The 72,089-nt window shown below is 33.2% G+C and overlaps 1 protein-coding gene, 1 long non-coding RNA gene and 1 pseudogene across 4 annotated transcripts; 2 read left to right on the top strand and 1 right to left on the bottom strand.

The window, feature by feature from the left end:
* Nucleotides 1-33,496: 33,496 nt before the first annotated feature.
* LOC120078376 (cyclin-A3-1-like) lies at nucleotides 33,497-36,907 on the bottom strand (annotated as a pseudogene). The gene is made up of 8 exons (XR_016529747.1): nucleotides 36,499-36,907; nucleotides 35,499-35,743; nucleotides 35,336-35,411; nucleotides 34,913-34,986; nucleotides 34,783-34,816; nucleotides 34,553-34,702; nucleotides 34,282-34,416; nucleotides 33,497-33,824 (listed from the first exon to the last, which is right to left on the bottom strand). The product of XR_016529747.1 is annotated as a cyclin-A3-1-like (transcript).
* Nucleotides 36,908-54,864: 17,957 nt separating this feature from the next.
* LOC120078229 (MAR-binding filament-like protein) lies at nucleotides 54,865-60,322 on the top strand. 2 transcript variants are annotated; one of them, XM_039032450.2, is made up of 6 exons: nucleotides 54,865-55,332; nucleotides 56,318-56,523; nucleotides 56,869-57,160; nucleotides 57,507-57,614; nucleotides 58,965-59,209; nucleotides 59,941-60,322. In XM_039032450.2, the coding sequence occupies exons 1-6, from the start codon at nucleotides 55,126-55,128 to the stop codon at nucleotides 60,047-60,049; spliced, it is 1,167 nt and encodes a 388-aa protein (XP_038888378.2). In that variant the 5' UTR covers nucleotides 54,865-55,125; the 3' UTR covers nucleotides 60,050-60,322. The 2 variants fall into 2 exon arrangements, with proteins under 2 accessions (XP_038888378.2, XP_038888379.2); XM_039032451.2 differs by having other exon boundaries at nucleotides 54,916-55,332; nucleotides 59,728-60,322.
* Nucleotides 60,323-65,302: 4,980 nt separating this feature from the next.
* On the top strand, nucleotides 65,303-67,117 carry LOC150036155 (uncharacterized). The gene is made up of 2 exons (XR_016529641.1): nucleotides 65,303-65,998; nucleotides 66,916-67,117. It is a non-coding gene; the product is annotated as an uncharacterized LOC150036155 (long non-coding RNA).
* Nucleotides 67,118-72,089: the final 4,972 nt, after the last annotated feature.

The following is a 72,089-nucleotide window of genomic DNA, read 5'->3' as shown; positions in this document are numbered from 1 at the left end:
AAAAAAAAATTGCAAATATGGCCAAATTTAAATAATCTATCAGTGATAGACCATATCACTGGTAAAAGTCTATCAACGATAGAAGTCTATCGTTAATAGACTTGGGGGTTTATCAACGATATAAGTCTATTGCTGATAGATTTATTTATATTTGCAATTTTTTTTAAATGATGTTATACACTAGGTTATTATTCCCCTTGCCCAATTACACAAATATAAAAAATGGACATTTCAAAGTACAGTTTCCAAAATGGAACAACTATCAAATTCAAGGATCAAAATGATATTTTAACTAAAAAATATCATTAATATATATAGACATAAATCGCTAGTTCCTCATTTTGAAAATATCCTTAAATTTTCAATAATTACATTAATACCCTTAACCTTACAAAAGCAAAAAATGGCCCACATTCTTTTTTCCTCTCTCTTTCATTCATGATCTTGCCTCTAGTAACTACAACAAAATGAAAATAAAACTTTCTTTCCATGCTCTCACTATGGTTTGACAAAAGAGTGAAAGCAATTTTATCGTATCCATGATTTTTTAGTAATAAAATACCAATTTCACAATAGATGGAAAAACTACTTCATAGAAAATTATCTAAGTGAACAATGGGTGAGAGAGAAGAAGAAAAACAAAACAAATAAACTAAACACAGACTACATAAGCTTACACCTTAAATACAGCCTACATAAAATCAAGTGACGCGACTCTCTTAAATCTAATCATCATACTACATAAACTCAAGCTTTAAATGTGAAATCTATGCTGAAAAAATTTCAATACAATCGTAGTATGGAGAATTTTTCATATTATCTGCATTTAGTACTTGCTACGATGACATCATTTCAGAATAATGTGAGGTCTATAAAATAAAATAGTTTATCACTTAATGACTTTTGGGGAAGAAAATGGAATATATATGAACTGAATACATTGGCAAACTTTGGAGACTTAAAACGTAATCAAGGCACGCTTCTGGTAAGTGATGTTCTGAAGATAATTATTTACTCTGCACGGCCTGCAAACAAACTACAACGATCGTCTCAGCAGGATACAACGAATAACTTCGGCAGAACTGTAACTTCGAACTACTCGGATCTAGTAGAACTCTTAGATACTTGCTCTAAACTCAACTCAAGAACAAAGGAAAGAAAAAAAGAAAGGAGAAAACTCTTCAATTTGGAATGGAATGCTACAAATGAAGAACCAAGTTGCTATTTATAAGCTAGCAACTTAGTAACTCTCCAAAATACAAAATAAAATCAAATAAATTCAAAAAATGAAACGTTTGTCAAATTTAACTCAATTGAGTATTATTTGACAAAAATCAAACATAACTCATTCAAATTGAAGAAACTACAAATTTAACTTTCATATATGTTAAATTTGTAAATAAAACATCATTTTAATTTGAAGTTTCAATCCAATTTGAAAGTTTCTAAACAATGAATTTAATCTAATCTACACAATTAAATTCATTTTATATTTCAAATCTTCACCAAACATTCACTTTCTTTCACTATATATATCCAACAATCCCCCACATGAAAGAAAGTGAGAAAAAATATTGTTGAGAGCAAATAGATAAGCTATGCATCATGAGAGGTGTTATTTGGACTTGAACCTTCCTTAGTGAATATCCATCGAATTCACCAAAGAAATAGTGAGACTAAGCTCTGGAACTATCCTTCTCATTGGTGAATCGGGACAACAGATATCACTCACAACTCATCTTATATATTTGAGTTCAATAAGTTTGCGTCCATTTTGGTTCTGGACAAAATCCTGAATTCATATTAGAGAACATAAGTTATTTGAAAAGTTCTCATAAAAACAACCCTACTTCTACTCTCGTATAGGTAATATTGATTAAGAGCATTCTATCACTACTCCTCTTGTAAAACAAGATATCAATATAACCTTAACATCAATAAATCACACACTCTAGAACATCATAGAAATGGGAAGAAACTATAAGTTTCTTAGTGTTTCAACTATGAATTATCCAACTAGTTTGCCTATTGAACTTAGATTTTGGGATCTCCAATCAACTAGATTAAGTTATCATCAGATAACTCATTTCATAGGCTTTAGCCCCATTTCCCTCAACGTATATTTGACTTGCTCTATTAACAATCATTTCGTCAAAAGATCTGCAATATTCTCTTTTGACTTCATATAATCAATGAAAATTATTTCATTAGAGAGCAATTGCCTTATCGAATTGTGCCTATATCTAATATGTTGTGACTTGCCATTATAGACATTATTCTTGGCTCTCATAGAAGCCATTAAATTGTCACAATAAATACATATTACACTTATAGGATTTGGCCACAACGGAATATCTTCAAGAAAACTTCAAAGCCATTTAGCTTCTTCTCCTGCTTTATCAAGAGCTATACACGTCTGTTTTGAAGATTTTCATGAAACAACTGCTCCACCTAAGGTAAAAATATACCTACCAATTGATTTAGTCTCCATGCTATTAGAAATATAATTAGCATCACTAAATTCTTATAGTATATGTGGATACCTCGTATTATGCAATTCATAGTCTAGAGTGTCCTCCAAGTACCTTAGAACTCTGACTAACGCATTTCATTGATCATGCCTAGGATTGTTGGTGTATCTTGCTAACCTTCCTACTGAATTAACAATATCAAGTCTTGTACAATTCATTATGTTCATTAAATTTGTTGAGATTGGTGTCCTAATTCTCAGTGTCCTAATTCTCCCAGAGTCTCGTTGTTTGTAATGATACATATTATTTGATGAATAAAATAAATGTTATTTCATTCCGACGTTTACTCATATCCAATAAACAAAACTTCATGGTTATCTTATGTGAACTTAAGCATGTATATGTGATATACAAGTGGATCATGCCTTCAGTGATAACCTAAATAGGTTTATAGTATAAGGATTAAGGCTGGATACCTGATCCTGGTAATACTACGGATACGACCCGCTTTGTAGAGGTTTGTATGTGTTGTAAACTACTACAGATGGTAGATCCTGACTATTCTGTGGAGATGTACGAGCAAGGGTGTCCTATACAAAGAGTTTGTATAAGACCGGACCATGAGATGACTAGACTCTGTATATAATGTCGTTGATACTAGAGACTTACATCTCACCAAAACGACCATAGGTGACACGACCTTAACCCTAATTGTTTTGGGAACTCCTGCCTTTGAGGGCGGTCCTTTGATTAGTATGGGTGAGAATGGCCAGATTGCCAACTCAACATGCCTACCTTTTTGGTGACTTGTCTGATCTGGGAGCTGGGAACTCAATCCACAAGATGGAATTCACTTCTTTCCCGAAGCAGGGATAAGTAGAGAGATTGCTCCCTTAAGGGCTGATTCCAGGGCTTAAACATAATGGCCACAACTTCTCTTTGAAAGAGAGGACTGAGTCATAGTAGGACTATGACTTATGTTCATTAGAGGGATTAGTAGTACTTAAGGAGTTAGATGTAACTATAGGGGCATAACGGTTATTGGTCGAGCTGTACTTACGAGCGATCTGTGAAGGGTTGTCGCATTACTAATTGGTTAAAATGGAGAGTTCAGCTGTCGATCTTTAGTGGAGTGTCTGACAGTTAACGAATGGTGGAAAAAGTTTAGTCCGTTATTCACGTATCATTGGAGCTTCAAACTACAGATCCATAAGGTCCCCTTGGTAGCCCAATGGATTCAGTTGAGGATCAATTCTTGGTGTTGATTTGAAATGTTCAAATTGACAAGAGATAATTCGATTATATATGATATGATCGGTATGATGTATGAGATACATCAAGTGGAGGATTAATGTAAATGAGGTACCATGAAATAGAAAAAGAGCTATGGTTTATATGTTTCATGAGATGAAATATTAAAACTATAAGTTATAAATATAGTATGATAAGTTGGTTATCATTTATATTTGTAATAATATTAATTATTGGATAATTAATTCTTTTTCTCTAATAACCAATTGAGTGGGAGGTTATTAGTGGTTTCATGGTAACCGTGAGATAAAAGGAAAATTATTTTCCTAATTTTTATTAATGTTGAAAATTGTTTTTTGAGATTTTTCTCTCTCGGAATCTCACAAAAGTTGTCAAGTAAATAGGATTTACTAAGCGACATCTTGGAGCGAGCTAAACGATCGTATAGTGTTTGTAGGCGACAGATACGCAGGTAAGTGATGAGCTAAACGATCACTTAACTTTTGCTAGACGATCGCTTAGTTTTTGCTAAACAATTGGGCACCGACCTATACGATAGGTTCAACCATCTCCCACTTGCTCAATCGTTTACATGATTGTTGTTTCCTCCGTCTTCTGCCTCAAACCAAGTCCACATAGAACCCACCCTCTGGATTCTCACACCGAGAATACCAAGGTATCCTTCTTGGTGGTGTCATACTCAACTTGACACAATCGAGGTGCTATGGAGGCTATTTGTGTTATTGGGGTGTTCATGACTAAGGCGATCGCTGAGTTCGAGTGCGCGGTGTTCGTGTAGTGTAGCGGTCGTGTTGGACGAGCGTTCGGGTGTTGTTGTGTTCGAACGTTGTAATCAAGGAGCATGGAGATGAGTCTACAAATGTGTGTAAAGTTTCTTATTGATCATTTATATTATCATACTGTAATTTTTGTAATGAATGCATAACCGTATGTTTCTGTTTATGACTGTAATTGTAAAGTTCATATATGATTGTAATTTGGAATGATCTTTCCGCTGCTCATGGAAATCCTCGTGCACGATATCCTTCAAAACTACCAATAACTCTAGAATATTATAGAAAAGACACACATCATCATAACTTACAATTTGGTTCAAATGGAGTAATAGCTAGCTTACACTCAAAATGATCAAATTTTCTCAGCACCTTCTCTATATAATGAGATTGAGAAAGTATGTATCCACTTGGATTTCTTGTTATTCATATTCCAAGGATAACATCAGGAAAATCAAGGTCTTTCACATCAAAGTTGGATTTCAACATCCTTTTAGTGGAACCAATGACACTTCTATTTGTGCTCATTATCAACATATCATCCACATACATGCAAACAGTTGAAGGGATTAGAATTCCCACAATGAAAGAGTACAAACATCAGGTGTCTCGAATTTCGTTTTACGAACTTAAAAAATAGAAAAAACGGAAACCATGGATAAACATATCTAAAACCTAAGCATGCTTTCTACAAAAAATTATAGATACAAAAGGGAAATGGTATACAAACCCTTGAAGAACCATTTTTCTCGATTTCCCTTCCGGTGAATGATTACGAACAGTGAGATCTACTCCCTTGAACACAGATCTTCTTTCAAACGTAGCAACCTCGAACACCGGCAGTAAAGGGACATCACCCCATGATTACCATATTGTTCTCAAGGTGAGTATTAAGGAGAGTGTGTGGGTTTCCTATTCAATTTTTGTGAAGGGAAGGATTGGTGATCTTGAGAGAAACACAGAGAAAGGAAATGAAGATCTCGAGAGAGTTTTTTTGCCAAAACCAATCTCACGTAGTTGAATCATCATTACCCTCTATCCAAAATTACTATATGAGAGAATGTGAGTGAGAAATTTGTAATAATTAAATTAATAACTCCCAAGGAGTTAAAAATTTTGAATTTAAAATTCAAATTTTAAATTAAAATTACATTAACTAACTTAATATAATTAAACTATATATTATATCTCATATAATATATAACATATAGTTTTATATCACATATGATATATAATCTATATTTTATGTTCTTTCATATAACCTATAGTATTAATAAGAATCATATTCATATTACTTTTAATCTATAGTTTTTATATAATCATAATCAATATTTGAATCATATTGAAATATTTATTTCTCTCATTTAAACTTTATAATATAGTGTATCAATATACGTTATATCATTTGTATCTCATATAATTAATCCTCTTTAATTAATTTGAACAATTCAAATTAATCCAAAATTAATTTGATTCTCATTACTCTTTATTGATCTAACAAGGAGACCTTATGGACCTACAGATTGAAGTTCAAAAGATACGTGATTAATTAATTAAACTCTTTAATTAAATTATTCTTCATTCATTAACTATCGAATACTCTAATAAAGATCGACAGTTGCACCCTTCGCACTGTAGATATATTTTTGTGTCCATTGGATATAACCAATCAATAATGCATTAACCCTTCACAAATTGCATGTAAGTACAGCTGGATCAAAATTATCGTTTTACCCTTGTAGTTATATCTAACTTCTTAAGTAACACTGATCCCTCAAATGAACAATTAGTCATAGTCCAACTATAACTGAACCCCTCTCCGGTCAAGAGAAAGTGAGGCGCCTTATTGCTCAAGATATGGAATCAACCCTTAAGGGAGCAATTTATCTACTTACCTAACAACTAGAATGACTGAATTTCTTCTTATGTAGTTGTATTCCTAGCTCCCCAATTAGACAAATCACCAATATGGTAGGCATAATGAGCCAGCGAATCTAGCCACTCTCACCTATGCAGATCAAAAGACTGCAGTCATAGGCAAAAGTTTCCAACTTACTTAGGATGAAGGTCAAGTCATCTATGGTCATCCTGGTGAAATGTAAGTCTCTTTTAGTAATAGCGTTATAAAGAGAGACATAGTCATTTCGTGGTATGGTTGTATACAAACTCTTTGTATAGGATACCTCCGCTCACATGTCTCCACATGAATGATCAGGATCAGATCATTTGTAACACTAAGAAATGGTTATAACGATTACAAAGTAGGTCGAATCCGTAGTGTCACCAGGATAAGGTACCCAATCTTATCCATCTACTATAAATCATTTATGTTGTTACTTAAACATGATCCACATGTATGTCACCACATACATGTTTAAGGCACATCGAATAACCTTGGATCTTAGTTTATTGGTTTTAGGTTAATGCAACTAAATTTCAAATAAAATAACACTTATTTTAAATAAATAATCTATTTGTACAAATAAAGTTTACAAAAACTACAAAACCACGAGATTTAGGGCATCAGACCCAATAACAATGACATACTTTTGATCTATGGTTTTGATATAGACACATTTATCACACTTATTTATCTTAAATCCATTTGATAATGTAGTGTGATCAAACTTTTCATGTCATTGTTTAAGTGCTTATTTCAACCCATAAAGAGACTTAACAAGTTGATAAACTTTGTCTTCAAGTCCTTTAACAACAAACCCTTCAGGTTGTTCTATATAAATTTCTTCATCTAAATCTCCATTTAAAAATGCAGTTTTTACATCCATTTGGTGTATTTCCAAATTTTTAAAGTTGTTGTTGCAATTAACATCCTTATAGATATAATCCTCATCACTAAGAATAGGTATCAAAGAAATTTAGTCATTCTTTTTGGCAAAAGCCTTTAGATACTAAGCGGGCTTTGCATTTATCAATAGTGTCGTCAGTCTTATGCTTTCTCTTAAAAATTCATTTACTTCTAATTGGTTTACTTTCAGGAGGTAGATCAATCAATACCCAGGTATTGTTCTATAAAATGGATTATAACTCACTATTGATAGCTTCTTTCCAATAAGGTGCATCAGGAGATGATATAGCTTCTTGAAAAGTCTGAGGCTCATCTTCTATCATATAAGTTATGAAATCAGGTCCAAAAGAAGTAGTTTTCTTAGCTCTTTTGCTTCATCTAGGTTCAGACTCAAAATTCTGAGCTAGCCTCGTTAATTCTTTTGACACTAATAATTTTGTGTTCTTCCTCCTTTAAAGGAAAAATATCCGAAAAGAATTCAACTTCAATAGATTCGATTATGATATTATTATTGATATCAGATATTTCTAATTAATCACCATGAATCTATAAGTAGCACAATGCATTGCACAACCTATAAAGACATAATCAATTGTCTAAAGCCTAAGTTTTGTCCTTTTTGGTAAAAGAAATTGTACCTTTGCCAATCACACCCCCACATTTTCAACGTTTTATATGAGAGTAACCTTCCATTCCATACTTCATAAGGTGACTTATTAGTCTTTCTTATGTAGAATTTTATTTAGTATAAAATTTGTTGTCAGCAAAGCTTCCCCCCACAAATTGTGAGGTAAACCTGAACTATCTAACATGTAATTAACCATGTCCTTTAAAGTTTGATTCTTTCTTTCAGCTACACCATTTTATTGTGGTGTATAAGGTGTTGTAATTTGATGGATTGTACCATTAACTTCACATAATTCATAAAGTGATGACGATTCATATTCACCACCTCTATCTGATCTGAGTACCTTTACTTTCTTCTTAAATTGATTTTCAACTTCTGTCTTATATATTTTAACAACATTAAAGGTTTCATCTTTACTATTTAATAGATATACATAACAATATTTACTACAATCATCAATGAATATGACAAATAGGGATGTCCATTTACTCCGCGAGGCCGGGGCCCATAGGGACCTGCCCTGAATGGGGTGGGGAATCCCCAATTAGACAGGGAATGAGGGAGGGAGCGGGGATCATTTTTTCCCTGGTGGCTAAACGGGGACGAGGACGAGGATTAGATTCCCCGTCCCCATCCCCAACCCCGACCCCGCCCCGGTTCCACGCCCCACCCCGATGAATATATTATATAATTATATATATAATAATAATAATAATAATAATAATTATTATTATTATTATTATTATTATTATTATTATTATTATTATTATTATTATTATTATTAATAACTCATATTCTGTTTAATAAACAGAATTTTAGTTTATAATTATTATAATAGTTATAAATATTATTATTATTATTTTATCTATATACTTTTTACAAAAATTATGGTATAAAATGTTATTTTCCAATTTTCATTTTAACCTTTAATACATTTCCAATTTGTTTTCATATTTAAGACTTTCTACCTTAAGCCATAAATGTTGTAGTATTTAAATGGAAAATTTGACTATGATATTGTAATATTTAAATTTTAACTTTCAGAAATTATAGGATTAAATTATATTTTTATACATATAATAGTATTATTCTTATACTATTTTCTTTGAATGAAAAAATTATTAGAAATAACTCATTTAATATATGAAAAAATTTTCCCCGCTGGGAATTCGCGAGGACAGGGAACGAAATAGGGAGCAGAGATGGGGATGGGGAAGCCTTCCCTGTCCCCGCCCTGCCCCGTGAACATCTTTAACGACAAAATATCTCTTACCACCTCTTGTGGGAAGAAATTTTTATGAAGTTGACATTCAACATGCAGAAGCAGTTAAGGATCTAAGCACTCTAACTACATCAATTTTAGTCTAAAACATGTATGTTCATGGCTTTTAGTATATTAGGATTTCAAGTGAATATTTTTTATGATTCCTCTGAATTGTTCGAACTCACCACGAATGTTTCCTTCAATCTATGCAGTAGACCATTACAAGAGTCTTCTCTACTAATCTCAGGCCTTAAATTGAGTGGTGGAACTCAAATTGAGAGGAATTTTGGTGTAATTTTGGGTGTTGGTTAGAAGAGGGAAAACTTCAAAAGTGTCTTCAATTTTTTTTTTTTTTTTTTTTTTTGCATGAAGCTAATCCAATATGATTAGCTCTCTATTTATACAATAAAATCATGCAACACTCAATTAAAAGGGAGCTTGACATTTGAAACTCTACTAATTTAGTGGATTATGTAGTAAAATTGGAAAATCCCACTTCCAATTCTAAATTAGTTTTCCTTTTAATTCAATTTTAATTTTCATTAAAATAAAAATAAATTAAAAGGATAAAACCCCATTTCCCTGAATTTGAATTTTTCAAATTCAAAATTATTTAAAATACTTTATTTTAAGTAATTAATTAATTAATTTAATATTAAATACTAAATTAACAAAATACCTAATCCACATATGAATCATTATTCATGTACTTGATATTTAAATCTAATTTAAATATTTTCAACTCTCCAATTCTATTTAACTTTTAAATTAAACGTTTAATTATGTCAAATATAACAATCCAAACCCTAAATCATATTTGAACATTTCAAATTCTCTCAACACATTATTCTAAGGTTTAATCCTTTTATGAGCTAGTAGAGTGACCTAATGAACCTATGATCATGAGCTCCAATGATTTGAGATTAATTGGCTAAATTCTTTAAACCGAATTAATCAATATTCTTTAACTATCGAGACATACCACTATAGCTCAATAGTTGCACTCTTCTCACTATAGATATATTTTTATCCACTTGATTTAACCACAATCAGTAAGTCGATCTTTCACATGTCGTTCGTATTTACAGTGAGAGGGCAGAGCCCCTTTGTTCACATAACGTTTAATTATCGTTTTACCCCTGTAATACATCTTGTTCCTTAAGTCTCCATTCATTCTCTAATGAACAATTGGTTTATGATCCTACCAATAAACCGAATCCCTCTCAGTCATAGAGAGGGCAGGGCCTCTTTATTCAAGACCAGGAGTTAGTACTTAAGGGAACAACCTATCTGCTAACCCTAAAATGAGTAGGAGTGAATACTGTCTTGTAAGACTATGTCTCTAGCTATCTATTCGGTCTTACCCCTAAAATGAGAGGTTTATTGAGCGGCGATGTTGAGCCACTCTTACCCATGCAGATTAAAGGATAATCTTGAATAAATAAAAGTTCATAGTTAGCTCAGGATTGGGATTGAGTTACCTTAGGTCATCAAATTGAAATAGTCAGTTTTAACAGTAAATAGTTGTTATAAAGAAAAGTGACTATTTTGTGGTCTGGTTTTATGCAAACATCTTTTGCATAGGATGTCCCCAGTTGCATGTCTCCACATGAGAGACTTTGGGATCGCATTGTTTGTATTAATATACAAAGCGGGCCGCATTCATAGTGTCCCTAGGATAAGGTATCTAACCCTATCCATATACTTATAGATCATTTAAGTTATATACTAAAACTTGATCCACTTTTATGTCTCTACATAAAGTTTAAGTATTCATGTTATAACCAATGATTAGTTTATTGAATTTGGGAATTTATAAATGCAATTTACAAATTCAATAACACCTTTATTGAAAGAAAACTCAATAACATCTTTATTGTAAAATAGAATTTGTTAAAAGATTACAAACTGCGAGTTTTAGGACATTTCCCAATGCATTTCATATCACATACATCACTGTGGATTAAATCAAGTAACTTATTACTTCTTTCCACATATGAAAATGACTTTCTAATAAACTTTGATTTAACATAGACTTCACATTTGTGTCTATTATCAATGTTAAGATTCGGTAATAGTCCTAAGCTTACCTAAGCTTATCATTCTATTTAAAGAACGATAATTGACATGCCCTAATCTAGAATGTCAAACATCACACAACTCAACGATATAAGTAGAAGAGTTGATATTATTATTATTCTTTGGCATTTGTGCCAGTACATTCAGTTTGAACATGTCATCACTTAGATAGCCTTTTCCCTCATACATACCCCCTTTGTCAAAATAAATTTATCTAACTTAAATACAAGCTTGAACCCATTTTTGTTAAGTAAGGTTCTTGACACTAGATTCTTTCGAATCTCTGGCACATGCTACACATCATTGAGGGGTAAGTATTTTTCCAAAAGTCCATTTTAGTGTTAGGGTTGATGCTCTAAATCTCGTAGGTTCTATAGTCTGTAATTGTATTATACAAACAATTTATTTATTTAATAAAATTTGAGGTATTTTATTCGACATTAGTAGCATTAACCCACAAAACCAATGAACAAACATCCAAGGTTATCTTCTAAAGCTTAAACATGTATGTAGAGACATACAAGTGGATCATGTTTAAGTGATAACTTGAACGGTTTGTAGTAAATGGATAAGGTTGGGTACCTTATCCTGGTGACACTACGAATACGACCTGTTTTGTAGATGTTACAATTGTTGTAAATTTCTACAAATGATATGATCTTGATTTTTCATGTAGAGACATGTGAACGGGGTATTCTATACAAAAGGCTTTATATAAGACCGGACCACGAAATGAATAGTCTCATTATATAATATCATTAATAGTAGACTTACATTTCACCAGGATGACCACAGGTGACATGACCTGAATTCTGAGTGAGTTGTGAACTCCTGACTATGAAGGCGGTCCTTTGATTTGTATGGGTGAGAGTGCCAGTTCGCCAACTCAATATGTCTACTATTTTGGGGATTTATCTTATTGGGGAGCTGGGAACAGAGCTGCACAAGTCGAAACTCACTCCTTCCCTAACATCGGGGTAAGTAGATAAATTATTCCCTTAAGGGCTGATTCTGGGGCTTAAAAAATGGGGTGCCACACCCTTTCTTGGCCCAAGAAGGGTTTGGTCATAGTTGGACTATGACTTATTGTACATTAGAGGGATCAGTGGTACTTAAAGAGTAGATGTAACTACAGGGGCAAAATGATAATTTTGGCCCAGTTGTACTTACGAGCAATTTGAGAAGGGTCATCGCATTGTTGACTGATTATATCCAATCAACACAAAAATATATCTATAGTGTGAAGAGTGCAGCTACCAGTATTTAGGGGAGTGACCAACAGTTAATGAAAGTTGGATAATTTAATTAAAGGAGTTTAATGAATTATCCAAGTACTATTGGAGCTTTAATCTACAAGTCCATATGGTCCCCTCCATAGCTCAACTAGGATTATTGAGAATTAACTTTTGGATTAATTTGAATTGTTCAAATTCATCGAGAGATTAATTATATATGATATAATTAATATAGTGTATTTGATACATTATAATATAAAGTTTTATTTGAGATGAAATAAATATTTGAATTTGATTCAAATACTAACTATATGAATTTGATTTATATTAAATACTATAGGTTATATAAGAGATTAATAAACTATAAGTTATATTTTATGTGATATGATAAACTATAGATTATATGTTATATGGGATATAACATATAATTTTAATTATTTTAGTTTAGTTTGCATGATTCTTTACCAAAAACTCCAAAAATAGATAGGATTACTTTAGTTTTTTCCCCAATCGGTTTTTCCCTATGGTTGGCTCATTGGGGTGGAACTCTAGAATCTAAAATGAGAGTTACATTTACAAGAAATGTTAAGCGAGTTTAACAATTCTTGGACCGAAGAATGGTGACTGATAGTTATAGTAATAAGGAGTTGTTCTGTCTATTGGTTAAGATGGTCTCATTTCAGTGAAGGGGCACCTGATCACCCTACAGTGACTTTTGTCCTGACTCACTGAAACATCATTGCAAAATAGATGTCACTTAGGATTCATTAGATTATTTTGCTACATTTGATTGGTTTTTACAAATGGTTAATGCATAGATTACTAATATAAATAAATTGTATGGTTTTAGAAAATTAAAATCATGACTTCCTAGACACTTAACTTGCTTGCTACCGACGAAAATTATACAACGTGGAAAAGCACAATCAACACAATACTTATCATTAATGACCTACACTTTGTCCTTATGGAGGATTTTCCTCCTATTCCTGCTCAAACTACCACTTGAAATGTACGAGAGGCATACGAGTGTTGAATAAGAACAAATGAAAAGGCCTGAGCGTATATCTTGTTAGCCTTTCTGAAGTTCTGGCCATGTACGAGAGGCATACGAGTGTTGAATAAGAACAAATGAAAAGGCCTGAGCGTATATCTTGTTAGCCTTTCTGAAGTTCTGGCCAAGAAGCATGAGTCCATGATCGTGAGATCATGGAGTCCCTACGGGGACCGTCTACACAACTCAGGCATGAGGCTCTTAAACACATCTTCAATGCCTGTTTGCAAGAAGGGGCATCTATTAGAGAACACATTCTCAACATGATGGTCAATTTCAACGTGATGGAGATGAATGGGTCTATCATTGATGAAGCCAGTTAGGTTGGCTTCATTTTGAAATCGTTATCTGAAAGTTTTCTACAGTTCCATAACAATGTTGCTATGAACAGGATTGACTACAACATGACCATCTTGCTCAATGAGCTTCAGACTTTTCAATCCTTGATAAAAAGCAAGGAATGAAAGGGAGAGATAAATGTTGCCTCTTCCTCCAAGAAGTTCTACAGAGGTTTGACCTTTGGAACTAAGTTTGTGCCTTCTTCTTCCAACACCAAAAAGTCGAAGAAGAAGACATGTGAAAAGAGGAAAGCTAACCAACCAGCTGCTGCCCAGAAAGGCAAGAAGGCCAATGCTGCAAAAGGAATCTATTTTCATTACAACCACGAGGGACATTGAAAGAGAAACTGTCCCAAATATTTGATAGAAAAGAAGAAGGCCAAGAAGGATAAATACGATTTACTTGTATTGGAGACTTGTTTAGTGGAGAATGATGATTCAGCTTGGATAATTGATTCAGGCGCCACTAACCATGTTTATTCTTCGTTTAGGGAATTAGTTCCTGGCGATAACTGGAAGCTGGGGAGATGACGATGCGTGTTGGATCTGGGCACGTCTCAGTTATGGCAGTGGGAGGGCTTAGACTCTGCTTATAGAAATCTTATATTTTATTAGATAATGTATATATGGTTTCAGGCTTTAAGAGGAACTTGATTTCTGTAAAATGTCTTATTGAACGACATTATTCTCTTCATTTTCAAGTAAATAAAGTGTTTGTTTACAAGAATGGAGTATTAATTTGTTGTGCTAATCTTGAAGATAATTTTATGTGATAAGACCGTTAACAACTAAAGTCCTCCTTAATACTGAAATGTTTAAAACTGCGTTAACACAAAATTGACTTAAAATTTCTTATAAAGAAAATGCCTGTCTTTGGCACCTAAGAGTAGGACACATCAATCTCAATAAGATTAAGAGATTAGTCAAGAATGGACTTCTAAGTGAGTTAGAAGAAAATTCTTTACCAATATGTGAGTCATGCCTTAAAGGCAAAATGATTAAAAGATCTTTTACTAGAAAAGGTAATTATCGCCATTAAGTTTTTCAGAAGCTAGCAGTTGTATAATGGACGTTGACATTGCTGAAAAAGTAAATAAATTATTAGAGAAAATATTTTCACTCTTTTTAGTCTAATTTATTTAGCAAAATTAATGTACTCGTTCTCATTATTTTTTTGCTACGATAATTCAGTGAGTTAGAATAGCCCCCACCGAAGGGCAGTCGACTACTCTTTCACTGAATCACGACATTCTTGACTAAATACTAGTACCAGAATAACTCTTATCCTTATAGTGCTTAATTACCATTTATTTGGTCAAGATCTTTACTAACACTTAGTAAGTTTTGTAAGTGTATACCTGCCACTTTCAAATTACAGAGATCGGAATCAAACGAGCCCTCGAAAGAGAAACAATTTTTTGAAAATGGACCCAAGTAACCCTATCCATTTCTGGAGTTCACGGCGTTCCAAATCCTATATTACAACCCTTTGAAGGGATATCCGTCGCTAAACAACTAGAAAAGGGTTGCATAAAGCCAATCAGCAGGCGCAACGTAGGAATCTCACGGTGTGACCTAATGGAAGAGACCATAGAACGTGTTAACACATACCCTTCACTCACCTACAATGGACTACTTCCCCTATCCAGCTTGTTATTGACCCATGCAAACACCTTCCAAAAGGAGGTTGTTGCTAATAGCAACTCAAACCCGAGCATGGATCTCACGGTGTGAACTCTCAGGGATGTGAGAGCTAGAAATAATATATCTCATATACTATTAATCTCCCACTGAAGTGTTCTATTTTATAAAAGATTGGGTATTTACTTGGTTACTAACCGGCTAATATTAAACAATATAAGTCTAGGTGATTTTTCCTAATATAACTCTTATATTGGGATTAACCTATGATGTCTAGGTGATAAACCAATTTTATTTTCTTACACTACTCATGCATGCTCATAAAACTAAGGTTACTGACTTAGACACCAGTTTGATGTCCAGGTAGGAGGTGTTCCGTAAACCGTCAACTTAAATGTCCCCAACCTTAGACAAGATCTCGCCGGGTAAGTAAACAACTCTTGTTTTACAAGTAATCGACCTATTCTAACTCTTAGAAAAGGTAATTAAATTGCACCGGTTAACCCTAGGTGAGCATGCCTTCTATCTTTGTTATATATTTTAAAAGTCTAGGTTATTTTATAACAATTATAAAATAAATTATAACATTTATAGCCCTAGAACATTCATCTATAACATGCTTCCTTAAACAAACATGTTTTAATATAACACTTATATTAAAACTAAGCATGCATACTATATACATTATAACACCTATAATATATATCAAATACATGCCACATACTTATCCCATGGTGGGGTTTTTTAAAAAAAAACTATATGGCATACTTTATGCACACATAATTAAAACAATATCATACATCACATGCATAATAAATAAACAACACTAAAGTGGACCGGTTTTGGCATTAAAAACAATCAAACAACTAAAATTATTACAAAAATCAATAAACAGCTCCTTCGAACCGGCTTCAAACTGTTTGAACCAGCTCGAATCGACCAAAAACCACTCGAACCGACTCAAAAACTTCAAAAATCAAGTTGATTCGGTCAAACCGGCTCAACCAAGTCAAAGGTCTAGACCGACTAGTCAACGCACACAAGGGCTAGTCAACGAAAGAGGCGTGCGGGTGAGACGGGTCGAATGAAGAGGCGAGGAATAAGAAAATGCCAATCGAGAAATGAGGACAAATCGGGTCGGACGCGGGTCAGGGCTCTTGACAGGTCGGACGTTGGTGCCAGTTGGCACGTGCGCGGGGACTCCACCTAACCAGGTCGGGTCGCAGGTTCTCGGGTTTGTGAGCTAATCTACACCAAATTTGAAGCTACCTCTTTCTTGAAACCAAGCAATTATAGCCTAATAAAGACTCTAATGACACTAGTAAATTTACATACCCTTTGCCAAACATTAAATCTCATATACATGTGAGCAATTACAAATTTCAACAGGAAATTAAATGAAAACTAATGCCAAAACCGTAATGTATCCACTTTAGTCAACCAAAAACACCCACCAATATGCAATAGAACGTTATAAGCATGCTCTAATACCAATTGTTGGAATATAAAGAACACATGCACAATGGAAGCAAGAACCGATAACGTTCTAATTACATAAAAAAAAAAAAAAAGAATAACATGCATAAGGGTTAGAAATTACAACTCTTGTAGAATCCATTTGATAGCTTGTAATAATACAAGTTATTTTAGCCTTTTACTTAGAATTATGAGGGCTAATAAGTAGAATATGCATTAATGATACCAAGAATTCATGTGAAAAAGTGAGCTTGCGTCGACCAACACCAAAAATCCTCACTAACCCTATATCATGCATAATTATCCATCAAAGCGTTTATTTTTGCAGCTATTACAGGAATTGATCGTCTGCGTCGATCTCAGACTGCCAAAGAGTAATCGCATGCATTGATTTTCATAAAGATTAGTTCACCGCATGGAATTTTGTATCCACAGAGTGATAATCGTGATGGAAGATTAATCGCCAAATGGGTGGAATGTGTTAACACTTTAGGAAAAACCAACATGAATGCATACCTTGGGAGTATCAACAAGATAAGGTGATGCTGACATTTTCCATATCGCGACAGAAGTAGCAATGAGTCAGAATGGAATCATCAATGTTGTCGGCGTTTGAGCTCTATAAATAGAGCCTTGGATCTTAACTGCAAACCATCTGAGTTTCAGCCTTAGGCAGATTCTTGTGATCACAGATGAGAGCATGAACAAGAAATTCTTTGAGACTTCTTCACCTCCACAACCCCTTCTGAGTGACGACTAGAGTTTCGTCGGAGATAGAGCTCGAGAGACCTCCACCATCCATCCATGGCACCACCAGCAGCCTTGACGGAGTTGAAGGAAATAAAGAGATGCATTAATTACAAAATGTATTAATGTCTTAACCCAAAATGTAATACAATACAGAGATAGAAGAGAGATGGAGAGCTAGATGTAAGCAATGTCTTGCATCCATCAAATGTGTGTCAAGGCTATCGGTGGTGCCATGGATGGGTAGTGGAATAGTCTCTCTCGAGATCTATCTTCAGCAAAGCTCCGGTCGTCACTCGGAATGGGTGAAGGAATGAAGAACTCTGAAAGAATGTCTTCTTACACTCTCATCTGTGATCACAAGGATCTACCTCAAGGCAGAAGCTCGGATGATTTGAAGTTGGGCTCTAAGGCTCTATTTATAGAGCTCAATCGCCGACAACATTAATGGTGCTGCTACTAACGGCGTGGTAGGTGAAATGTCAACATCATCTTTTTTATACTCCCAAGGTATCTGTTCATGTTTCGTTTCCGAAGTACCATCGCATTCTACCACCCTTGTGTTCATCCTTCTATCATGGTTATTATCCTGTAGTCGCAACTTCTATGCGATGGACGCATACGGTTAATAGCCGCAACATCCATGTGATGAATGTACATGATCACCCTTGCGATGGTTTGGGATTCACCGCATGTTAGGGTTGACAAAAAAATCCGATGGCGTGGGGATTCCCTGGTTTGACCGGGGATGGGGTCAAATTGGGAAATTTATTCGGGGCCCCGTCCGGGGATGGGGCGGGGATGGGGACAGTATCCCCGTCCCGACCCCGACCCCGAATTTATATTTTTTTTTTTATCCCCTCCCCAGTCCCCTCTCGCTCTCTGCAATCTGCAATAAAACATCCCTCCCCTCTCATTCTTACTCATCCCTCCCTCTCGCTCTCTGCATCCCTCCTCTCTCGCTCTTGTTCATCCTCCCCTCTCGCTCTCTGCATCCCTCCCCTCTTGCTCATCCCTCCCCTCCGTTGAAGTCTGCCACGAAGAATCCCCGTGGGGACCCCGTTTCCCAAACAGGGAATCCCCGCCCCGTCCGTGCCTTTAAATTTCTCCCACGGGGCCGGGGACGGGGGACGCCCCCCCCCCCCCCGCCCCCCGGCCCCATTGCCAACCCTACCGCATGTGATCGGTTCCTACGATAGCTACAAAAATAGTTATTTTGACGCAGAATAATGCATAATATTGGGTTGGCCGAGATTTTCAATGCTGATCGAAGCAAGCTCACTTTTCACATGAATTCTTAGTATAATCACTGCATATTCTACTTGTTAGCCCTCATAATTCTAAATAAAAGACTACAATAACATGCATTTCTACCAGTTATCAGTAGCATTACCAAGATAAGGTATCCCTCCTATATCCATATACTACAAACCATTTTTGTTATCACTCAAGACATGATCCACTTGTATGTCACCACATACATGCTTAAGTTACATACAGATAACTAGGAATTTTATGTTTATTGGTTTGTGGTAAAGCAAATAAAACATGTAACTGAGCTAAAAACAAGATGTGAGGTAAATATCATATATTATACAACACAAGCATTCATACAAACTATTTATAAACTAAAGAACACGAGACTTTAAGGCATCAACCTCAACAAGGGCAAGACAAAATGAAGAGTGTAACCAGATTCAACGCCTCAATCTAATAATGAATTGCAAAGCTTTAAACGAACACATTGTAAGAAGCTAAAAGCAAAAATTTGTCTACGATGAGTAGAAAGTTTTAAGTAGAGGCTTGCCATAATTAAACTTAGAAAATATCTCTTAGAAGAAGTAACTAAGTTTGAGGAGAGTGTTGTTACCAAGGTTAGAGGTGCAAGTGAATTATATTATGAAAAGTTGGTCAACGCAAAGGAAAAGTCATAAGGTAAAATTTGAATTTCCTAAGTATAAGACATGCTTGAGGACAAACATGATTCTAAATTTGGGGGTGTGATAGCTTGTAAAAAATATAAACAATTGTAGCCTTTTACTTAGAATTATGAGGGCTAATAAGTAAAATATGCATTAATAATACCAAGAATTCATGTGGAAAAGTGAGCTTGCATCGACCAGCATCAGAAATCCTCACTAACCCTATATCATGTGTTATTATGCATCAAAACGTCTACTTTTGCAGCTATTGCAGGAATTGATCGCATGCGTCGATCTCAGACCGCCGCAAGAGTAATCGCATGTATTGATTTTCATAAAGACTAGTTTGCGGCCTGGAATGCTGTATCCACTGAGTGATAATCGTGATGGAAGATTAATCGCCAAGTGGGTGGAATGTGTTGACACTTCAAGAGAAACCAGCATGAACACATACCTTGGGAGTATCAACTAGATAAAGTGATGCTGACATTTCCCATACCGCAACAGAAGTAGCAATGAGTCATAATGGAATCATCAATACTGTCGGCGTTTGAGCTCTATAAATAGAGCCTTGGATCTTGACTTCAAACCATCCGAGTTTCTACCTTAGGAAAATTCTTGTGATCACAGATGAGAGCATGAGCAAGACATTCTTTGAGACTTCTTCACCTCCACAGCCCCTTCGGAGTGACGACCGGAGTTTTGCCAGAGATAAGGCTCGAGAGAGACTTCTCCACTATCCATCTATGGTACTACTAGCAGCCTTGACGCATTTCAGATGAAAAGCAAGAGATTGCTTACATCTAGCCCTCCACCTCTCCTCTTATCTATGTATTGTATTATATTTTGGCTTAATACATTAATACATTTTTTAATCAATGCATCTTTTAGTTCCCTCAGCACCATCTTCATCATCTTCATCTTCTTTATCATCGTTTACATTCATCGTTTAGTTAAGTGTCAAAGACAAGTTGCACATTCAGTCGTGCGATCTAGAGATATGACGCATATAGCAAACCATCAAGAGGTGTACATTGCACGATTATAGTGAGTTAATCCTCCTTGCTTGGTATGAGGCTATCGCAATGTTTGTCTATAAGTTGATTAACGAAAACCAACTGTCCGGGAGGGTAAGTAGTAAAACACACTAAAGCAAAGTAAGTACTATTCCTAAAGATAGCAACAATCTTATGCTCGACCCAACCATGCGTTTTAGAGATATAAACATGTGGCCCACCACCGAGAGGTGTGCGATGCATTAGTGTGACAAGCTGGGCTTACTCTTGCGACCGAGCAAAATGAAGTGGCGAATTCATTCCCTCCATAATTCTGTTCTTTCATTCACCTTATTACGCGTTAACAGCTGCTACATCTTTACCAATTCTCAACGTCAAACTTCCATTGCTCAATCTGCTTAGTTAAGAGTAGGAGTAGCGCATAATCCATTAACTTCTGTCCTTTTACTTTTATTCATCACCTCAAATGCATTACTTCAACAACCTTATTTAGTTACAAATCCCTGTGTTCGACCTCGGATCATCCTAAGAAACTTGTGTTCTCGCTATACTTGGCGAGAACACAAGAAAACTTGTGACAGAAACGCATGGTCGTCGTATACGCGCTTAATGCATATTGCATATTCGTCAATCCAACGCATGACCATCGATGAATAGAGATTAACTCATATCAAAAGACGAGCGCATTTTTCCTCTCCCTTTTCCTTCGAACAAGTTTTTGGCACCGATGTCGAGGATAGAACCCGGGTCACCCGCATGACAGGCGGGAATACTTACCACTATGCATCATAGTCTTCCTCTCCCTAGCTCGATCGATACCAACAACGACAAATCCTCGTTATTCTCTAGTTGAAGAACACGGTGGTGGGACCGTTTTATTAGTGAAGACAAGGGAAATTCACTTTAGTAAAATGAGAGTAAAGAGATTTTGGTGGAAGAGTTTACGTCAAAAGTCAAAGAAGCATTAGATTTTACAAAACTCAAAAACTAAACTATTTATAGAAAAAATACATGCAAAATCCTATCTTGCATGTCTTCTTGCTCAAACTCCACTAGCATGTAAACTTTAGGTGTCAAGCTTGGGAAGTTTCATTTCAAAGTCCACTTAGTTAGTAGAAAAATCCAACAATTGGATTTTTTCACTAATTAATTTTTTATTAAGAAAATGAAATACAATTTTTCAAACTTAGAAATGATTTAATTAAAACAATTTTAATTAAATAAAATAAACAAATATAATATCACATATTAAATTGTCTTTGACATCTAGCTTTGATTAATCTCATTAATCAAGTTTAAAAAATACTTTCATGCTAATGATCAAGTATACTCTCAAAATATAATTAACTATTTAAGTGTAAACTATATCTCATATAAAATATAATTTTTCCTAAATTCCGAATTTGAACATTTCAAATTCTTACTTCACCTAGTTCTTCAATTTTGTCCGTAAAGAGCTAGCAAGGATACCCAATGGACCTACAGATCATGCGCTCCAATGATTCGAGACTAACCGGTCAAACTTTTTAACCTAGTTAATCAACATTCGTTAACTAACAGGACTGTCCACTATAGCCTGTAGATGCACTCCCCTCATTGTAGATATATTATGTGTCCATTTGATATAACCATTATCAATAAGTTGATCCTTCACAGGTTGTTCGTAACCTCAGCTAGGTCAAATACCGAAATACCCCTGAGTTACATATTTTCTCCTTAAGTACCATTGTCTCTCTAATGAACAATTGATTTAAGATCATAATCACTAAATCCATTCCCTCTCAGGCCAACGAGAGAATGGGGCCCCTTGTTCACTGGGATCAGCCCTTAAGGGAACAACCTTTCTACTATCCCTAAAATGGGTAGGAGTGAATTCCATCTTACAAATTTTATGTCCCCGGCCATCTACTCAGTCTTATCTTGAAATGGGAGGTATATTGAGTAGCGATGTTGAGCTTCCCTCGGATCTATGCAGATTAAGGGGCAATCGCGAATAAACAGGAGTTCATAGACAACTCAGGATTAGATCAAGTTATCTAGGTCATCAAGAAGTGAAATAATCAGTGTTAACTGTAAACGGTGTTAATACGTAACAGTGATTATTTCGTGGTCTTTACACAATCTCATCGTGTAAACACCCCCGCTCACATGTCTCTACATGAACGAACTGATCACATCGTTTATGACACTTTGCAACATTTGTAACAATCATAAAACGGGCCATATTCAATAATATCTCCAAAAATAGGTACCCAATCTAATCCAAGTACTATAAATGGTTTAGGTTATTTTACTCGAATTTGATCAAGTTTATATCTCCACATAAAGTCCAAGTATTCATGACAACAGCCAAGGGTTCGTAGTTTATTGGATTTAGAGTTATTAAATAATCAACAACACTTGTCTGAATAAACTTCATATATGTTTACTGTTTACAAAACTACAGTTTTAGGACATATAACCCAACAGTATGTAGACAATATCCTACTCATTGGGAATGATGTAAGTCTACTGACTGAAATTAAGAATTGGCTGGCGACCCAATTCCAAATGAAAGATTTGGGAGAGGCACGGTGTGTTTTGGGCATTCAGATCTTTAGAGATTGAAAGAACAAAACACTAGCTCTATCTCAGGCATCGTACATAAAATGCTTGTCAAGTTTTCGATACAGAACTCCAAGATAGATTTACTACCTTTCAGGCATGGAGTTATATTGTCTAAGAAACAATGTCCTACACCTCAAGAAGTTGAGAAAATAAAACGGATCCTCTATGCATCGACTATTGGCAGCTTGATGTATTAGACCTGACATCTTCTATGCGGTGGGCATAGTTAGTAGATATCAATCTAATCCAAGATATGATCACTGGATCACCGTTAAGAAAATCCTCAAGTATCTACGAAAAACGAGGGACTACATGCTCGTGTATGGTTCTAAGGATTTGATCACTATAGGATACATGGAATCTGATTTTCAAAATGATAAGGATTCTAAGAAATCCACATCAGGTTAGTGTTCACTATTAATGGATGAGCAATAGTCTGGACAAGCACCAAGCAGGGGTGCATTGCTGACTCCACCATGGAGGCTGAGTATGTAGCGGTTTGTGAAGCTGCTAAGAAAGTTGTGTGGCTTAGGGAATTTCTGAATCACCCTTTATTGTGATCATAGTGGTGTTATGGCTAATTCCCAAGAGCCTCAGAGTCATAAGTGCGGGAAACACATAGAGTGGAAATATCATCTCATCGAAAAGATTGTGCATCGAGGGGACATGATCGTCATGCAGATAGCTTCGAAGCACAATGTTGCTGATTCATTTACAAAGGCCCTCACGACTAAGATGTTTGAGGGTTATTTGTAGAATATTAATCTACGGGACAAGCCACGATTAATCTAGGGCAAGTGGGAGATTTTGTAATTGGCGTATTTTATGCCCTAGTTTATTGATTTGTGTACTTGTATAGTGTACACCTCACTAGCTTTAGGACAAATGGGAGATTGTTAGGGTTGGTGCCCTAAATCTCATAGATTTCTGTAGTTTGTAATTGTCTTGTACAAACATTTTATTTATTTAATATAATATGAGATGTTTTATTTAACATTTAGTAGCATTAAACTCACAAACCAATAAACTAACATCTAAAGTTATCTTCTTAGCTTAAACATGTATGTAGAGACATGCAGGTGGATCATGTTTAAGTGATAACCTAAATGGTCTATAGTAATTGGATAAGGTTGGATACCTTATCTTGGTAACACTACGAGTACAACCCACTTTGTATATGTTATAAATGTTGTAAAGTGCTACAAATGATCTAATCCTGATTATTCATGTGGAGACATATGAGTGGGGGTATTCTATACGAAGGAGTTTTTATAAGATCGGACCACAAAATAAATTGTCTCATTATATAACGTCGTTCATAATAAAGACTTACATTTCACCAGAAGGACTATAGGTGATATGACCTGAATCTGAGTGAGTTGTGAACTCCTACCTATGATGGTGGTCCTTTGATTTATATGGGTGAGAGTGGTCAGATCGTTGACTCAACAAGTCCCCATTTTGGAGATTCGTCTGATTTGGGGAGCTGAGAATACAGCTACAAAAGAAGGAAATCACTCCTTCCCCAATGTCTGGGTAAGTAGATAAATTGCTCCCTTAAGGGCTGATTCCGGGGCTTGAACAATATGGCACCACACCCTCTACTAGCCTGAGAAAGATTTAGTCATAGTTGGACTATGACTTATTGTTCATTGGAGGGATCAGTGGTATTTGAGGAGTTAGATGTAACTACAGGGGGAAAACAGTAATTTTGGCCTAATTGTACTTACAAGCAATTTGTGAAAGGTCATCGCGTTGTTGACTGGTTATATCCAATGGACACAGAAATATATTTGTAGTGTGAAGAGTGCAACTGTTGGTCTTTAATGGAGTGTCCGAAAGTTAATGAATGTTGAATAATTTAATTAAAAAGTTTAATTAATTATTCAAGTATCGTTGGAGCTTCAATCTATAGGTCCATGAGGTTCCCTCTATAGCTCAACGAGATTAAATGGGAATCAATTTGGATTAATTTGAATTATTCAAATTAATTTAGGGAATCAATTATATATGATATAATTAATTTAATTTAATTATATGATATAATTTCTATAATATATTTGATACATTATAATATAAAGTTTATTTAAGAGGAAATAAATATTTGAATATGATTCAAATATTAATTATGTGAACTGAATACATATAATTAAATCTAGTATAAATGGGATTTATATTAAATACCATGCATTTATGAGAGAATGAAAACTATAGGTTATATTGTATTGGATACAATTTTAAACTATAGGTTATATGTTATATTTGATATAACGTATAGTTTAATATATATTATATGATAAAGTGGTTATCATATAAATATATATATTAATGTTTTATTAAAATAAATTTTCTTTTATTTATGTTAAATTTTTGAAAAATTATTTTAGGAGGGAGTTATAACTTTCGCCCCCTTTTTCTCTCTATTACATGAAAGTGGGAGAGTGCAAATGGTTACCATAATCTTCTTCTCCATTTGAGTTTTATAGAGAACTCTCTCTGAAATATTTTCTCTGAGAAAAGTTCTCAGGTTCTCACCCTCCTTCCTCTAAAAAATAATTCTCTTTCCCTCTCCAAAAATCACAGAGCCCACAAACTTCTGTGATTCTTATCCCAGAGAACACAGAAGACTCTAATTGGTGGTGTCCAAATTAGAATTTCGAGTTTGTGACCATTTTGGTTTATGTTTTTTTTTTTTTTTATCACGATTGTTCTAGATCGAAAAGGATTTCATGTGAAGAAAAAGATCTTCAAGGGTTAGCTCCTCTTTATCTCTCTTTTCTCTTTTTCATTAAGCATGTTGTAAAATTTTGCATAATGTTTCTGTTCAATTCTGTAAAAGTTGGGATTTGTGTATGATCCCCGCTTCCACTCATGAACCTTAACCGGTTCCTTTAATCCATATACTTATAGACCATTTTGTCTATATACTAAAACTTGATCCTCTTTTATGCCTCTACATAAAGTTTAAGTATTCATGTTATAACCATGGGTTCATTAGTTTATTGGATTTAAGCCTTTATAAATGCAATTTACAAATTCAATAACAATTTTATTGAAAAAAAAACTTCAATAACATCTTTATTGTGAAGAATATGTTTCATGTTTACAAAATACGAGTTTTAGGACATTTTTCAATGTTATGTCCTAAAACTCTTGGTTTGTAAAAAATAGACATACTCTATTTTACAATAAAGTTATTAAGGTTTATTTAATAAAGATGTTATTGAATATGTGAATTGCACTTAAAACCCCAAATCCAATAAACTAAGAACCTTTGGCTATAGCATGAATACTCAAACTATATGTGGAGACACAAAAGGGTATCAAGTTCGAGTAAATAGCCAAAACGGTCTATAGTATAAGGATAAGGTTGGGTACCTTATCCTGGGGATACTATGGATGCAGCTCACTTTATATTTGATACAAACGATGTGATCCTGAATCGTTCATGTGAAGACATGCGAGTGGAGGCGTCCTATGCAATAAGTTTGCATAAGACCGGACCGCGAAATAGTCACTTTTACTTTATAACGTCGTTTACTGTTAAGATTGACTATTTCAATACAATGACTTAGGTAACTTGATCTTAATCCTGAGCTAACTATGAACTCTTGTTTATTCGGGAATATCCTTTAATCTGCATGGATGGGAATGGTCCGAGTTTACTGACTCAATAAGCCCCTCATTTTAGGGATAAGACTGGATAAATAGCTGGGGACATAGTCTTGCGAATCCTCTCCTACTCGATTCTAGGGATAGTAGATAGATTGTTCTCTTAAGTACTGATTCTGGGTCTTGAACAAGGGGTCCCACTCTGTCATTTGTCAAAGAGGGACTCAGTTTGGTGGTTTAACTACAAATCAATCGTTCATTAGAGGATCAGTGGGACTTAAGGAACAAGATGTAATTACAGAGGTAAAATGGTAATTTTGACACAGTTGTAGTTGTGAACAACCTGTGAAGGATCGACTTACTAATCATGGTTATATCAAGTGCACAGAAATATATCTACAGTGAGGAAAATGTAGCTACTAGGCTATAGTGGAGTGCCCTTGTAGTTAACGAATGTTGGTTAGCTAGGTTAAAGGGTTTAGCTGGTTAATCTCGGATTGTTGGAGCTCATGATCTGTAAGTCTTTTAGGTCTCCCTGCTAGCTCATATCGGACTAAACCTTAGAACAATGTGATGAGAGAATTTGAACTGTTCAAATTCGGCGTAGGAAGTAAGCATTAATTATATTTGATATACTTAACATCTTGGAGAGTTAGAAATATTTAAATGTGATTTAAATATTGTACACGTGAATAGGGATTCATGTTCAGGATTGATGTTATTGATTAACTTAATATTTGATGTTAAATTAATATTATTAATTAAATTGTTTAATTAATTATTTAAAATTAATTGTTTAATTTAATATTTGATATTAAATTAATATTAATTAATTAAAGTGTTTAATTAATTATTAAAATTTTTATTTAAAATTAATTTGAAAATTAGTTATATTTTGTTTTGAATTAATTATTTGAATTAACTCAATTTTTGAATTTAGGAAATTCAATTGTTAGTGGGTTTTTCCTACATTTTGGGATTGCTTAACACCTCAAAGTTCCACTATTTTGGTTTTAATTTGCTGTCAATTGAAGGTGAATTGATGGTGCATGAATTCTTCATTAAATGGAAGAAATTTTTGCTGAAGTAGGTTGAAAATTCTGAGCTTTTGAAGCTAAATTTTACCACTTAAAATAATACATCCGACTCTCTCAAACTCAACTTTTCCTTCAAAATTTGTCACAAATTGGATCCCACAATCCATTCTAAGGCGGGAGAATAGCGGAGAAGACTTACTCTTAAATCCATTCTAAGGCGGGAGAATTGGATCCCACAATCCATTCGAAAACAATCAAAGGACAACTTCAATTTCAAGCTACATCAAGGTTTGCTCTTAAAACTCTGTTTTTTCAAGTTTGAGCTTTCATGATTTAAATTAATGAAATTAGAGTGCTTAAGATTCTAATTGCTTCCACTTGCATGTTTCTAACTTCATCAATAAGCAAACTACAGCAATCGTCTCAGTAGGATACAACGACTAACTCTGATAGAACTGCAATCTTGAAATACCCAGATCTAATAGGACTCTTGGATAATTGCTCTCAACTTAACTCAAGAACAAAGGAAAGAAAGAAAGAAATGAGAGAATTATTCAATTTGGAATGGGACTACAAATGAAGAACTAAGTTGCTATTTATAGGCTAGCAACATAGCAACTCTCCAAAATACAAAATAAAATCAGATAAGTACAAAAATTGAAACATTTGTCAAATTTAACTCAATTGAGTTGTTACTTGATAAAAATCAAACATAACTCATTCAAATTGAAGAAACTACAAATTTAACTTTCATACATATTAAATTTGTGCATAAAACATCATTTTAATTTGAAGTTTCTATCCAATTTGAAAGATTATAAACAATAAATTTAATCTACATAATCAAATTCATTTTATGTTTCAAATTTTCGCTAAACTTTCACTTTTTTTTACTATATACATCTAACAATGTCGTATCAAATTATAAATGAAAATAGTAGATAGCACTACAAATTTGTATCAAATTATAAATGAAAATAATAGATAGCACTACAAAATTTTCTTTGCAACAAGTCTCCTAATTGTAAACCAAAAAAGAAAAAACGCAGTGTAGACCAAAGGGATTTCCAAGTGGCTAATTCATAATGCTTTTGTTGTCTTTTCAAATTGCAAAATATTTACTTGTTTCTTTTATGCACACCTCACGACAACAAAGATATGAATAACAATGCACTTTCTTTCTTTCTTTTTTTCCTTTTTTTTTTTTTTACATTTTTTTATCTTTATAATTAGATTAAGATGAGAAGTGCAGTTTAATAAAGTTGCTAACTTGGAAAAATGGTACAAAAGGCCGTTTTGTAGGGATGCAAATGAAATTTGACTTAGAATTTAAAAAATCTCGAAAAATAGGTTTTTGCTTATGTTCGTTGCGTGTGAAATTATCTTTTTGACCTCAAAATGTGGACGAGACTTGTTGTTCCACGAATTTTCGTTTCTTACTCTCCCTCATTCTTCTCACTTTGGGTTTCCTTTTTTTTACCTTTTTTGCATTTCTTCTGCATCGTCTATTTCTTTTATTTATTTATTTTTTGTGGTTTCTTCTTTTGTCTTCCTCCTTTCTCCGTTTCTTTTTTTCGAAGTTTTCTTCGTTTCTTTTGCTTTTTTCCTCATAAGAATCGAAATCTTGAAACAAGAAACTAGAGACTAAGGAGGAGGAAGAAAGAGAGGAAGAAGTTAGAGGAATAATTCAAACGAAGGGAAAAATCAAGAAAAAAGTTACAGTTGTGTCTGATAATGAATGACAAAAAGAAGGAGAGGAAGTGACGAGAATTCATTTGAGCGACAGGCCCTCGCACGTGATCTGGGAAAAGTCATTTTTTTTTAGCAAATTTGAATATTGAACCAAATTTTGTTTGGATTCTTAAAAGGGATCAATCATACAATTTTTCCTGTGAACTTAAGTAGAATATATTAGTGCAAACTTGCTAAGTTAATTTCTCTTCGAAATTAACTTTGCCTGTAGTCTGACACGTTAAGAGCTCAACACAGTGAAATATCGACATGTCGCTTAAATTATGATAAAAAGATAAATTTTATTTATTAGAAGATTGAGATTTAATGTAAAATATGATTTAGTAGTTTTATTTGATTTAATTAATTTTTTATCACTAGAGTCTGATTTCATTAGTTCTAAAACTAACAAAATTAAATATCAAATAAAATTATAAATCTAGAGTAATTAGATTGGGAAGAATGATTTGTAATTTTACTAGATTATTACGATCCGTTTGGTAATCGTTTGTGCCTCGTTTGGTAACTATTTTTGTTTTTTGTTTTTAGTTTTTGAAATTTAAGTCTCTCCATTTTTTATAATGATTTGTATCTTTTTAAGTACGATGGTTCAATTTTTAGCCTAAACCATTAGTAAATAGTAGATAAGAAAGGAAGAAATTTAGATGTAGAAGTAGTGTTTATAGGCTTAATTTTCAATAACAAAAACAAAGAGCCAAATGATTACCAAACAGGACCTTGGTTCTTGGATTTTTTTTTCTTTAAATTAAGTCTATAAACACTACTCCGATCTCTAGATTTCTTCTTTTGTTATCTTGCTTTTACCGATGGTTTAAAAAATCAAGCCAAAATTTGAAAACTAAAAAAGTAACATTTAAAAACTTGTTTTTTGCTTTTGAAATTTGGATAAGAATTCAATCATTGTGTTCAATAAAAATGCAAATTATTGTAAGAAATGGGGAAGAAATAGACTTGATTTTCAAAAACCAAAAACAAAAAACGAATTGATTATCTAATAGGACCTCCAAAATGGAAAATTTAACATCTATTAGCAAACATAAAATTGAAAGTTAAATAATCTACTAGCTGAATGAATGAAATTCTTTTACGGAAGCGCGTAAATGTCGTGCAATTAAAACAACGAAAATGCAGAGAAATTCATATAGAATTACATAGGATAAACATTGTTAAATAACTATAAGCATGCTTTCTAATTGAGAGAAAATGAAGAAGAAATTACATACCCTTGAAGAATTTTCTTCTTCACGTAAATCCTCTCCAAAAGTCATGACGATACGAACTCTTCTGCACGTACACTGAAAATCAACCCAACGAACACCACCACTCAGAACCTCTGCTATTCTCAGGACAAGAGAATAAGGAAGTGTGGTCTCCTTGTTTCGTTGTTGGGAGAAAGATAAAGTCGGCTAGATTGAGAGAGAGTGAGAGAGTTCTTTGGAGAGAGTTCTTTTGTGTAAAAAATTTCGCATATCACACATTCCTTTAAGTCTATTCGCATTAGACTTATCAAAAAGGAGGGAGAGAGGAGTTCTATAACTCCCTCTGTACATGCAAGAAATAACTCCCCATAGGAGAAAGTTATTTTATGATTATATTAATACTATTATTATTAAAATTATATTAATAATATCAATAATATAAGATATGGTTGATTAATTAACCATTAATTAATGAACCATATATGATGCATCTCAATCATGTAAAAATGCAACTCTCCTTTATAACCTATAGTTTTAATAAGAATCTTATTCACATTAAATTTAACATATAGTATTTATATGAATCTTATTCTCCCATATATTATATAGTTTTAATAATAAATCATATACTATAATGTATAATATAATCATATTAATATAATTAACACCTTTAATTTCCAAAATAATTTCAACAATTTAAATTATTCCAAAAACAATTATTCTTTGTTTTATCCTTTGTGAGTTAGCAAGGGACCTTATAGTCCTACAAATTAGAAGTTCCAATGATAGGAGATTAATAATTAAACTCGAGATCGATAGTTGTATTCTTCGCATTGTGGATATATTTTTGTGTCCATGGATAAAACACAAACTGCTCATAACTACAGCTGGGTCAGATTACCGTTTCGCCCTTGTAGTTACATAACTCCTAAGTACTACAAATTAGACCCATGTGAGGGTAGCTGTGTTCCCAAATCCCTATTCGTATATGTGTTCCCAACTCCCTACTTGTACGAATCCCAAAATGGTAGATATATATCCCAAAATGGTAGACATATTAAGTCGGCTACTCGGACGAAACCCAAAATGGTAGGCATAATAAGTCGGCAAAACTGACCACTCTCACCCAACTTAAAGGATCCGGAGGTAAGTCTCTTCAAGTAACTATGTTATAGATAGAAACTATGTGTTATAAATAGAAACTAACTAATCATTTTGTTAGTTTATTGGATTGGCTTAATGTAAACTAAATGTCGAATAAAATATTTTATTAAACCTACGAGATTTAGGGTATTAACTCCAACACTAACTATAGTTTAAAGTTGGTTAAAAACCACTTTTAGTACCTTAACTTTCACCAAAATAACAATATAGTCCCTAAATTTTTGTTGATATCGATATAGTCCCTATATTTTCAAATTTATAACATTTTAATCCTTGAACTTTAATAACTAACAATTTAGTCCCTATAGTTTACCATTTGAAAAAAAAAAATAGTCCTTATTGAAAAATATGCTTAAAATTTAATGAAATTTCTACCACATGTAGATCGTTAAATTGATCGAAAACCAAATCCAAATTTTTTATAAACTATATATAATGAGTTGTTACATAATATAATTCCAACTTAATTTAAAGATATAGGTTTTTCATAAGAGCAATGAATAAGTGCAATCTTAATCCCCATACTCTTCCTTCACCTACCCACAAGAGAAAAAAACATTTTTAATCATTTTCTTTAAAGAAAAAAGAAAAGAAACAAAAATGTCAAGTATGGTACTTTTTATTGGATATAACATAAGATCATACAATAAATGAGTACAAGCCAACTACACCCAAGTATTTTCCTTTTCATGTTGAGGACTAAATTGTTACAATTTTCAAAATATAGATATTAGATTGTTATTTAGTAAAATTTGGAAACTATATTGTTATAAATTTAAAAGTATAAAGACTAAATCATTGCCAACTAAAGTTCAAGAACTAAATTGTTGTTTTAATAAAAGTTTAGAGATCAAAAATGATTTTTAATCTTTGAAATTTAAAAACCTAATGGATCTAAAATTGAAAGACACTTTATTAGACACTCTTAAAAATTAAAATGAATTACACCCCAAATAGTTAAAGAACAATTTAAAATACACTTGTCTCTATGCATCCCACTCTCATCACAACACAAAAGAAATTAAAATATATAAAAAGAGATGTAAAAGAATTTGTGATGTGATAAACTATGATTAAACAATTTATTGAAATAAGCAAACAATGATGTAACCTTATTTTTTTAGTTAAGTGTGTTTTTATATCACATTATTCCTCATCAAAGTCCACACATCTACATCCAATGAAAAGTGATTTTTTTCCTCAATAAAATTTCTAGTAAAAATTACCGCTTTCATTCATAATTGGACATATTTGATGATGTATTAATTTATTATTCATTTATTTCATCAACCCACCTAATAGTATCAAGAAAAAAAATTATCCATAATAATGTAGCAGTAGAAATTTCCCCTCTTTACCTTGAATACAAATGTATGATTTATACAATTCTTGGAGATAGAAACTAAAAGAAAAGAAAGGGGGGAGTAAAGCCTTCATTATGATTCAATTGCATTCTTACAATGAAGAAAAGAGGCTACAATGAAGAGAGAGAGAGAAACCAAAAGAACAAAAAAAATATCTTTTATGATCTATCTAACAAGTACCTAGTTCTTATTATTTGTGCATGGTTACTGTGCATGTTATGCTAGCAAAGGGAAGAGAAAAGGGTTTGAGCTTCAAAGCATCAAAGAATTAAGTTCTTAAGAACCTGCTGAATGATTGCTGATCAATGTCCTCAAAATAACATGCAGGAATTTCTGAGGGAGAAGATAACTTGGCCACACACTTGAACTGAAAAATGAAAATGTTTATCATTAAATATGATTTGAACACTATTGAAAATGAAAACTTTCGTGAAGCGTAAATACTCATAACATTTTCTAAACTTCAATTTTTGTTCCATTTATATTAAATCATCGATTAACCCAAAAACTTAAACTTTAATTTCATTTATGTTAAATGACCAATTAACCCAAAAGTCTAAGTTGATGATAAATGTAAATTTAAGATTACATAACACCTAACAATTTATGTAAACTAGAAAGAGTTTTGGATTCATTATTGATATCCATATCAAATTGTCAATATAATTTAGAGCTTCACTTAATAGGGTATGAGGTTTAACTTTTAAAATATTTAATTTTAAAAATAAGTCAATTTCTATATTCGTTTCAATTTCCTTTTAGTATCTACGTCACAATTCAAAAGTTTTAATTAAAATAACTAATGAAATATGTAGGCACGTTACCTTATGCTGCTTGTACTTGTCTCTGATTGCTAGTAAAGAGCTTCCTTTTCTATTTAATTGTAAGTCATGAATGGCAAGAATGCATTCCTTTAGTTCAGATGGCCTGAAACCGGAGTAATGTTGTAGTACTGAACACTGCAAAATGTGGTGAAGCAACAAAGCTTGTTAATTATCGCTTGAAACACCGATAACATTTTAATGGAGTTAACAAGAACATTATCAAAATATATTATGGATTAGTTATTAAAAGAGAAGCAAACATATCACTTACCCAAGGATGTTTCTCTGGTTGGATTGTGAATCTAGAAAGAAAAATGGCTGATGCTGCGACTTTTGAAGGTAAGAATTGCATACAAAGGTAATCTAACAAACTTAGCTCCGCAAGATAACAACTCAACAACTCAAATTCCAAATCCGGAGCCTGCTGATAGAGGTAAGTTTTTAGAATCAATAATGAAAGGCGGAAGAATAAAAATGGAAAAAATGTGAATGGGGGCTAACCTTCCAATTTTCTAGAGCAACTTTTGTAAATATTCTGTAAGATGGCGACAATGAGTTAATTCATTATTGGGAAAATAAGAATATGGGGTTTGTAGGAACTGAATACACGATAATTGAAAAGCATTCTTGCCTGAGGAAAACTTTTATCGTGGGGGCGCCTTCACAGGTCAAGAATGTGCGTACTTCTCTCTCCATATTTAGTACCTGCATATTAAACAAGACCAGATAAAATCCTTAATCAGTTGCGCCATGGAATTAGTATCTTTTCGAAAAAGGGTTATTCAAATGGATTGAAGTTGATGTCTCAATTTTCTAAAATGTTGGTAGGACAAAATATAGATGGCAGTAACTATGTTTTGAAAAACAATCATGAATAACAGAAAACAAAATGGACATAAATACTAGCAATGATATTTATATCTCATAAACCATATGGAGATTTTCTTCCTTTTGTTGCAATTATGTAAGGGAAAACGAGAATGCAAGATGTTTGTAGCGTCAAAACATTGGAAGAGAAAGCAATGCTTAAGCATGAAAAGGACTAATTGAGCACCTGTTCTCTGGTATATGTATTATCTGTTATATAGCAGAAGTCTTCAACATGTGGAGGACTGATCTCCTCATGCTTCCTGCAGCACCAATCAATATAGCAATGAGATCTTAAAACTAAAACCATAAATATTACCAAATAAAACAAGTGGGATCTTGGTAAATACGATGCAATTAGCATGCAGCAAACACCAAGAAGTTGTAGCTTGCTTCTGTCAATAGCATGCCAGGATAAGTATCTGTCAATATGTGATATGGTGAGATATAGGGTGTCTGATACAAGCTTGTATTCCTCAGCAACCTCTACTAACCAATCCACTAGAATTTCTCGCATACGAGTGAAAGTTAAACTGGAATCGCTATTGTGAGCCTTTTCAATGTTGTTGGGCAGTAACTTCATGTGTAATTCCATCTGGTTCACGCAAGGAAATAACTGGTTGGATCAAACTCGTTAAAGTTGAACTATTAAAGTTGAAGATCATTATTTTGATAAAATCATGGGAATGAGAGTGGCGTTGGTTTGCTTGAACGAGTTGAAAAATGGGGAAACTAGCAGGCAGGAATTCGAACTTAAACACTTTACTTGTATAAATAGTTGTGTGTATAAATACATTTTAGAAAAATGTTCTAATCCGAAGAAATAAATTGAGCAATAGAAATATCAATCCATATCCAAACAAAATTATTCGAGAGAGAACCTCCCCTGCGTTGTGATAAATTCCTCCTAGACAAATCTCAGAAGCAACAATCGTAGATAAATTAAACAAATATAAGAAACAGAAACTTCAAATTTTCTATAATTAATATAATCGTAAACAAACAAGATGACGATGAAACTATTAAATTGCACGAAGAAAATATATCGCAATAGCAGTTCCTATAACCACTTCACTACACACAATATCTCGATCTCCGAAACCTTGTTAAACCGATATCTAAAACCAAGCCAGAGAAAAGACATCGCAATGTTCAGTTCTTATAAGTACTTCACCACGCACAGTATCTCAACCACATAGAACTTGCCAAACTAATACCTAAAACCAAGATAGAGTAAAGGAATCGCAATCCTCAGTTCTTTTAGCAACTTCACTGTACACAATATCTCGATGACAGGGAACTAACAAAACCGATATCTAAAAAACAAGACACATAAGCCGAAATCCATACCTCCAGAGATCGAAGATGGCTATAGATGCTAAATGCAGAGCCAGATTTCTCTGAACAATCAACAGACATTCCTTCAGGGAGTTCCTCCTTGTCCAGATCCTTATCCGTCATCTCCTGATCAGAAAAGGAGCACTGGCTCGAACTGAAGATCAATGAGTTAGTAATCTCGCCAAGCACGGGTCTCTTGTTGGCAGTGGCCTGTTGCAAAGAGTGCTCCTCCGACTCGCGCTTCTTCGACGCTCGGACGGATGGCTTGTGGTACTCCGCCGAGTCCATGGGAGACGGAAAGAATCCGATTCCGAAAGGCGGATAGATAATGTGGAAGTCGCAAAGTTTGCCGGAGAAGGCAAACGGAGGAGGAGGAGAATCTTGGAGAATCCATTGGTGAAAGAATGGAGTTGGTGGTGAAATAGAGAGGAAGAGGAGGGAGAAATGCCGCCATTTTCATGAATTTCAAATCTTAGCGGCCGCCTCGCGGTTGGCGATCGTCGCGAAAATTTAGATTAAAGTGCGCCATATCATTTTTATTATTATTTTTTAAGCTTCAATAAATAGTTTTATTTCAAAAAGCAGATTTTCAAAAATTAAAAAATAAGTAAAATTATTCACACAAACCAACAAATTTTAATATCTTCCTAAAAATTAAAAAATAAGTAAAATTATTCTTTAATAGTCCATGATAGAGACTGACAGAAGTATGTGTATAAAAATGGATAAAAGTATATTCTATCAATGATATAAATTGATTATCATTAGTCTATCAATATTTTTTTTTACTATTTTTTATAAATAATTTGACATTTTTCTATTTGTGAAATTTTAAATAAAATAATCACATAAACCGATAATAAAGTTTATTTTGTCTAATAATCTATTTGATTTTCGTTTAAGTACTGATTAAAAAAATCTTATTGAAAAATATTAAATTACACATTTAATCTATAAAACTTTTATATTTGTGCTTAATAGGTGCATACAAATTTAATGAAATTTTCGTTCAATCGATAATTTAACCTTTTTACAATTTCAAATACGTCCTTAAAGTTAGGTATGATCTATATTTATTCTACATTTCAATTATCTATTATTTACTACTATATATCAAAAATTTAAAATTTGATATCTATTCAGAACTTTTGGTTTTTATTTTTAAAAGTTGTAACCACTTTGATTTATCCTCGATTTTAATATCTTGATTTTTATTTATCATTGTATTTTTTTTTATCATTTTCAGATTTGCTTTTTTATCTACCAATTCAAAAGAAACCTTTTATTTTCGTTTTTAAATTTTGTAACCGTCTTGATTTATCTTGATATTTTATTTATTGTTGTATTTTTTATCATTTTCATACTTGTTGTTTTAATCTAACATCACATTAACTCATTCAAAATATTTTATTAAAAAAATATTTAAAATCTAAAGCACGAGAGACATAAATACTTCTAATTATACAAAAAACAATACTATACATACATGTAAACTTAAGTATTGACTTTTTTCTTTTAATTTTTATATGCTTTCAATTGCGTAAATGGGATATGTTGCGTTTTTTTTTCCTAATTTAAGGCAACCTACAACCTATTTTATAAAGGATACAAACAAAACCAAATAAAAACATAAAAAAAAAAAATTTAAAATAATTAAAAAAAAAAACTTAACTAAATCTTCATTATTATCTTCTCTCTATCCAACTTCATTTTTCACTCTTCGTCTTCTACTTCATTCTCAATTGTGATATTGTCGGATTTTTTTCAAGTTTTTACTTATTTCTTGAATCTACTTTAATCTAACTTAAAATAAGTATTATAACAATTAATTGGACATTAGATACATATATATATAGTATATCCGTATCTTAATTTTTAAGAAATCGACATATCATCATCATATCCATATTCGTGTGTGCTTGTTAGTCTAAAGCTAAATTAAACTCTAGTTTTCCATTTGGTTTTTTTTTTTTTTTTGTGTAGAATTCTTTTTAATCTTCATGCAGATGTTTTTTTTTTTTTGTTAAAATCAACATCATTCTACGTTTTTGCACCTTTTTTCTTCTGTTTCAGCTACTATTTTTTTTCCCCGAAGTATTCATCACCTTCAATTTTTATTATTTTTCAACTTTTTTTTATTATTAAAATATGTGTGTACATTTTATATTTTTATTTTATAAAATAAAAAATATTCGAACCACGGGTTTTTAACTAAGAAGTGTTATTACGATTTTTTTTTTTAAAAAAAAAAACATTTTTGGTTTGAAATTAAAAAGATATATCATTGATTATTGCAATTTTCTGTTTAAAAATATGTATTATCGAATCATTCAAATACCCAAAAATAATATTCTTGGTTAATAGAGGATTATCACTGTATTAAAAGAAAATAAGAAAAAATATTTTTTATTTAAATTAAAGTTTAAAATTGAGATGATAATCAATCATCTCGATCAAAATAACAATTTAATTTTTTAACAGCAACGTGATTTTTTAATTGATAAAATTTTGATTGAAATTAAAATTCGAAAATAAGAGGATATTCAAATGAAGAATTATTTTTACTGAGATATTATCACGAAATTGTAAAAAAGAATGGTACAATTAAAAAGATAATCAAGTCCTCCAAACCAAAATTTTAAAAGTATTTTATTTATTTTTTTCAACTTTGACTATCACGAAATATAAGACAATATTTTATTTATTTAAATTAAAATCTGTAATCAGGAAAATAATCAAATCATTCATAAATTAAACAAATAACCAAACAGAGGATTAGCACGAAATTTAACACCTTTAAATTAGATTTAAAAAATAATTTTGGTCCTTAAATTTCATAAAAGTAACAATTTAGTTCCTACCTTGTATTTTCAATTTTGTAACAATTTAATGCATGAATTTTAGTATGTAACAATTTAGTTTTTGTAGTTTCAAATTTGTAACAATTTAGTCTATAATGTAAAAAAATTATAAAAATTTGATGTCAATTTTTAATATCTTATGATATAGATTTTATATTTTATGAAAATACTGAGTCTATAATTACTTTGGCGATTCATTTATGTAAAAAATCTCATTAAAGCTTAACAATAATTTATATAATAAAAACTAAATTATTATAAATTTAAAAGTATAAAGACTAATTGTAAATAGTAAAATTCGGGAACTAGATTGTTACACATTGATGTTTAACTTTAAATTATTTGGATATTATTTCGGCCTTAATAAGATACATATATTTTTTCTGCACAAATCCAACTTCAATTCACAGTTACACACGTTAGAATATCAAAATCTCCACCACTCATTAAGAACTCCAAGCATAATTCTTCATTTTTCATATGTGCAGGACCCTTACCTTCAATTTTTATATTTACATTATATTTTTAATATTATAAAATACGAGAAACTTATGATTTGCGTTTTTGCTCTTTTTATTCCATGGTTATATATGAATATATAAAGTGATTTAGAGTTATAAATATTAAATATTTCAAAATAAAATCATCATTATATATTTTAACATCGTTTGTAACCACCTTGGTTGGTTAGATTTTTATTTATCATCACGTTAAAATTTAGTCACATCAAAACGATATACTTAATTTATATTTCAATTTGAGAGTATATTAGTAACTACGTCGTTTCCAAAAAAAAAATAAAAATAATATTAAAAAGAAATATTTTGAATTTTGTATACTAACCATAAATCTTTGCACATATTTAATACTCGTGTTTTACCTCGGGCAAATCACATGTATTTTAATTATATATATATATATATATATATATATTAATGATTTGGATAAAATATTATCTAATAGTTTTATTTTAAAAATTAGTTAGGATTATTTTTTTATGTTCTTATAATATATTACTGTTGAATTGTTAACATATTACGGTTGAAATGAATATAATCTTAATCTAGCTAACTAATTTACTAGTAATTTTTCAAATAACCAGTTTTATTTCATAGAAATATATTTATTGTTTAAATTTAAAGTAAAAAATTAATATTTATAGTAATATACATTTTTGTTTAAATTACTCTATTACACGTGATATCACATGAATATAATCTTATTCTAACTAATATACTAATAATTTTTTAAATAACTAGTTTTATTTCATAGAAATATATTTATTGTTTAAATTTAAAGTAAAAAATTAATATTTATAATAATACACATTTTTATTTAAACTACTCTATTACAAGTGATATATTTTTACTTATGTTCTCTTATAACGAGAAACTATATTTTTATTTACTATAAATCACGATATATTATAAAATTGATAAACAGCTTTTTATTATCAAAAATACCAGAAACCTAATTCTACAGAGAAAAGAAATCCACTTTTACTCTCGTTGATGACTCAAATTGAAGAACACCAATTTTTCTTGAATTTCACGAATACCACCAATTGAAAATTTGTTGGCTTTTTTGTTCTTAATCTCAAATTAATTAATTAATATTTTAATGATAACAAACTTTCTTTTGCTTATTAATGATTTGAGTGTTTTGAAGTGTCCATTGCTCAAAACAACAAAATCAGACCTCAAACGAAAAAAATATAATCGAAACAAACTTAATGGAAAAATTCCGAGTTGATGACATGGCAGGATTTTTCTCATCAAAGTGAACCAATTGAAACGTACTACTTGCAACAATGGAGAAGTGACACATGGTGAGTTTTTTATGTTCGGATTGGTTTTAAAAAGAAAATAAATTTAATATTATTTTATGTTCATGTCTAACCGCTAGTTTTGGATACTTTTTGTTGGGTTTTAAAATAAATAATTTTAAAAGATATATTATTATATTATTTTTTTGTTGGTATCTAACGGTTAGTTGAATTTAAATTTTCACCGTTCAATTTTCTTTTATCAACATCCAATAGCCTAAATTAAATTTGAATTTCACCATCCTCCTCTATTTAAATACATGTTATTCTCCAAACTAATAGAAAAATTTTACATTATTTTTCTATCCTCCATAACTCAAAGCCACCATTGTTATTCTCTTCAAGTTTCAATTTTCTTATTTTCATTTAATTCTTGAGAGAGATTATGTATTGTGATGATTGATTTGTTGTGAGAAAAAAGCTTGTACATCTACTATTCAAGAGAGTTTTTCTCATATTATTCTTAATTTCCAAATTCATTTCAAGGGATGCTATTATCCCTAAAAATAATGGTTGTAACGGTATGATCCTCAACTGTGGAAATGATCGGGTTCGTTCTTGCTTCGAAAAAAAGAACATCCTAGCGGTTCGACTCTAAGCCTTGGAAAGAGTGTAGTGACATACTCAAGAGGAGCTTGAGAAATGGATGTAGGTCGGTTGTGCTGAACCACTATACAATTTCCAGTGTCAATTTCTCTATCTTTCACCTATTTAATTTTGTAATTAATCTATTCTTAAATTTTATTGCTTGAAATTATTTGCAATTTCTGTTCTTGAATTGAATTGCTTATATTTTGGTTGGTATTTCTTAAATTTATATATCATTGACCAATCCTTTTATTAGATTTTAAAATTGTGCTTTAAAGTGTGAAGTTTAATTTTTTGTTTAATTAAAGTGAAATCATTATTTTTTGTTTAAATTACTTATTATTTAAAATTGTCTTAATTTACTTGATTAGACCCACATTAGTAACAAGTTTTCATTAGTTTTAATAAATCCTATTCACCCCTCTAAGTTGTCATTCCAATCCAATCGAAACCACCCCTATTATTTGAGAATGTTGATATTCGTCCGTGGGAACTAATCTCAAAATGGGAAAAGAAAAAGAGAATTTTTGGAGAAAAAATTTTCACACAACCCTTCTATAAAAACCTTCGTTCTTCAAGAAAAAAAATCTTTTTTTTAATAATTATTTTTCAGGTTTTTTTAACTAATGGAGAGAGGAAACATTTCAAATAACTCCCCTAGGTGAGTGTTATTTGATTTAATAAAACCAAAAAATTAATTTAATTTAAAATAATTATTAATTAATTAAATCTAATTTAATTAATAATTTCATTAAATCATTTAAAATGAAACATTTCTCACATAGCTTATAGTTTTAATTCAACTAATTCAATTCAATTCAATTAAATCAAATCAAATTAATTACCAAATTAAATATCAAATATTTAATTTAGCCTACATTTGAATCATATTAAATTGTATTTCTCTCATAACCTATAGTCTTATTGTGCATATAATATGGGTTAATTTTAACTTATAGTTTTAATATGAATCAAATTCATGTTAAACGAATATTTAATTTTTCCATAAATTAATTTTAAATCATATCCAAAATTAAATTTATACTATAAAGTTTAATTAAAATATAAACTTTATATTATAATGTATCATTATACATTATACTATTTCTCTAAGTGAATTTGAATATTCCAAACTCTATTCGAGATATAATTACCTCAATTCTCTTTACGAGCTAGGAAGGATATCTCATGGATCTACATATCAGAAGTTCCAAATTCTTCATTGTTTCAGTATTTTTTTTCTTATGTTAAATTTGTTATGGTGTGTTTGGAATACATTTTCAAGTATTTAATTTAAAAAATAAGTCATGTGTTTAATTTGTTATGGTGCGTTTGGAATGTAATTCTGGATGAAATTGGAGTGTTTGACAACCACTCTAAACCCTAAACCCTAAAACCAAACACTATCTAATTAATTAAAAGATTGTTTGAATGGTATATATTTCAATTTAAGTTTTGTTAAAATAATTAGTGCAAATATCAATTAATACCTTTAAATATTGGGTAATTTAAACTCTGAGCTTTCATAAGTGTATCAATTTGCACCCTCCCCAAATTTCATTCCACCAATATCATATGTACATAATCATTCATGCATTACTTGTAAGAGTGTAATAATATGTAGCGGAAGTATCAAGGATCCATAAGCATTCAATTTCACTGATTTTGGCAGAAACTAAAGCATGGTCATCTAAATAAGAGAGTTTTAGATCATACCTTTGAAGAACTCTTCAAGATCTTGATCAAACAGCAACAGTCTTCTCCAAAGATTACCATGAATCATCTCAAGATCTTCCCCACTATCCTCTTGGAGCTTTAGACCGAGTTGTGGGACTTAAGAATAGCTTGAAGCAATGAATAAACCAGAGAAAAGCTCACTGCACCACTTTCTTTGAAGAACTATTCTTCAATCTGAAATTTTCTCTAAAATTTCTATTGATTGCCTACTTGAAATTCACTCCAATCTTCTTTATTTGTCGTAGGTGAACATGCAAAGAAGAATGTTGCATGACTTGTAGCTCATGCTTGGAGTTAATGAAGTAGAGGAAATGGGTTTCGTGTGAGCATGAAGAATATGGTAGTGGAAAATCTTGATTTTCCATTTTTTGCGTGTGTTTCCAATTTTCCAATTTTTCTCCAAAATCAAAATCAATTTTGATTTCAAAACTAAAAATTTAATTTTCTAAAATTAATTTAAAAAATATTAATTAATTTAATATCAAATATTAAACTATTTTTTGCACAAAACCATCTTCATATATTTAAATCATATTTAAATATATATTCTCCTATTCCATTTAATTTTAATTTGAACGTGTCAAATTAATTTCTCAAGCTACTCTAAAGCTTAACCATTTACGAGCTTGTTCCTTAAGTTCCCACTGACCCTCTAATGAACAATTCTGAATCATAATCCCTATGAATCAAATCCTTTCTCTATCATGAGAAGACAGGGCCTCGATTGTTCAAGATCTGGAATCAGTACTTAAGAGAACAACCTATCTGCTAACCCTAAATCGGATAGAGTGAATTCTATCTTGCAAGGCTATATCCCCAGCTATTCATCTGGTCTTATCCCTAAAATGAAAAGCTTATTGAGCAGTGCTATTGGACTACTATCATCGTTTGCAGATCAAAGGATAATCCCGAACAAACAGGAGTTCATAGCTAGCTCAGTATTAAGATCAAGTTAACCTAGGTTATTTTGATAAATGAAATAGTTTGTTTTAACAGTAAACAGTCGTTATAAAGAAAAGTGACTATTTTCGTGGTCCAGTCTATATGCCAACTCATTGCATAGGATGCCCACACTCACATGTCTCAACATGAACGATTTGTGGATCACATCGTTTGTAGCACTTTGTAACTTCTTGTAATAACTACGGAGTGGGCCGCATCCAATAGTGTTACTAGGATGAGATACCACTTTCATCCATATACTTATTAGACCATTTAAGTTATATATTGTTAATTTGATCCTGTTTATATCACTACATAAAGTTACGATATTCAGACTATAGTCAAGGATATGTTTATTGGATTTTCATAATACGACGCAAAATCAACAAATCGTTATTATTGATAAATAGAATGTTTAACACGAACTTCGAGTTCTAGAACATTCCCAACAATCTCCTACTTGGACTAAAACTCCAGTGAGAACAAATATATACAATATAATGTTGAGAAACATAATAGAAAAAATACAATAAACTAGGGCATCTCTAATACCATAGACATTCTCCCACTTGCCCTAGATTACACTACTTGGAGTCCTAGTCCAACTAGGTGGCTCTCGAATACTTTAATTGAGAGGGCCTTTTTGAATGGATCAACAAGGTTGTCTTCAGAGGCAATCTTTGTGACGATCACATCTCCTCTGTGCACTATCTCCAGATGAGATGGTACTTTCTTTCAATGTATTTTTCACGTTTGTGACTCCTAAGTTCCTTTGAGTTGGCAACAACACCATTATTGTCACAGTGTGATAGGTAGGTGCATATTTGGAACGACTTCCAAATCAGCCAAGAATTTGTGTAGCCATACTGCTACTTTAGCAGCTTCGCATGCAGCCACGTATTCCGCTTCCATTGTGGAGTCAGCGATACAACTTTGCTTAATGCTTCTCCAAATTATAGCTCCTTCGTTAAGAGTGAAAACTGATTTTGAGATAGATTTCCTGGAATTTACGTCAGTCTGAAAGTCATAATCAGTGTATCTTGTAAGGATCAAATCCTTAGATATATACACGATCATATAGTCCCTCGTTCTCCTAAGATACTCGAGGAAGTCCAATGACCGTGTCCTAGATTGGATTGGAACCTGCTAACGATTCCAACTGCAAAACATATTTCAGGGCGTGTACACAACATAGTGTACATCAAACTCCCAACTGCAAATGCGCATGGAATTCTGTTCATCTCCTCAACTTCTTGAGGTGTCTTAGGGCACTGTTCCTTTGAAAAATTAATTCCATGCCTAAAAGTTAATAAACCTTTCTTGGAATTTTGCATATTATACCTTGACAATATCTTGTCAATATAAGATGCCTGAGATAGTGCCAATGTTCTATTCTTTCGGTTCCAAAAGATCTGTATTCCTAGAATATACTGAGCATCACCCAAATCTTTCATTTGGAACTATGTTGCTAACTATCTCTTTACGTCAGTAAGAAACTTGTCTCATTCCCAATGAGTAAGATATCATCAACATATAAAACTAAGAATGTTACAGTTTTGTTGACTATTTTTTTTTATACACAAGGTTCTTCAACATTATGTTCAAAACCATAAGATTTGATCGTAGTGTCAAATCTTATATTCTTGGATCTGGATGCTTGTTTCAATCTATAAATAGATCGATTAGACTTTCTGTTCCTGTCCTTTTTTGATAAACCCTTCTGGTTGAAACATAAAAATACTTTCATCAAGATAGCCATTCAGAAAAGATGTCTTGACATCTATTTGCCATATCTCATAATCATAATATGTGGCATTGGTAAGAAGTATTCTTATTGATTTGATCATGGCAATAGGAGAAAAAGTTTCTTCATAATCAACTCATTCTCTTTGGGTAAAACCCTTTGCCACGAGTTTGGCTTTATAGGTCTGTACCTTGCCAGTTTGTTCTTGTTTTCTCTTGTAGATCCATTTACAACCATAGATGTAACCCCATGTGGTTGTTCTACAAGTTCCCAGGCAGAGTTGAAGTACATAGACTCTATTTCATCGTCCATGGCTTTTATCTATTGTTCCCTGTTGATATTTTCCATTGCCTTTAAAGGTTAATGGATCCTCTAAACCATCATCTTATATGATCAGTTTTGAGTTTCTTTTAAACCCATGTAGTGTTCAAGTTGTTGAATAACCCTCCCACTACGTCTGGGCATCCCCAACTTTTGGGATGGACATGACGGGACAACAACCGTTGTTGATGGACCAACTTGATCAACAACTCTTGTTGATCTTTCTGTAGTATCTTTAGTTAGTTCTTGTAATATTAGTTTACTACAAGGTAGATTATTTTTAATATGATCCTCTTCCAAGAATGTAGCATTTGTCGATATAAATACTTTATCTTCTTAGGGATCATAAAAGTATCCTCCTTTTGTTTCTTTGGGGTATCCTACAAAGAGACATAATTTCGATCATGTTTTCAATTTCTTAGGATTCTGTACCAACACATGTGCTGGACAACCCCAGATACGGAAATGACGTAAACTCGCTTTGCGTCATTTCCATAATTCATACGGTGTTTCTGAAACACTTTTGGATGGAACAACGTTCAAAATATAAATTGCAGTTTGTACTGCATACCCCCAACAGGATTGAGGTAACTGAGCATAACTCATCATAGACCGAACCATATCCAACGAATTTCGCTTTCTCCTTTCTACAACACCGTTTTGTTGTGGTGTTCTAGGTGCTGTGAGTTGGGATTGAATTCCATAATCTACTAGATAGTTCTAGAATTGCAAATCCATATACTCACCACCTCGATCTAATTGAAGTGTTTTAATTATTTTACTTAATTGATTTTCAGTCTCAACCTTAAATTCTTTAAACTTTTCAAGAGTTTTAGACTTATGATTGATTAAGTAAATATAGTCATATCTAGAGTAATCGTCAATAAACCTGACGAAGTACTGATATCCTCCTCGAGCTTTAACGTTCATCGTACTACATAGGTTTGAATGTATAAATTTGAGAGGTTCTTTGGCACGAAGACCTTTTTCAGAAAAATATCTTTTAGTTATTTTTCCCTCAAGACATGATTCACATGGAGGTAGGGAACTGTCTTCTAACTGATTTAGATAACCGTTTTTTACCAATCTCTCAATCATGTTGAGATTAATGTGACCAAGCCTGAGGTGCCAAAAATAGGCATTAGGAGAAAATTTTTGCTTTTTATTATGAGTCTCAGCCGTTTTAAACATTTCTGTATAAGTTATTTTCAAGTCTAGTAGAACAAATATGAACACCTCTTAAATAAACAAACACTTCATTACATTCAAAAGATACACTGTACATATTTTCTAATAGACAAGAAATGGGATTTCTTTTCATCTTTGGTACATAGAACACATTCTTAAGCAAGATAAAAGAATATCCAAAAAATAACTTTACATCTCCCATTGCTTCAGCTGAAATGACTTCACCTATTCCCACCTTGAAATTCATCTCATATTCAGAAAGCCTTCTCCAAGAACTAGTTTCCTGTAGAAAAGTACAAACATGATTAGCGGCGCTTGAATCCAAATATCCAAGTAAGGTGAGAATTTTCCACTATACATGTTTCAACAACTAGTAAATCAGATTTACCTTGTTTAGCCTTTTCTGCTTTCTTTTCAGCCAGATATTTTGGGCAGTTTCATTTCCAATGCCTAACTTCTCTACAATTGAAACATTTTCCTTTGAGAGTTTTGTTTTTGTTTTTCTTTGCAGTGGCTTTCTTTTTCCCTTTTCCTTTCTTCTTCATTTGTACGGTTTTATCCTTAGAAGAAGAATGACCGACTTTCTTATCATCAGTGGGTTTCGTACCTGACGTGGACCCCTTATAAAACTTTTTCGATTTCGAAATAACATTTATTTATTTTTCCTTCAGTTTCATCATTGATTGATAAGTCTGCAACTCATTCAACAACGTCGTCAAATTATAAGTGATTTTGTTCATGACAACGTTTGTCCTGAACTACAGATAACTCTCTGGAAAAGATTCCAGTATCATGCTTACTTGACTTGTCTCGTCTATCATCGCCCTGTGAGCCTCCACAATATTAAAATGAACCATCATGTCGAGAACGTGTTCTTTTACGTTAGTCCCATCTTTCATGCATGTAACATAAATATATTTGATGGTTTCATGTTTAACAGAAGATGACGGTTGCCCGAACATCTCATGTAATGATGCCATAATCTCATGGGCTATGGGCATGACCTCATGCTTCTTGTTGAGTACATCAGATATACTAGCCAAGATATAGGCCCGAAATTTCTTATTCGCTCTCACCCACTTATCATAGACGTCCCGAACATTTCGGGTGGCTGTTGAATTGGGAACTGGAGGACACTCCTCCATCAACACAAACCTCAGATCGTCTACAATTAATATCGTATTGATGTTTGACTTCCAGTTCGAATAACCCTCTCCATTAAATTTATCAAAAGCAAGCAATTGTATGATTGAGTTCGACATTGCTGAAACATTTTAAACAAACTCTATTAAATATGCATCTAATCCATTTTTAGCAAAACTAATAAAGTACCCAATAAATCTTTATTTATTTGCAACGATAATTAAGTGATTTAGAACAATTGCTACCGAGGGGCAGTCAAGAATTCCTTCACAGAAACAAGACAGTTCTTGACCAAATACTATTTCCAGAATAACTCATATTCCAATAGTTCTTTTGGTTATCGCTTTCGGTCAAGATCTTTACTAACAATTAGTAATTATTGTAATGTGACCCGCCATTTTTTAGATCTTATAGAACGGTATGAATATGCCTCCGAGATAGAAGATAATATCCAAGATGGAACTATAAGACCCTATTCATTTTACTGAAGCCTGGGTTGTTCCAAATCCTATGTTACAACCCTCCATGGGGATCGTCGCGGTTAACGACTAGCTAGTGCCACATAAAAACGACAGCATGCACAACATAGGAATCTCACAGTTCAAACTAATGGGGGAGACTGTAGGACAATGTTGACACATTTCCTTCACCCACTTACTATGAACTACCTCCCTTATTCACCCTGTTATTGACCCATGCAAACACTTTCTGTATGGAGCAGTCGAGGTAAAATCGACATGAAGCCGAGCATGGATCTCACGGTGTGAACTCTTGAGGACATGAGAACTAATAACTATATATCAAATAATTTGTTAATCTCCCATTGAAGTGTTCTAAATGTTTTGGGTATTTTACTTAGGTATGACGACTAATTTCATACAATCTAAGTCTAAGTGGTTTATCCAAGTATAACGCTTATAATTGGATTTAACTTACAATGTCTAGGTGATAAACCATTTTATTACCTCACATCGCTCATGCAAGCTCATAAACTCAGTTAACAACTCTTAATAATTCGGTCATAATCCCCAGGTAGGAGGTGTTCCGTAAACCGTTAACTTAAGTACTCCTAGCCTTAGACAGGTTTATAAACCGATGCGAGTTCGTAACCATATTTTATAAGGTAACAATCTATTTTAATGATTAAAACTAGTTGTTAACCTAAGTGAGCATGTAACTGTTTTTTGTTATGGATTTTAAACGTCTAACCAATTTTATAACAACTTACAAAATTTTAGACATGCTTAGCATCCACAACATTCAACAAAGGCATCTAATATAACTATTATATTAAACATAACTCTAACATGCATACTATATATTATAACAATTATAACATACTTTCAATGCATGTAACATGCTTCCTACGATGGGGTTTTAAATCTACATGGCATATTGTATGCATATACATGAGTTATTTAATTATTATATACATCACATGCATAAACAATTAAATACTAACTGATATGGTTTTTGTTTTGGCATAAACAAGCAAACAGATACCTAACTATTACAAATAGCTTCAAAACCGTCTTTGAATCGCTCGAACCGCTCCAAACCGAGCCCAAGCATCTTGAACTGGACTGAATGAGTCTGAACTGGACCAACCAAAACCCTTTGAGGCTGAACCGGATTGGACCTTGAGAAAACCGGTTGAACCGACTGCTCTCAGTCGAACCTCAAAGTCTCGCTAAGGCTGATCTTGTAGTACTAAAGGCAATCGTTTAACACTGCCCTGTGTTGAGAAGGGGTACACGATCACTTAATGTCTTCTGTTTGTCGCATAGTGCAATCACTTAGCTCTCTGGTAGAACTATACGATCACTTAACACCATCGCCTAGCGCTTCATGTCATCCTTTAGTGTCTGTCACAGCTAAACGATCACTTAGTTCCATCGCATAGAACATCATCACGTCGTTTAGCGCCGTAGCTAAACGATCGTTTAGCTCCATCACATAGAAACTCCAACATATCGCTTAGCACTGCATTTAGACGATCGCTTAGCACCGCATCGAGACAATTGCTTAACACTTCATCGCATCGCCTAGCGCACGCTGCAGCTACACGATCGTGTAGTGCCATCGTATAGCACTTCAAACGTATCATTTAGTTCCCATGCAAAAGTTAAATGATCGTGTAGTGCTATCGTATAGCATTTGAACGCATCATTTAGCTCCCGCAGGTACACGTTCGTTTAGCGTCCATCATCACAACGACCAATTCCCATTGCTATACGATCGTCTAGCTTTTCTTCATATCGTGTAACGCCTGGAACTAGAAAATCGCTAGCAACTGAACCTCAACAACAAATTTGAGTAGAAGTTGAAAACTGGAACAACAGCTTGGCCTCATTCATTTATTTCTTCAATTACATCTTAATTTCAACTCTAATGACTCCAAATAAATTACAGACTCTTGCTAACACATATAAGCTCATGAAACAAGAGCCAATTATAAATTTAATTGAGAAATTAAAGAGAATTAAAGTGTCAAATCTCAGAAAACCATATCAGTGCATCAGTTCCATATATCTCATGAAAAACACCCACCACACCAAAATTAAACCAAATTGAATGTTTATATGATGCTTTGATACCAATTGTAAGAGTGTAACAACATGCAGCAAAAGTATTAAAGATTCATAAGCATTCAAATTCACCGATTTTGGCAGAAACTAAAGCATGCTCATATAAATAAGAAGGTTTTAGATCATACCTTTGAAGAACTCTTCTAGATCTTGATCAAACAGCATCAGTCTTCTCCAAAGATCACCGTAAACTACCTCAAGATCTTTCCCACTATCCTCTTAGAGCTTTAGACCGAGTTGTGGGGCTCAAGAATAGCTTGAAGCAATGAATAAACTAGAGAAAAGCTCACAGCACCATTTTCTTTGAAAAACTCTTCTTCAATCCGAAATTTTCTCTAAAATTTCTATTGATTGCCTACCTGAAATTCACTTCAATCTTCTTTATTTATCGTAGGTGAACATGCAAAGAAGAATGTTGCATGACTTGTAGCTCATGCTTGGAGTTAATGAAGTAGAGAAAATGAGTTTTGTGTGAGCATGAAGAAGATGGTAGTGGAAAATCTTGATTTTCCATTTTTTGCACGTTTTTCCAATTTTCCAATTTTTCTCCAAAATCAAAAACAATTTCAAAAAATAAATTTTGATTTCAAAACTAAAATTAATTTTTACATAAAACCATCTTCATATATATATTCTTCTATTCCATTTAATTTTAATTTGAATGTGTCAAATTAATTTCTCAAGCTACTCTAAAGCTTAACCATTTACGAGCTAGTAGAGGGACCTCGTAGACCTACAGATCATGGGCTCCAATGATTCGAGATTAATCGGCTAAACTCATTAGTCCGATCTAACCCCCATTCGTTAACTAATGGGACACTCCACTATAGCTCATAGTTGAACTCCTCTCACTGGAGATATATTATGTCCACTTTATAACCATAATTAGTAAGTCGATCATTCACAGGTTGTTCGTAATCACAGTTGGGTAAAAATAATCGTTTTACCCCTGTGAATAAATCTTATTCCTTAAGTTCCCACTGGCCCTCTAATGAACAATTCTGAATCATAATGCCTATGGATCAAATCTTTTCTCTATCATGAGAAGGCGGGACCCCGATTGTTCAAGACCTGAAATTAGTAATTAAGAGAACAACCTATCTGCTAACCCTAAATCGGGTAGGAGTGAATTCCATCTTGCAAGACTATGTTCCCAGCTATTTATCTGGTCTTATCCCTAAAATGAGAAGCTTATTGAGCAGTGCTGTTGGACTACTCTCACCGTTTGCAGATCAAAGGATAATCCTGAACAAACAGGAGTTCATAGCTAGCTCAGGATTAAGATCGAGTTAACCTAAGTTATTTTGATAAATGAAATAGTAAGTTTTAACAGTAAACGGTCGTTATAAAGAAAAGTGACTATTTTTGTGGTCCAGTCCATATGCAAACTAATTGCATAGGATGCCCCCACTCACATGTCTCAACATGAACAATTTGTGGATCGCTTCTTGTAATAACTATGGAGTGGGCCGCATCCAATAGTGTTACCAGGATGAGATACCCAATTTCATCCATATACTTATTAGACCATTTAAGCTATATACTGTTAACTTGATCATGTTTATGTCACTATAACTTGATCATGTTTATGTCACTATAACTTGATCATGTTTATGTCACTACATAAAGTTACAGTATTCAGACTATAGCCAAGGATATGTTTATTGGATTTTTATAATAGGATGAAAAATCAACAAATCATTATTATTGATAAATAGAATGTTTAACACGAACTGCGAGTTCTAGGACATTTCCAACATTAATTACCTAACATGTGTATATAATTCTTCAAATGTCAGTTTTACAAAATTGATGATTTGTGTAAATACATGGATAGTTTTCAGATAAATTTTGTATAAAAGTCTAAATTGATTCATTATGAAAGTTGAAGAGCTTAACTGATGCATGAGGTTCTTACAAATAGAACAAAATAGAAGGGTAAGATAATAATTGACGTTTCCAACTATTATAACATACAATGAAGTACAATATTACTATTTTAAATCCTTGTTTTTTAACATGTTTATTATTTTCTATTTACACCAAAATAATTTGTACCTCAAACACATACTATCATAACCTAGACTATAGTCTGTATCACCAGCACAAACTATTATAACCCGTTGATTATAATAACCAACTCAACGTAAAAAATATCCCTAAGTGATTTATAATAATACTCATAAACAACCATCCTAATCTACTCAACTACTAGTAACACCCTTAACAATAAAGTATATAAAGTTCACTATCAATGCATGAAAGTTGACATTTAGACAATATGTAGAACCCTTAAAACACATACTCATTTCATTCAAAAGGGCTAACCCTAAAGTTAATTAAGATTCACAATAATATATAAGACTCTTCCTTGAGAAGATCTTCAAGGAAAGAAAATATTATATGCAATAATATGAAAACAAGTTAGCAAATTTGCGCTACACACTCCAATCAATAATAAAAAAATCTTCATACATAATCTATAAATATATAGAAGATGTTGCTTGATATGGTATAAGACATGTTACAAACATGCTGTTCAGGATTTTCCTATAACAAAATTAGTCAACCATACTGCAAAAATACTTTAGAATCCAAGGAACACTTAGAATGATCGTTATACTTGGGCCCCAAGTACCTCTCACCTATATAATTGGAGTTATGCCCCAATTTGTTAATCAAGCAAATTAAGAAAAACGGAAAGCTAGAGAGTTGGACAAACTTAAAATGAACAAAAATAGCCGATTGAATATCGAGAGAGTGAAAAAAGCTTCTCCCTCAATAGTCCATTTCTGTACTTTCTTAATGAAAGTTTATTTCTTTCAAGTGAATGTATCTCTTTCTTTCGTGACAATTTCTTCAAAATATTTCTCGAGAGGATTCATTTTTAATGAAAGATAATGAAAGTAGTGAATAAGAAAAACAATATTATATTCTTCAAGTTTAATCTCCAAAGTTAAACTAATATTATAATATTCTCCAGGGTTTATCATAAAACGTTTATAAAACGTCAAAACAACTTTTGAACAATATTTTTTTAGAAAAACGAAAAAATTCAAACGTATTTTTACTAGTTACCCATTTTAAAAGGCCTCAATAAAATATAACACAGTTTTAAAAGGTATTACTTTTTTGACTTGTCACATCATCATAAAATAACCAAAACATAACATTGTGAATGTGGATTAGGATCTCACTTCTACTCTCGCTGCGCCCCATTTATTTTCTCTTACAACTCACTCTCTCTCTTTAGTCTTTGTTTTTATTTTTTATTTTCGACTCTCACTTTTTATATTAAAAAAAAACAAATAACAGGAATTATGAGATTGAAAGTAAGGAAATGAGAAGTGAGTGTAGTGAAAGCGAGGAGTGAAATTCAATAGTCAAGAGTCTAGCACACATACATAATAAAGTCAATAGTCGAGAGTCTAGCACATGTGCATAATAAAGTCATTTTTGTTAAAACTTAAAAAATGGGACAAATTTTATTCTGAACCCGAATTTTGGGTCATTCCTACAATTATCTCATATTGGGGTTAAATTCATGGGTTGAGATACGAGCCGAGTTCGTTTGTCGCATTGGCAAGCTTCATCATCATCATTGTGGTTGCAGTTAAATGGTGTACAGGCAGTAGTCAGCATAAGCCAAGGTGAAGAAGAGGGAGACAAGAGAAGTGGTTGAGGTTGTGGCGCTATTTGCCTATGGCAACCTTCACCTCTTCTCTCTCGCTCCCTCTCCAATTCAATCCCTTATCTCGTTCTCGCCGCCAATTTTCTCCACTTCTTCTTTCTCCTTCCACCAATTTCACCTTCCGATTCTCTGCCCTAACCATCACCTCCTCCGCCTTGCACTCCGCCTCCGACAACTTTGATCATGCCAACCACTCGCGCTCGCCTTTTTCATCCAAGGTTTGATTGCTTGCTTTGATTCATTTCTGTTGCTTCTGGAATTAACTTGTGTTTAGTTTCAATCTGTCTTAGTTCTGTTCAATCGCAATTCATTGAATACCGACGTTTTGATTCTTTGCACGCCTGTAGCTTGTGGAATTAGCTTTTGTTTACTTGGTCTGAGTTGTCTTCCGTTGGAATAAGTGGAAGATATGAGTATCAGTGCTGATAGTGTATTCGTTGTTAGACTTCAAACGAACTCTCTTAAATTAAAGATTTATAAAAAAGTTTAAGCTAATTCGTGTTCGTAAATTTAATATTATATCATCTAACACTCTCCTCATGCTTGAAATATTTAAAAGTTCCAACAAATAGAAATCAATATTAATAGGGGAGGAAATAACATTATAGAACTACATGCTTAAATGCATCTTAAATCAGCAATTGACCCAAAATCTTAACCTAATGGGTGAAAAGGTAAATTTAATATTGTATCATCTAACACGAACCTTCCAAAATTTGGTTTAAAATTGAGTAGTTTTAGTTTCGTGTGGGTAAATTGAATTTGCAAAGGATTAACTTAACTATGCTAGTACTTCGTAGTAAGAGCATTAGCTATTTAGGTTCCTTATGGGGTAATATTTAGTTTCTTGATAGCCAAGTCGTATAACTAGGCTTCAATTTTGCAATAGTGTGGGTTCAACTCTTGCCTACACACAGCTTAGCAGGAACTCTATCTTACTTACTTTCTTCTGTCACGTATTCTTCCTGGTCTGTTCTTATTGCATTTAGTAAGTAAGTGGATTCCAATGAACTTTTTTAATCACTAAAATTATACATTAGAAAGTCAGTTGGAGCTTCTATTGGTTGGTTGGTATGGTGTGTAGAGAAGTATGTTTACTCTCTATGGTTATGTTTCAGATCTAAATTTTGAAGCACGTGATATATGTTGATATGTTTTCAGTGTAAAATTCTTTTGTCGAAGTGTTTTATTTTCATTTTTCAGAAATCAGTGCTTTCATCTTTGATACAAGAGATAGAGCCATTAGATGTAAGTGTAATTCAAAAAGATGTTCCACCTACCACTGTGGATGCTATGAAAAGGACTATATCAGGCATGCTGGGGTTACTTCCATCTGACCAGTTTCAAGTTTTAGTTGAGGCTTTATGGGAACCAGTATCTAAGTTATTAGTTTCTTCAATAATGACCGGGTAAGTTGACTAACCTAATTCATGTCTTTATGCTTTTTGAGATTCCTTGAGAAGACAGAAAAGGACCACTTTTTTTTGCTGGCAAATTTGTATGTTCTTGTTGTAACAGTCAAGCATCTTTTAACCGTGCTTAATGCAATTGCATCTTAATATGTATTGTTTTTGTAAGACTTTTTGACATACGATGGCTACTGATAAGATTGGTTCAGTTCAGTCATCATGTGTCCTTGTTTCTGATGTCTATACATCCATGAAGAATGTGATATTTACTTTTTCATTTCTAATTCGTTTACATCTTAGCATATCTTGATGGTGTTTCTTTTTGTTCTTCTGATGCTATTTCAGGTACACATTGCGTAATGCTGAATATAGACTCTGCCTTGAACGAAACCTTGACTTTGATGATGGAAATAATGACAAACAAACAAATGATAATTGTAGAATTGATCTACATGAAATGTTGCTTGACAGTGCAAATTTAGCAAACGTTTCAGATGAAAATGAGTCTTCTTCCAGATGTGAGGAATCGTTGGACGAATCATCCGAAAGCGTCAATATTCAAGGCATTGGTGAAACCTCTCCTGAAGTTCAACAACATATTCTTCATTTACAGTTTCAATTATCTTCAATTAAAAAGGTATTTATTCTTGAAAGTTTGTCTACCCTCTCTTTACTTATTTAACAACCCAGCTCCAAATGTGTGAATTATACTGCCGAGATGTGTTTTAGATAATGATTTTGGGCTATCAGGTATGGTGAGGTGACAACTGAAAATTTGTTTTTCCACTTGCAATTGGCATGTTCCATTATTCTGTTAAAACTAGTGGAACCTGCTTGTTGATAAAATGGAAGAATTTTTTCATTAGAGATACTAGGTTTTGCTGTTTTTGACTTGTTCTAACTTATATCCCATGAAATCATCGGAACGTTCTGTGTTCCATTTGTACTTTACTTTCTTACGTTCCTGTGTTAATTTGTTGAAGGAACTCCATGAGGTAAAGAGGAAAAGTGCAGCTCTTCAGATGCAACAATTTGTTGGCGAGGAGAAAAATGATCTGTTGGACTATCTGAGATCATTACAGCCAGAAAAGGTGTGTTGATTTTTCTAGAACGATCAAACTCTGGTAGTCAATTTAAGATCTTCTGCGTGATGTGTGCAGTGAACACACATCTACTGCAGACATTTAAAAACGTTGTAATGTAGGATAATCTTCATCTTTGTTAAAGTAGCTTGCCGTTTGCTTTAGGTTATTCATATGAAGTTTTCTGTATCTTCCTTTTACTTTATTGAGGATTAAGGGATGTGTAAAAAAACGTTAGGTTACAGATGCACATTTTTACAACAGTTGGTACAAGACAATGAATGGTGACAAGGAGCAAATGTTGGATTATTAGTGTTATTATTTTAAAAAATTAACCTCTCAAATAGAGGAAGGTTGAAAAATATTAAAAAAACAAGAAATGTAAAAAAGAATTATCTCTACTGTCTAGTACGACCTTGAAGACTACTGACGTGATAAATTAATGTGGTGTCTTCCATCATAAGGGATAGTTGGCATGTTATCTAATAAGCTTATTTCCCCAACTCGTTTTACAGTAGGGAATACTGCTGCTTCGATTTTATTAATCTCTTTACATGTAGCATGGATGGTCATTGGTTATCATAATCTTGAAATCTTATTGAAGGATAAATCAATTAGAAGTGCAAACTATCATGGTCTGAGCTTCTAGATTTATCAAAAAATCCAATTACCAACCTTGAACTCCACCTTTCTTGGTTTTCTTCCACTAGTATGAAGTGTTTATATTCCATGCTTATCATTTTTCTTCTCACTTGTGTCGTCGGTGTATAGGTAAGAGATTTGGCTTTTGGTTAAACTGTTGGACTCATTAGTCGCTAGTGCAATTTATCAGGTTCTGATAAATAACACATGTTTTCTGTTGCTCATTTCACATTTTTGAAGCATATATATTGATATTAAAGCTCCATTTAATTACCATTTGGTTTTGGTTTTTAAAAATTGTGCTTGTCTTCTTTTGTCATGGTTTTCATCTTTCCTAATTAAACATTTGAATGCTTAGTTGATTCCAACACCAAAAGGTGGAAGTAGACCATAAACAACGAAATCAAAAGGTGGAAGTAATATTTATAAGTTTAATTTTCAAAAACAAAAAACCAAATGGTAATAAAATGGGTCTTATAGTTTTTTTTCCTTAAAATTATTTTAAATAATCTATTTTAATTCTATAGGATTGTTTGCCTTTGTATGATCTTATACTGAGTTCTTGGGTCCCTCCCTCCCTCCCACAGGGAACGAGTTCAATTTATTGATTTGTTCAACCTTCTTGGGGAGGGGGTGAGCACGCATGGGATTGTGGATCATATTTATGTTTTGCTTCATTATGATTATTTATTAGCTTGAATTATTTATGATAAACAGGTGGCTGAGTTGTCTGAACCTACATCCCCTGATTTAAAAGAAGCCATACATTCCGTTGTCCATGGACTTCTTGCGACCCTTTCTCCAAAGATTCATTCCAAAGTTTCTTCTCAATCAGAAAATATTGGAACAAGCACAACAGATATTGGTAATGAAGATTGTGCAGAACTTGTTGAGAATACTTCTCTCCAATTCCAGCCTCTCTTAACATTAACTCGAGACTATCTGGCTCGTCTACTTTTCTGGTTAGATTCCTTCTTGTTTTCTTCTTTTTTATTGTGTGCTGGTTACGTAGCAGTATCACTTAATATGACTAGTTTCATTAATTAGATGTTTAAGATGACTGGCTGGAACAGAAAAATCTAACTATGCAGTTTGTTTTTGTTGAGGTTCCCACATTAGGAAGATGGAACTCACAATCTTTAAAATATACCTAAGTTAATACCCTCTTTGCCGATTGGTTGTAAAATGGAACCCTATTTTTATCTAATTTGGTATTGAAGCTGATAAAGTCCAAATGGATATTGGGTAAATAAAAAAATAAAAAGTGAACCTAAATAAGCAATATCTTGAGAGGGCATGTTGAGGATTCCATATTGGAAGGATGAAAGAACCACCATTTTTAAAACATACGTGGGTTACTTCTCTCTTTTCCAATTGGTTGTGAGATGAAATCTCATGCTTATCTAATTGTTTTTTAGAAAGCCAAAACGGTGACAGGTATTGAAAATACTCATGTTTTAAGGTAATTATCTGTCAACAGATCCAAGAAACCTGTTCCTGTGTCGGGGGTTTGAAGAGAGTTTGCTGAGAACAGTTTTCTGAGAAATTCCCTGCTGATTTATTTATTATGCATATGTAGTTATCTTGGACCAAATATTGAGATGAAATAGAAGTTGATTGAGTTGTGTGCATGAGAAAAGGCTTTAGATTCTGGTATTAGCAGTAACTCAGTATTGCATTAATATTGTTTAAGGTGCATGCTGTTGGGGCATTACCTAAGAGGCCTGGAATACAGAATGGAGCTGATGAATCTTCTTTCCCTTTCAAGCAATGTTGAAAATGCAGCAGCTGGTGACCAATAATCATCTTTGAATTATAACTTTTCTTCAACATGCTGAGGCTGGCAGTGACAGTGTTCAAAAAGAGGGGAGGTTTCATATCTTCTGCAAGTATACAGCTTTCAAGTAAAGGTGACCAATCCTTTTTTCCTTTTTTTATTTTTATTTTTGGTGCGCGCGCGTGGTTATTTTACCTATTGAAAGACCTGTGTTCCTTTTCCTTCATTTTGTTTGGCTTCCTCAAAAATATTGTACAAGTACAAATATTTATTGTCTAATTATAGTAGTTGGTAGTAACTCGGTAGAAGTCTAATTGATTAAAGTTATTATTATTATGATTATTATTTAATTTTTATTTCTTTAAATGTTATTTTAAAGTTGAATCTTCCAACCTTCACATAGTTCAATTATTAATCCTCCAAGCTACATGAACTTTGACTTAATGAAATTCATATTTTCTTTGGATATACTAATTGTCATGGATCATAAATCCTCAATACTAACACGCTAAATAGGGGTAATCGAATTAAGTATATAACAATATTTTAAAAAAATTGGAAATATAGTAATTTTCTCAAACTTTCTTATTTATTTTATCTATATTCCTATCATGCCTTTATTATTTAAAATTAGCAAAATGCAAAGCCATTCCCTCCAAGCTACATGAACTTTGACTTAATGAAATTCATATTTTCTTTGGATATACTAATTGTCATGGATCATAAATCCTCAATATTAACACGCTAAATAGGGGTAATCGAATTAAGTATATAACAATATTTTAAAAAAATTGGAAATATAGTAATTTTCTCAAACTTTCTTATTTATTTTATCTATATTCCTATCATGCCTTTATTATTTAAAATTAGCAAAATGCAAAGCCATTCCCTCCAAGCTACATGAACTTTGACTTAATGAAATTCATATTTTCTTTGGATATACTAATTGTCATGGATCATAAATCCTCAATATTAACACGCTAAATAGGGGTAATCGAATTAAGTATATAATAATATTTTAAAAAAATTGGAAATATAGCAATTTTCTCAAACTTTCTTATTTATTTTATCTATATTCCTATCATGCCTTTATTATTTAAAATTAGCAAAATGCAAAGCCATTCCCTGCATTTCTGTCCATTACGACACCACTTTTTCCACTCTCAATGTCTTTTTGGGCCGCACCATCTACTACTTCTATGGCTTCTCGGCCTCCTCCATGTACAAAGGTAATTTCACTGAATTTGCTCTCCAAATTCAATTTTGGTGGGATCCACATTACACATTCTTCAATTATTATTTTGATTAATTAGCATTTTTTTTCTTTTTGAGTTCAATTAACACGTGCAATTGGGAGATCTTATCCTGACCTGAGAGGTGTTAGTTTATAGTTGAACTATAAATTGTTTGTTCATTAGAGGAATCAATGATATTTAAGGAGTTAGATGTAATTGCAGGGGTAAAACGATTTTAGACCTAGCTGTAGTTATGAGCATTTGTGAAGGGTCATCGCTTTGTTGATTGGTTATATCCATGGACACATAAATATATCTACCGTGCGAAAAGTGCAACTATCGGTCTTTAGTGGAGTGATTGGTAGTTAATGAATATTGATTAATTAGATTAAAGGAGTTTAATCAATTAATCTCATATGATTGAAACTTCTAATCTGTAGGTTCATAAGACCCCTTATTAGCTCACTAAAGGATAGTAATGAGGAATAGTTTAAATTGTTCAAATCAAATGAGGGAATTTTATATTAATGAGATTAATATATGATGGTTAATTATAGATATGATCTATAATTCAAATTATGTAAGAGAGATATATTTGAATAAGATTAAAATATTAGATTTATATGAATTAGATTCATAAAGAGATGTACACTTAAATATGATTTATATGATATATAACTCCATATAAAATATGATTTAAAACAGTTATTTAATTGATTAATTAACTGTTAATTAATTGATTAAGAAATAATGAAGATTGAAGGTTAGTATAAATATATGATATTTATGATAATTAATTAAATGTATATTAAATAGGATTTAATATATGGTTATTTAATTAATGTGCAAATTATTTAAATAAGGGTTATTTAATTAATTTGCACTAAGGGTATAAATGAAAATTCTTGGGGCATGGGTTAACCATTTTCCATATAAATATATCCTTATAGCCCATATAGGGCAAGAGGTTTTTATTACACAAAACCTATCCTCCAAGCCTCTACCTTCTCTCTAAAAATTCTCTATCATTTGATTTGAAACTACTGAAACTTCAACAAGAGTTATAGAAAGACCTGCTTCATCAACAAGGATTGTTGATGATAATTCATCTAGTAGGTCGGTTCCACCTCAAGAGTTGAGGGAACTTCAATGCAGTGGGAGGGTTACGAACCCATTTGATCGCTATCTAGGTTCCATGGAAATCTTGGCTATGGTGGCAGATGGCGATGTTGAAGATCCTTTGTCTTATCAAAAGGCAATGGAGGATGTTGACCGGGATGAATGGGTCAAAGCCATGAATCTTGAGATGAAGTCGATGTACTTTAACTCAGTATGAGATCTTGTAGATCAGCCCGATGGGGTAAGACCTATAGGTTGTAAATGGATCTACAAGCATAAACGAGGTGCTGATGGGAAGGTACAAACCTTCAAGGCTCGACTTGTGGCAAAGGGTTATACCCAAGTGGAGGGAGTCGACTATGAGGAGACTTTCTCACCTGTTGCCATGTTAAAGTTGATCTGCATCCTCCTGTTCATTGTCGCTTATTATAATTATGAGATCTGGCAAATGGACGTCAAGATGGCTTTTCTGAATGGAAATCTTAAGGAGGCCATTTACATGGTGCAACCCGAAGGATTCATTGCCCAAGGTTAAGAGCAAAAAGTTTGCAAATTGAATCGGTCCATTTATGGGCTGAAATAGGTGTCTCGATCTTGGAATATTCGGTTTGATACTGCGATCAAATCGTATGGCTTTGACCAAAACGTTGATGAACCTTGTGTTTACAAGAAGATCGTCAATAAATCAGTAGTTTTCTTAGTATTGTATGTAAATGATATACTACTCATTGAGAATGATGTAGGTTTACTGATTGTAGTTAAGAACTGGCTAGCGACCCAATTCCAAATGAAAGATTTGGGAGAGACTCAGTTTTTTATGGGTATACAGATCTTTTGGGATTGTACGAACAAAGTTCTAGCATTGTCTCAGGCATCGTATATTGACAAAATCTTGCTCAAGTACTCGATGCAAGACTCCAAAAGGGGTGTACTACCATTCAGGCATGGAGTCACTTTGTCTAAGAACATGTGTCCTAAGACACCTCAAGAGGTTGAGGAGATGAGACGGGTCCCATATGCATCTGTCGTTGGAAGTTTGATGTATGCAATGCTCTACATTTGGCCAGACATTTGCTATGCTGTGGGAATAGTCAGTAGATATCAGTCTAACCTAGGCCAGGGTCACTGGACCGCAGTTAAGAACATCCTTAAGTATCTTCGGAGAACGAGGGACTACATGCTCGTATATGGGTCTAGGGATTTGATCCTTACTGGATACACAGATTCTGACTTTTAGACTGATAAGGACTCTCGGAAGTCTACTTCAGCGTCAGTTTTTAGTCTTAACGGAGGAGCTGTAGTGTGGCAAAACACTAAGTAGGGGTGCATCACCGACTCCATGATGGAGGTCGAGTACGTAGCGGCTTGTGAAGCAGCTAAGAAGGTTGTCTGGCTCAGGAATTTCTTGATAGAGCTGGAAGTTGTTCTAGATATATCTAGGCCCATCACTCTCTATTGTGACAATAGTGGTGTTGTGGCGAACTCCAAGGACCCCAGGAGTCACAGATGCGACAAACACATAGAGCGGAAGTATCATCTGATCCGCGAGATAGTGCATTGAGGAGATGTGATCGTCACGAAGATCGCCTTGGAGCACAACGTTGCTGACCCATTTACGAAGGCTCTCATGGCTACAGTGTTTGAGGGTCACCATTAGAGCATGGGTTTATGGGACCACCTGTGGCTGGACTACGGCAAGTGGGAGATTTTATTGAATTGGGTTTTTATGCTCTAGTTTATTGTTTTGTACACCCCACTTCGCTTTAAAACAAGTGGGAGATTGTTGGGGTTGATGCTCTAAAGTTTCGTGTCCTGTAGTTTTTAAATAGTTTGTACGAACGCGTATGATGTATAATATATGATATTTACTTCACTTCTTGACTTTACACATTTTGATATTTTATTTGCTTTACCACAAACCAATAAACTTAAAATCCTTGGTGTCTTTATGTAACTTAAGCATGTATTTGGTGACATACAAATGGATCATGTCTTAAGTGATAACCAAAATGGTCTGTAGTATATGGATATAGGAGGGAAACCTTATCTTGGTAACACTACGGATGCGGCCCGCTTTGTGGAATAGTTACAAGTGTTGTGATTTGTCACAGATGGTCTGATCTTGATCACTCATGTACGGACGTGCAAGCGGGGGCGTCCTATACAAAAAGTTTGTATAAGACCTGACCACGAAGTGTTAACGTCCCGTCATATAACCCCGTTCATGACAGAGACTTCACTTCACTAGGATGACCATAGGTAACATGACCTCAATCCTAAGTGAGTTGGGAACTCCTACCATTAAGGACGGTCCTTTGATTTGCTTGGGTGATAATGGCCAGAGTGCTGACTTAAACTTACCACTTTGAGGATTTGTTTGATTTGGGAGTTGGGAACTCAACTACACAAGATGGAGTTCACTTCTTCCCCAAAGTAGGAGTAAGTAGATAGATTTCTCCCTTAAGGGTTGATCTTGGAGCTTGAACAATGTGGCGCCACACACCTTCTCATGCCCGAGAGGTGTTCACACATAGTAGGACTATGTTATATTGTTCATTAGTGGGATCAATGGTACTTAAGGAGTAAGATGTAACTATAGAGGCAAAATGGTAAATTGGTCCAGCTGTACTTACGAGCATATATGAAGGATCGTTGTACTAATGATTGGTTATATCCGATGGACATAGAAATATATCTATGGTAAGAAGAATTTAGCGGTCGGTCTTTAGTGGAATGCTTGACAGTTAACGGATGATGGATATCATGGCTAAAGAGTTTAGTCAGTTATTCACGTACCGTTGGTAGCTTGGATACAAGTTGAGAATCAGTTTTTAGTTCAGATTGAAATGTTCAAATTGACAAGAGGGAGTTTGATTATATATAATTGAACTAGTTAATTATATATGATATAATTGACTTTATGTATGAGATACATTAATTTAGAAGAAATTGGATATAAATATGACTTATATCTAGTGGAGGAAAAATACTATGATTAATATATGATATTAAACCATAGGTTATGAATATAATGTGATTATATTTACTATTTATTAATTGGACAGTTAAGGGACAATTGACCGGTGTCTCTTCTGTTTTCGCAACTAATGAGTAAGATGAAGAATCGTTTTGAGATGTTTAAATAACTCACTGTGTGTTAAGCATTTGATCTCATAGTGTTTGAGAGGTAGTAAATCAGAGCCTATATGATAGTGTTGTTTACTGAATGATCGCTTACACCCACGCGCGCCATTTACTAAACGATCGTTTAGTGCACGAGCTTTACTAAACGATCGTATAGACGATCGCTTAGCTTTTCCTACACGATTATATACTTCACCTAAACGATCAAGCATTTTATGTATACGATAGATGAGTCTTTCTCCCACTTGCTTGATCATTGTATACGATCTCTTTTCCTCCTCCCCTTTACCAAATCTGAACAGAGCGCACTCTTTGGATTCTCACTTCGATAATACTGAGGGTTCCAAATGGTGGTATCGTCCCTTTTCTTCATCTGTATGTGTGGAGACTGTTCATGGTAGACGATTAGGTATTTCTGAATGATAGCTTGCCGTTCCAGCGAAAGTGAGATTTGCTGCGAAGAGAGTCTTCAACTGGTAAGTTTACTTGTTCTCCCATTGATTTATCTCTAAGTATGTCGGTAATTTAGTATTATGATGCATATCTGTATGTGTAAATGTAAATTCGGTAGTTCTGTCACAATGCTTTTGGAAAGATCCGCTTCCGCTCAGAGGTACTCTTGTATAAGAGTTCCTTCAGTATGCTATATGATGTATTATGAAATTTTGAATGTTTGATTGTTTACATAATTTAGTGCATGAAAATGATATGCTACAGTTGATCCATTTAAAACTAGATTAAATGCGTATGTTGAGGTTAATTAACATGACGTTGATGTGGAGATTTTAGAGGACTCAAGATTATGTGAACGTTATATGTAATATGAAGTTAGATGCAACCTCTTTTCCTTTCCAGATTATTTGAGTGCATGAAAGTGATGCATGTCCAAGGGCGCTAGTACCTGAAAGAGATGTACTAGGGAAGGTATGTATGAAAATGATACATACCTAGAGGGTACTGGGTGTACGTAAGAGGTGCACGCTCAGTGGGTTATGTGTATACGAAAGAGGTGTATACATAACCATGTGTATGAAAGACGTATGCATCCCTACATTCATGGAGAGGATCTGGAGTGTATGTAAAAGGTACACACTTAGTGGGTTATGTGTATACGAAAGAGGTACACACTCAGTAGGTTATGTGTGTGTAAACATTACCCTGTGTACGAAAGAGGTACACATTCCTATATTCATAGTGAGGATCGGTGTACGTAAGAGGTGCACTCTAGGGGAAAGGAAAAAGAGTGAACTATGTAAAGGAAATCTTTAGATCCAACTAGTATAGAGTTTTAATTCATGTTGCATTTATTGGACATAAATGCCAAGCCAAACCCTGGTAGTAGGGTTACTTACTTAGTATTTATACTCATCATTTTTTTATGATTATGTTTCAGGTAAGGGTAGGGATGCGCTGGCGAATGATAAACAGAATCCATGATCGAGCCACTAGGACTAGTTTTATGCTTACGCTCATGATGTTTAGTTTTTTCATGTTTTTCAACTTTCAGTTTTGATGTTTGAAACTTACTGTTAAGATTTGTTTTCAGACCTATTTATTATCATTTATATTTATAAGTACCCTATCATTTATTTTAATATTTGAATTTAATGGAGGGTTTTTGTCTTTTTTTTTTTTAAATTTTAAATTTACCTTATTTATTTAGCATTTATTTCACTATAAAAGGGTGTCGTTTTAAGTTCCATGCATGCACGTGTTTAGTAACAGCCTAGCTTGAGTCTTAGGGGTCGGGTTGTTACATCTTGACTTGAGCATTCTGTCTGTTTCAAGCTCATTGCTCTACCAGCTTTAATCCTAACGTTTTGTTGTCTTCAATCTTAATGTGCGACCTGAGGAGTCTGTTGGATTTGGCTTGAGTTCTTGACTTGAATGTTCCGTCAGTTTCAAGCTTAGTGCTCTACCGGCTTTGATCTCAGCATTCCTTTGACTTCGATCTTAGTGTACAATCTGAAGATTCCGTCAAATTTTGGCTTAAGTATTTGACTTGAGAATTCCATCGGTTTCAAGCTCATTGTTCTATCAGCTTTGATCCTAGTGTTCCGTCAGCTTTGATCTTGCAAATGTGATGAAGCAAAGAAAACTGGACCTCATTTTACATATAAGGCAAAGCTTGGCAGACCGAACGCGAAGCCAAATAGATTGAACTTGATCACACAGATAAAATGAAGCAAAGCAGACCAAACTTGATTATGCAGTTGAGGCAGAGTCAAACAGACAATACTTGATCTCATGGATGGGGTAGCACCTTGCATATCGGATTTGATATGAGGTAAAGCCATGCATACAAGACTCGATTTTGCAGATGAGGAAAAGCCAGGAAGACAATACTTGATGTTGCATATGAGACGGAGCTAGGATGACCGAACTTGATCTCACATATGAGGCGAAGCTAAAAGGATCGAAATTGACCTCGCATATGAGGCGAAGCCAGATAGCCTGAACTTGATCTCGCGTATAAAGCAGAGCCATGAGAATCGAACTTGATCTTGCATATGAGGTGGAGCCAGGAATAACAAACTTGATCTCGTATATGAGGTAGAGCCAGGAGGATCGTACTTGATCTTCCACCATCTGCATTAGACTTGACTTTTCGTCTTCCACATTAAACTTGACTTTGCGACTTAAGCATGAAGATGGCATCACAAAGCCTCCAAACATGAGCATGAAGATGGAGGATCAATGAATCCTCCAAACCTAAGCTTGGTGAAGCATTGGTGAATACTTCGCACTTAAATTTCAAGAAGCATCGGCAAACTTTTCACACTTGATTTTTAAGATGCATCTTCGAAGCCTCCGATTTTGAGCAAATGAAGTGGAGCAAACTACACCAGACTTTGAAGATGAAATGAAGAAGCATCGATGAAGCCTCTGAATGCGTTAGAACCTAGAGTGAGAGATGAGAGACGAGGTTACGCAAAGCGATATCGAAACCAAAGTTAGTTAAAAAAAAAAGTCAAGATATTTGACTGTGAATCGAGATCAAGGTGCGTTAGTGGGATACGAGAAGCGATAGTGGTATTATGCTGAAAAAACTTTATTGACCGATGTGGATCAAGAATGACGGCCGAGAGGGGTAATCAAGATACGAGAGCGAGAGACAAGAATTGAATGCACAGAAGGTCTCTGCATATCGTTTGTGGGGGCGATGTGGTAATTTCACACAACGTTGACGCCAGCAGAAGGCCATATATCATTGAAAATCTAGGAAGAGGCCAAATTTCATTTGGGCCCTTGATATTGGGCCATTGTAATAATTTTCCATAGTTTTTGGCATTTTTAAAAGAGCAATGGAACGATTTCATGGGAAAATTATACAAAATGACCCAAAAAACAAAAACTTTTCTATGACTGACTTGTTTCTAAAAATTTATTTGTTGACCCCTCTGACATGTGAAATATCTCTTTTTACCCTCAGTAATAAATGCTCTCTTCCCATGTATTTCCTATGTCTCTTTTGTTCTTCCCTTCCAACAACAACAAAACGAAAATTCAAAGTCATTTAAAACTATAGATGCTTTAACATTTTGCTTACTTTATAAGCATGTTTGAAAAGAATGTGAAAACCGTATAAAAACAAGTGTTATTTAGTTAAAATTAAGTTGTATCTGACAAAAACAAAATTATTGTTTATGCAAAAAAAAAGATGTGCGATCGCTGACATTGTTGTCCACGATCACTTACATTAGCATATGTGATTGTTGACATTAGCGTAAACGATTGCTGACACTGGCATACACGATCTCTCAATTTTTGTTTTGCAATTTTGTTTTAGTCATATTTTTGTTGTTACAACTCTGTTTTTGCTAAATGACCACTCATTTTTCATATGTTATTTCGTGTTCTTTCCAACCATGCATGTAAACTGAATAAAAACATAGACCATCTTTGACTTTGTTACTCCAAAAGTAAATATTATCTAAGTTTACATGTTATAATGTCATTTATATTCATTACTTTTTAGCATTTTGCTCAATTAATAAGCATAATCAGAAAGAACATGAAAAAGCATATAAAAATGTGTGGTCATTTAGTTAAAACAAAGTTGTATCGAATAAGATATAACAAAAACAAAATTGCAAAGTGATTGCGCTCCATGATGTAAGCGGTCACCCACCTTTTCTGCACCCACGATAATTTTGTTTTTGTCATATCTCCATCGATACAACTTTGTTTTAGCTAAATGACCACTCGTTCTCATACTGTTATTCATGTTCTTTCCAATTATGCTTATAAATTAAGCAAAATGCTAAAAAATAATTAATATAAATGGCATTATAACATTTAAACTTAGGTAAATTTTACTCTTGGAGTAATAAAGTCAAAGATTATTTATGTTTTTATTCAGTTTACATACATGGTTGGAAAGAACATGAAAATATGTATGAAAACGAGTGGTTATTTAGCAAAAACTAAGTTGTAACAACGAAGATATGACCAAAACAAAATTGTAAGACAAAAACTGAAAGATCGTGTATGCTGATATGAATGATCGCGTATGCTGATGTTAGGGATCGTTTACGCTGATGTTAGCGATCACATATGCTGATGTAAGCGACCATGTATGTTGATGTCAGCAATCGTACATTTTTTTTGCATAAATGATTATTTTGTTTTTGTCATATATTTATTGATACGATTCTGTTTTAACCAAATTACCACTGGTTTTCATACGTTTTTTCACGTTCTTTCCAACCATGCTTATAATTAAGCAAGATATTAAAGCAACTTTTGTTTTAAATGATTTTGAATTTTCGTTTTGTTGACGTTGGAAGGGAAGTGTAAAAGAGGTGTAGGAAATACATAGGAAGAAAGCATTTAATATTGAGGGTAAATTTAGTATTTCACATGCCAAAAAGGTCAATAACAAACACGTTTTTAGAAAGAGGGCAATCATAGAATTTTTTTTTTCTTTTGGGGTTATTTTGTACAATTTTTCGATTCCATGCAAGTTAAGCCACGTTTACCGCAGTCCAAAGGTAATAAATTAATGGTAATTTGAAATGTGAGTTTCATTTGATTACATTTGGTGTTTTTTGCATCTTTATTGACACATGGGGCCCACTTCCAAATCTTTAATCATCATACGTAAATTGATTGACAAGCAGAGCGTGTTCAATCCAATTGCATCTGAAAATTACGTCATATCGTTATCGTTACTGTTACTGTTATAGATATCATTATTGTTACTGTTCCAGAGAAATAATTCTGAATTTAACAAATTTACTGCTACCGTTACCATTACCATTATAATTTGACCCACAGAGGTAACAGTAACAGTAAATGTGTTAAAATTCAAAATTTTAAGTAAACATGATCTAATGTAATCAAATTACGTTTGCGATTCAGGCTCATTATGATTGATCCATCAATGGAATTCCATTACGATTACACCAATTTCGTTACGGTTTGGTAAATGTGGCCTTAGTATAAAATAGAAAATAAAAATAATCATTAAAAGAATGCGCAAGAGTTTCATTGAATCATTCAAAACTTATTTTGATATATAAAAATGACACGAGAAAAAGTGATTTTAACATTTTCAAAATTACTCTTAAACATGCATCTAAACCGTCCGTAAAACAAAAGTTCAAAAGTTAACATAGCTAATATGAGCATCGCTTAACTAGCATAAAACTTTTACTATTGATTTCAAGGCCAAAGATTTAGTTGTATATTGTAAAAAAAAAAAAAATTGTAACATGAAGGAACATATGCAACAAGATCACTCACCTCGATCGCAAGAAAAGGAGAACTAAGGAGTGATCTAAGGCACATGAGAGGTTTCCCTACAAGGATTTACTATCGAGTAAGTTCGAACTTTACACTCCTACAAAAGCAGATATTGATGGAAGTTGAAGATAAAGAGATCTTGAAGCGACCAGTCAAGCTGAGAGTAAGCTGACATCGAAACTACAGAGATAAGTATTGTCTCACAAACATACAATTGCATATTCCTTCAATCTTAAGAAAGTTTCAAAGCAAGAGTAGTGGAAAATGATGGTGGCCGGAGCAGGAACACGACGGATCACGCCCAACGCCACCAAAGGGATCATTTTTGTGTTAAAAGTTTAAGCAAGATTTGAAAATATTAGCTAAAACATAAATAATTATTAAATAATTTATGAAGTGTTATGAAATTGAGGAGCACGACGGGAATACGGATATAGAGAAAATATAATATAATAATATATTTAAACAATAATATTAAATATATAAAATAAAATAACTAAAAACATAAAATAACTAAAATTATAAAATTGGATAATATGAAATTAGTAGAATTTTGAAGTGGAATTCTCATCAATATATGTGTGATTTTAAGATCCACCAAATGCCACTATTTATAGGCAAATTGGCAAGTAGGATGTGGACTTACATGACCACCAAGCATGAATAATTACAAGGTACATGGACAACATGAAGGGTGACACATGTCTTTTGGGACACTAAGCAATAGACATCTATGTATTATTATAATATTCATAATACTCCCCCTTAGATGTCCATATATATGTGAGATATGTCTCGTTAAAACCTTACTAGAAAAAA

Source organism: Benincasa hispida, chromosome 5 (assembly GCF_027475165.1).
Source record: "Benincasa hispida cultivar pf3 chromosome 5, pf3_genome.v1.1, whole genome shotgun sequence".
Taxonomy (NCBI): domain Eukaryota; kingdom Viridiplantae; phylum Streptophyta; class Magnoliopsida; order Cucurbitales; family Cucurbitaceae; genus Benincasa; species Benincasa hispida.
This window is presented reverse-complemented; position numbering and strand designations above follow the sequence as displayed.

Bases quoted from the DNA above. Each gene is read 5' to 3' on its own strand.
- LOC120078229 (XM_039032450.2), top strand. From the start codon at position 55,126: ATGGCAACCTTCACCTCTTCTCTCTCGCTCCCTCTCCAATTCAATCCC. The intron at 57,161-57,506 runs GTATTTATTCTT...AATTTGTTGAAG, and splicing joins AATTATCTTCAATTAAAAAG to GAACTCCATGAGGTAAAGAG. The intron at 57,615-58,964 runs GTGTGTTGATTT...TATGATAAACAG, and splicing joins GATCATTACAGCCAGAAAAG to GTGGCTGAGTTGTCTGAACC.